Genomic DNA, 72089 nt, shown 5'->3' with positions numbered 1-72089 from the left:
TATATCTGGATCTTGTTTGATGTGAGACAGTTATTCATTTAAATCAGAGAATAATGGTTGTTCTATTTATATGAGTAATATCTTTTATGGTCATGCACCCTTGATGAGTGGTCTATTTTTGTTGAATCTCGATCGTAGTGATACACATATTCATAATATTGAAGCCAAAAGTTAATAATGATAGTGCAACTTATTTGTGGCACTGCCGTTTAGGTCATATTGGTGTAAAGCGCATGAAGAAATCCATGCTGATGGGCTTTTGGAATCACTTGATTATGAATCACTTGATGCTTGCGAACCATGCCTCATGGGCAAGATGACTAAGACTCCGTTCTCCGGAACAATGGAGCGAGCCACTGACTTACTGGAAATAATACATACTGATGTATGCGGTCCGATGAGTGTTGAGGCTCGCGGCGGGTATCGTTATTTTCTGACCTTCACAGATGAATTAAGCAGATATGAGTATATCTACTTAATGAATATAAGTCTGAAACATTTGAAAAGTTCAAAGAATTTCAGAGTGAAGTGGAAAATCATCGTAACAAGAAAATAAAGTTTCTACGATCTGATCGTGGAGGTGAATATTTGAGTTACGAGTTTGGTCTTCATTTGAAACAATGTGGAATAGTTTCGTAACTCACGCCACCTGGAACACCACAGCGTAATGGTGTGTCCGAACGTCGTAACCGTACTTTATTAGATATGGTGCGATCTATGATGTCTCTTACCGATTTACCACTATCATTTTGGGGTTATGCTTTAGAGACGGCTGCATTCATGTTAAATAGGGCACCATCTAAATCCGTTGAGACGACACCATATGAACTGTGATTTAGCAACAAACCTAAGTTGTCGTTTCTTAAAGTTTGGAGCTGCGATGCTTATGTGAAAAAGCTTCAACCTGATAAGCTCGAACCCAAATCAGAGAAATGTGTCTTCATAGGATACCCAAAAGAAATTGTTGGGTACACCTTCTATCACAGATCCGAAGGCAAGATATTCATTGCTAAGAATGGATCCTTTCTAGAGAAGGAGTTACTCTCGAAAGAAGTGTGTGGGAGGAAAGTAGAACTTGATGAGGTAATTGTACCTTCTCCCGAATTGGAAAGTAGTTCATCACAGAAATCAGTTCCAGTGATGCCTACACCAATTAGTGAGGAAGTTAATGATAATGATCATGAAACTTCAGATCAAGTTACTACCGAACCTCGTAGGTCAACCATAGTACGTTCCGCACCAGAGTGGTACGGTAATCCTGTTCTGGAAGTCATGGTACTAGACCATGATGAACCTACGAACTATGAGGAAGAGATGATGAGCCCAGATTCCGCGAAATGGCTTGAGGCCATGAAATATGAGATGGGATCCATGTATGAGAACAAAGTGTGGACTTTGGTTGACTTGCCCGATGATCGGAAAGCCATAGAGAATAAATGGATCTTCAAGAAGAAGACTGACGCTGACGGTAATGCTAGTGTCTACAAAGCTCGACTTGTTGCGAAAGGTTTTCGACAAGTTCAAGGAGTTGACTACGATGAGACCTTCTCACCCGTAGCGATGCTTAAGTCTGTCTGAATCATGTTAGCAATTGCCGCACTTTATGATTATGAAATTTGGCAAATGGATGTCAAAACTGCATTCCTTAATGGATTTCTTAAAGAAGAGTTGTATATGATGCAACCAGAAGGTTTTGTCGATCCTAAAGGTGCTAACAAAGTGTGCATGCTCTAGCGATCCATTTATGGACTGGTGCAAGCATCTCGGAGTTCTAATATACGCTTTGATAGTGTGATCAAAGCATATGGTTTTATACAGACTTTTGGAGAAGCCTGTATTTAGAAGAAAGTGAGTGGGAGCTCTGTAGCATTTCTAATATTATATGTGGATGACATATTGTTGATTGGAAATAATACATAATTTCTGGATAGCATAAAACGATACTTGAATAAGAATTTTTGATGAAAGACCTCGGTGAAGCTGCTTATATATTGGGCATCAAGAGCTATAGAGATAGATAAGGACGCTTAATTGGACTTTCACAAAGCACATACCTTGATAAAGTTTTGAAGAAGTTCAAAATGGCCCAGTCAAAGAATGGGTTCTTGCCTATGTTACAAGGTGTGAAGTTGAGTCAGACTCAATGCCCGACCACTGCAGAAGATAGAGAAAAAATGAAAGTCATTCCCTATGCCTCAGCCATAGGTTCTATCATGTATGCAATATTGTGTACCAGACCTGATGTGTGCCTCGCTATAAGTTTAGCAGGGAGGTACCAAAGTAATCCAGGAGTGGATCACTGGCCAACGGTTGAGAACATCCTGAAATACCTGAAAAGGACTAAGGATATGTTTCTCATTTATGGAGGTGACAAAGAGCTTGTCATAAATGGTTACGTTGATGCAAGCTTTGACACTGATCCGGATGACTCTAAGTCACAAACCGGATACGTATTTATATTGAATGGTGGAGTTGTCAGTTGGTGCAGTTCCAAGTAGGGCGTCGTGGCGGGATCTACGTGTGAAGTGGAGTACATAGCTGCTTCGGAAGCAGCAAATGAAGGAGTCTGGATGAAGGAGTTCATATCCGATCTAGGTGTAATACCTAGTGCATCGGGTCCAATGAAAATCTTTTGTGAAAATACTGGAGCTATTGCCTTAGCGAAGGAATCCAGATTTCACAAGAGAACCAAACACATCAAGAGACGCTTCAACTCCATTCGCGACCAAGTCAAGGAGGGAGACATAGAGATTTGCAAGATACATAGGGATCTGAATGTTGCAGACCCGTTGACTAAGCCTCTTCCATGAGCAAAACGTGATCAGCACCAAGACTCCATGGGTGTTAGAATTGTTACTATGTAATCTAGATTATTGACTCTAGTGCAACTGGGAGACTGAAGGAAATATGCCCTAGAGGCAATAATAAAGTTGTTATTTATATTTCCTCATATCATGATAAATGTTTATTATTCATGTTAGAATTGTATTAACCAGAAACTTAGTACATGTGTGCATACATAGACAAAACAGAGTGTCCCTAGTATGCCTCTACTTGACTAGCTCGTTAATCAAAGATGGTTAAGTTTCCTAACCATAGACATGTGTTGTCATTTGATGAAAGGATCACATCATTAGAGAATGATGTGATGGACAAGACCCATCTGTTAGCTTAGCATAATGATCATTAAGTTTTATTGCTATTGCTTTCTTCATGACTTATACATATTCCTCTGACTATTAGATTATGCAACTCCCGAATACCGGAGGAACACTTTGTGTGCTATCAAACGTCACAATGTAGCTGGGTGATTATAAAGATGCTCTACTGGTGTCTCCGAAGGTGTTTGTTGGGTTGGCAGAGATCGAGATTAGGATTTTTCACTCTGAGTATCGGAGAGGTATCTCTGGGCCCTCTCAGTAATGCACATCACTATAGCCTTGCAAGCAATGTGACTAATGAGTTAGTTACGGGATGATGCATTACGAAACGAGTAAAGAGACTTGCCAGAAATGAGATTGAACTAGGTATGAAGATACCGACGATCGAATCTCGGGCAAGTAACATACGATGACAAATGGAATGACGTTTGTTGTCATTGTGGATTGAACGATAAAGATCTTCGTAGAATATGTAGGAACCAATATGAGCATCCAAGTTCCGCTATTGGTTATTGACCGGAGATGTGTCTCGGTCATGTCTACATAGTTCTTGAACCCGTAGGGTCTGCACGCTTAACGTTCGATGAAGATTTGTATTATGAGTTATGTGTTTTGGTGACCGAAGTTTGTTCGGAATCCCGGATGAGATCACGGACATGATGAGGAGTCTCAAAATGGTCAAGATTTAAAGATTGATATATTGGACGATGATATTCAGACATCGTTATGGTTTCGGAATGGTTCGGGTATATTTCGGAGTACCGAGGGGTTATCGAAACCCCCCGGGGAAGTATTGAGCCTACATGGGCCTTAGGAGAGAGAGAGGGGAGCCCGCAAGGGGTGGCACGCGCCCCCTCCAAGGGAGTCCGAATTGGACAAGGATGAGGGGGCGCGGCCCCCTTTCCCTCTCCCTCTCCCTCTCCTTCCTTTTCCCCCTCCGATGAGAAAGGAAAAAGGGGGCGAATCCTACTAGGAGTGGAGTCCCAGTAGGACTCCCCCCATGGCGCGCCCCCTTGGTGGCCGGCCTCCTCCTCCCCTCCTTTATATACGGGGGGTAGGGGGCACCCTAAAGCACAACAATTATTCTCTTAGCCGTGTGCGTTGCCCCCCTCCACAGTTTACTCCTCCGGTCATAGCGTCGTAGTGCTTAGGCGAAGCCCTGCGCGGATCCCGTCACCACGCCATCGTGCTGATGAAACTCTCCCTCGACCCTCTGCTGGATCAAGAGTTCAAGGGACGTCATCGAGATGAACGTGTGCTGAACTCGGAGGTGCCGTACGTTTTGGTACTAGATCGGTTGGATCGTGAAGACGTTCGACTACATCAACCGCGTTAACCTAACGCTTCCGCTTTCAGTCTACGAGGGTACATGGACACACTCTTCCCCTCTCGTTGCTATGCATCTCCTAGATAGATCTTGCGTGATCGTAGGAATTTTTTTGAAATTGCATGTTACATTCCCCAACGGGTACTATACCTGGTGTGGTATCTCGCACCCAATTATCCCTAATACTGGAAATTTTCTTGCCATCTCCTACTCTCCATAGTAATCCTTTTTGCAGAAGTTCCCTCCCATGCAAGATGCTTCACCAAGTGTAGGATGCCACTCTTGGACATTTTGAGTTCCAAAAGTCGCCATGAGGGAAGTATCTCCCTTCCATTACACGGTGATATAGAGAGCAGGGCTCCGATAGCAATCGCCAACACGGTTTTGCAAGCATAGCTTGGTTAAATAAGTGCATATATCGGATCTCCAGTGTAATTTATTTCTACCATCTTCCATGCCCCACCAAAAATTAGATATTAGCCTTATTAGTTTGTCACAAGTACTAGCAAAGATCTTAAAACAGTTCATCACATACGTCGGTATTGCTTGTGCAACTGATTTCAGTAATACTTCCTTACCAGCCCTTGACACGGGCCTGTTGCTTGAGCCATTTAGCCTCTTCCATAACCTGCCTGTGAGAAAATTGAAGTTATTCGATGGATAACATCCCACACAGGTTGGCATGCCTAGGTAAGTATTTTGAACTGTTTCATCTTGCACACCTATAGTTTAGCCTTCACCCTTTCTTTAATATGAGTTGCGCATCGAGGGCCAAATTAGATGGAAGACTTATGTTAATTGATTTTCTGTCATGTACCCTCATAATACGTCTTAAGAACAGATTAGAGGGCACTTGTACTTTTGTTGTCTCCTTTCACAAAGAAAATGATGTCATCTGCAAATAAAATATGTGAGATATGTGGCCCCTTTCTACCATTACGAATTCCCTTGAGATCACAAGATGATTCCTCTGTTGCATTAAACATGATAAGCCTTCAGCACACAACAAAAATAAATATGGGCTAATTGGATCGCCTTGGTGAATGCCTCTAGTAGGAAAGAAAGCTTCAGTTAATTCACCATTAACTTTAACAACATATTTTATAGAGGTAACGCATCTCATTACTATGTCAACTCAAGAGGAATCAAACCCCAAGTTCAAAAGAACACCTTTTTAGTATTCCATTCTACCCTGTCATAGGATTTTGCCATGTCAATCTTAGGGACAAAAAGGGGAATTTATATTTTTGTTTCTTAATGGAGTGAAGACACTCCTAAGCAATGAGCACATCAACATGTAATGAGTCTACCTAGTACAAATGCACTTTGCTGCTCAGATATAATCTCTGAAAGAAGAGGTTTTAGGCAATTTGCAAGCACCTTTGAAGCAATTTGTAGACTACATTGCATAAACTAATTGGTCTGAAATTGGTTCAGGAGTCAGGATTGTTCACCTTTGGTATTAGTACTATTATGGAGTCGCAGAAGCCATCTGGAGTGTTTGACCCCATTAAGAAGCTTCTCGCAGCTGAACATAAATCTTGCTCCAAGAGGTCCCAGTGCCTTTGATAAAAGATAGCCGGGAATCCATATGGCCCTGGTGCCTTTGTCGGCCCCATCTGGAATAGAGCATATTCAATTTCTTCGTTGGTGTGTTCCCGGGCCAAAACTTCATTCATTTCATCATCAACTTTCCTTGGAATTGCATTCAGTACTTCATTTAGTAATGAACATTGTTTAGAAGAAAACATGTTCACATAAATTCATGGACTAGGCTTAACATGCCTTTTTGATCTTCACACTTTGTGTCGTCAACCCTTCATAAACCTTTAATCATGTTTGTTCTTCATATTGCTGACGCCCTAGCATGGAAAAAAGAAGTGTTGCGGTCTCCAACTTGACCGTTGACAGGCTATTATCTCTTCCCTTTCAAATAGCTCGCACAATCGCTTTCCAACTTCCTTTTCCTTAGTGAGATATACCGCCTCATTATTTTCTTTCCCATAGCAGCTAAGCTCCTCTCTAGCTTCTTGATTTCTTTCCTGACTGGCCCAAAGGAGTTCCTACTCCATCTTTGAAGTGTATTGGACATCCTTTTTAGGGTTGATCATGTATTACTAAGGGAAGGAGGGCCTTCTCGAGAATAGTCAGGGGCTCTCATGCATGTTGCCTCGAATTTGAAGGTTTGTTGAGCTGGATGGCGAGCAGACCTCGCTATCATGACTAGGATTACCAAGTGATCAGAAGATGTTGTGATGATGTGCTCCACTATACAACTGTCAAAGATTTGTAGGAATTCTCCATTGGCCACAGCTCCATCCAATCTGACCTTGATGTTTCAGACCCTGTCTTGTCTATTAGTCCAAGTATACTTGGGCCCAATGTCGGTGTCAAAACCGGCGGATCTCGGGTAGGGGGTCCCGAACTGTGCGTCTGAGGATCGAAGGTAACAGGAGACAGGGACACAATGTTTACCCAGGTTCGGGCCCTCTCGATGGAGGTAATACCCTACTTCCTGCTTGATTATCTTGGATGAATATGGGGTTTACAAGAGTTGATCTACCTCGAGATCGTAATGGCTAAACCCTTGATGTCTAGCCTGTATGATTATGATTGCCTCTACGGACGAAACCCTCCGGTTTATATAGACACCGGAGGGACCTAGGGTTGTACAGAGTCGGTTTACAGAGGAAGGAATCTTCACATCTGAACGCCAAGCTTGCCTTCCACGTAAAGAACAGTCCCATCCAGACACGGGAAGAAGTCTTCTGTCTTTGCATCTTCATGGCCCATTAGTCCAGCCCACGTCACATAGCCCGGACGCCCGAGGACCCCTTAATCCAGGACTCCCTCAGTAGCCCTGAACCAGGCTTCAATGACGATGTGTCCGGCGCGCAGATTGTCTTCGGCATTGCAAGGCGGGTTCCTCCTCCGAATACTTCAAAGTAGTCCTCGAACACAGAAAACGTGTCTGGCTCTGCAAAACAGACACCATACACAACGACAATAGGGTATAATATTTAACAAGTCCCATCTACTGACAACTTTTGTGGTGAGATGTTACGTCCCTTGCCTGGTTATTATTTCAACCCGTCTTTCAGCCTCTCGCTCCACGTTATGAGACGCGGTCTTTATTGGCACATCTTATCAAAGCAGAGATCGTGCCCCCTTATCACGGGATTCTTATAAATATGGGCGTGGGTAATCCAACCATGTCGTTTGCACGATCCCTTGGGAATAGGCAAGCTTTAAGGCCCGTGAGGAGGCGTTCGATATTCATCGCCTTTATAAAGGGGTACAGACCCGTCTTTCTCCCCCACGCCTACCTCTTCCTCAGCCTTTCCAACCTCAAGCTCCAGCGCCCAGGTCTCGATTTCTTTCATTGCTACCAAGACTTCTAGTTATGTCCGGATCCAGCTCCCAAGGTAGGTGGACGGCCTCCTCGGTCACCGAGGAAGATATCGTGAAGCTCCGGGAGGCGAGGTACCTGACTGCGGAAATCCCCTCACAGGCTCCCTGCCAAGGGGCAGGTTATCCCCACACCAAAATTCGGTGAGAAGGTTGTATTCATCTCTCACTTCCTCCGCGGGCTAGGGTTCGCTCTCCACCCCTTCGTTCATGGCCTTGTGTTCTATTATGGGCTAGATTTTCACGATCTAGCTCCGGACTCCTTTCTTCACATCTCGGTGTTTATCGTCATGTGTGAGGCTTTTCTCCGCATCCCTCCACACTTCAGACTATGGCTCAAGACCTTCAATGTGAAGCCGAAGATAGTCGACGGGGAGTAGGCAGAGTGCGGTGGTGCTATGGTGAGCAAGCTCGCCAATACTATCTGTCCAAAAGGCGCCTTCATGGAAACCTCCAACTTATGGCAGCGGGAGTGGTTCTATATCACCGAACCCCGCGGTGCCAAATGGGCGGCCACACCTGCGTTCCAATCTGGCCCTCCATTGCGACTCGCATCATGGATTAATAAAGGGCTAGACTGGGGATCAACTGATGAAGTGCAGACGCTGCAAAGTCGTATCCAGAGCATCCTCGATAAGGACACCGGCCTCATTAACGTGATCCAGGTGATGCTAGTCCGCCGGATCCTCCCGTGCCAGCGACGGCCTCTCCGCATGTGGGAGTTCAATCTGGAAGGACCGCGGACCCTTCAGCAATTCTTCGGCACAACGCACAGAGGGATGTGGAAACTATTCTTCAAGAATCGAAAGCAGTGGCCGGACACATCCGAGGACATCGGCCTCGACTGCAACCATCCGGATACCTTGGTAAGTACCCAACTTCTGAATGCAACTCGGTTGATTATCCCATAGCGATGTACTGAGAAACCTATCTTCGACCAGGGCTGGATAAAGAAGGCGGAACGAATTAGGTGTTCGGCTCCACTTCCCGAAGACTCAGTTGATCCTGTGTTAATGAGGATGCTGGCCCCGGCGCCGTATCAAATGCCAGCGAAGGAGGACAAGAAGAAGAGCAGAAGGGCTGAAGGTGGCCTCCGCTCTAAAGGTATAGTGGACGCTATGTCCGGGGAGACTGAAGCTCCCTCTTCTAAAGATGAAGACGAAGGGGAAGGAGAAGGTGATATCCCTTCTCCCCACGGGAAGAAAAGGACTGCCTCCGAAGACTTGGAGGTGGAGGCACCCAAGAGAGGGAAGATGTCTCTGTCAGATGGTTCGGGTTCGGAAGCCGGTGTTGATGCAGAGCTCCTCTCTAGGGACAAGACCATTGCCGAATCGTAAGTGAACAAGGATGCTCTAGACATGTCCCATTCTTTTCGGTTTTCCAGGGTAACATTTAAACTATATTTTTGCAGTCCGGCCCACTATCTACCTCAACGGTCCTCCTCCTCTGGGGACTTGCCTCCGGAGATGATGGAAAGCGAGACGCCTCCACAAGCTTCCTCGCCCCTAAGGGCGAACGACTTCGAGGTGTCGTCCCGGAGGATCTCCTCTGACCATCCAGCGGCGCGGGGGACAATGAAGACAGCGCCTGAAGGTGATACTTCGACCGTCAAGGGTCCCGGGGAGGCAGCCCCCACGGGGACCAACAATGAGGGCCCGAACTATCCGGTTTACAAGCGAAGACTACGCAACCTTCTTCTTGTAGACGTTGTTGGGCCTCCAAGTGCAGAGGTTTGTAGGACAGTAGCAAATTTCCCTCAAGTGGATGACCTAAGGTTTATCAATCCGTGGGAGGCGTAGGATGAAGATGGTCTCTCTCAAACAACCCTGCAACCAAATAACAAAGAGTCTCTTGTCTCCCCAACACACCCAATACAATGGTAAATTGTATAGGTGCACTAGTTCGGCGAAGAGATGGTGATACAAGTGCAATATGGATAGTAGATATAGGTTTTTGTAATCTGAAAATATAAAAACAGCAAGGTAACTAATGATAAAAGTGAGCGTAAACGGTATTGCAATGCTAGGAAACAAGGCCTAGGGTTCATACTTTCACTAGTGCAAGTTCTCTCAACAATAATAACATAATCGGATCAAATAACTATCCCTCAACATGCAACAAAGAGTCACTCCAAAGTCACTAATAGCGGAGAACAAACGAAGAGATTATGGTAGGGTACGAAACCACCTCAAAGTTATTCTTTCCGATCAATCCATTGGGCTATTCCTATAAGTGTCACAAACAGCCCTAGAGTTCGTAGTAAAATAACACCTTAAGACACACATCAACCAAAACCCTAATGTCACCTAGATACTCCAATGTTACCTCAAGTATCCGTGGGTATGATTATACGATATGCATCACACAATCTCAAATTCATCTATTCAACCAACACATAGAACCTCAAAGAGTGCCCCAAAGTTTCTACCAGAGAGTCAAGACGAAAACGTGTGCCAACCCCTATGCATAGGTTCATGGGCGGAACCCGTAAGTTGATCACCAAAACATACATCAAGTGAATCAATAGAATAACCCATTGTCACCACAGTTATCCCATGCAAGACATACATCAAGTGTTCTCAAATCATTAAAGACTCAATCCGATAAGATAACTTCAAAGGGAAAACTCAATCCATTACAAGAGAGTAGAGGGGGAGAAACATCATAAGATCCAACTATAATAGCAAAGCTCGCGATACATCAAGATCGTACCACCTCAAGAACACGAGAGAGAGAGATCAAACACATAGCTACTGGTACATACCCTCAGCCCCGAGGGTGAACTACTCCATCCTCGTCATGGAGAGTGTCGGGATGATGAAGATGGCCACCGGTGAGGGTTCCCCCCTCCGGCAGGGTGCCGGAACAGGGTCCCGATTGGTTTTTGGTGGCTACATAGGCTTGCGGCGGTGGAACTCCTGATCTATTCTGTTCCCCGAAGGTTTTAGGGTATATTGGTATATATAGGAGGAAGAAATATGTCAGGGGAGCCACGAGGGGCCCACGAGGGTGGAGGGCGCGCCTAGGGGGGTGGGCGCCCCCCTTCCTCGTGCCTTCCTCGTTGATCCTCTGACGTGCACTCCAAGTCTCCCAGATTGCTTTCCTTCCAAAAATAACTTTCCCGAAGGTTTCATTCCGTTTGAACTCCGTTTGATATTCCTTTTCTGCGAAACACTGAAACAAGGGGAAAAACAGAAACTGGCACTGGGCTCTGGGTCAATAGGTTAGTCCCAAAAGTAATATAAAAGTGCATAGTAAAGCCCATAAAACATCCAAGATGGATAATATAATAGCATGAATACTTCATAAATTATAGATACGTTGGAGACGTATCAATGGGCACATTGCAAAGTGCGTCCATCTCAGAGGAACATCGTACCTTAATGGGTACGGTAGTTGAGAGGATTCTGTCCGCGAGAAGCGGATTGAATGAAGCCTTCACGAGCCTGCTGAGAGGCTTCGAGGTATGCAATGTAACATCTTCAACCGCTCTTTACATGCAAAATGCACCTGTGTATAGATAGTAGCCCCTGAGACTCTGGTCGGTTTCCACAGGGAGGCGATCAGAGGATCAAAATTACATGCTCAGGAAGTAACATAATCAATTTGAAAACAGGCTGTTATGTCAATGGCGACCGCCCAAGCTGTGGAAGTTGCAGATCTAAGGCATAAACTAGAGTTAGCTGATGAGGACATTACTCTTATTAACGGGCGGCTCAACGAGGCACAAGGTTTGTTTTGGGACAGCCCGCTTATGCATGTATAATAGTATGAGCACGAAGCTGCAAATTATACACTATGACATGCATAACTGTAGATGATGCTACCGCGGTTGAGACCCTTCGGGCCGAGCTTGCCCGGGCCAAGGAGCAGGCCAGAGTGAGCAATGCGGCTGCCAAGAAGGGGGCTGCTGATTTAAAGGCCGAACAGGCCACTCGGCGTCAGTGCGAGGAGAGAATATCTACCATAGAGCGAGAGCTAAAGGATGCCACTGGCAAATGCAAATCACTCGTGGAGGATAACAAATCCAAGGCAACCGAACTCGACAAGGCCTTACAAGAGGCGAGAGAAGCACGGTCCGAGTCTAGAGCGGCTCAGGAGGAGATCCGGCAAGCTGGGGAGATAGCGGCTGGTAAGCCCTTTCTTTTACAGACTAAGTTCGATGACCCGAAGTATGCTCTGCTTAATCAATTGTGGAGTTCTCCAGACGCGTTCTTGGACCTGCCGAAGAGTGTCTCCGACGCGGCGCAGTTCTTCCAAGCGCGGGAAGGACATGCCGCGGAGAAGCTTTTGAGGTCACAATTCAATGTGTCACGGCGTCCGGCGTTGCTGAACGAACAGATGGCCCAGTGGGCCGAGCTCCACAAGATGTCCAGAGCTCCCATGAAGGACGTCGTGGTCCGGCTATGGCTGGCTGAACCCATTTCGAACAGCTACTTTGGTTTGGTGCAGCGACTTGTCGATGCAGTGCCGCGTATCGACGCCGTCAAGCGGTCGGCGTGCATAGAAGGTGCTCGGATGGCCTTCGCCACGTCAAGATGTACTGGGCAAAGGTGAAGGCCACCGATGTTGCCGCTAAGGGCCCGCCCGGAGGCAAGGACCATTGCACGCCGGAGCATTATTTGGAGGACGTCCTAGAGGACGTCCTAGAGGGTCAGTGCTCGAAGGATATTATGTTCGAATAAATGCACCGGAATTGTGAGAACAATATTATGATACATTAAGGTTGTGTTATATTCATACCTTTACCTGAAAGTTATTTCCTCCTGTGCGGCCATTTTTTATAATCTGAAAGTTTGCCAGTCGTCGGCTTCAGCCCCCTCGCATATAATACGGGGGTATTCGGAATAGCACTTGATTACTCTTGACCTAACGTCTTGGTCCGTAACGGAGGTGTCAGTGCGGCGAACTAGGCAATCAGACTATATGGCTTTAACACTTTCACTTAGTCATAGGAGTTTGACGGTGGGTCTACGATGTAGCCCCTCGTATGTACGCGGTTATCCGAATACGGTTGCATTACATAGGTGACCAAAAAATGGTCCTTCGTGTAGTACGGAAGAAATCACAAAAGATTCTAATAAGTCGCCGAGTGGTTGACCAGCTCTCGCTGCATCATGATAGTCAGTTTTCGGCTTTCTCTACTGAGGTGTTTAACCAGGTGAACCGGAAACACAATCGCAGAAGTTCTCCCTTTACTACCCTAGCCGATAAGACGGAACGTAAGGTAGTAAGCACAGGAGCCGGGCAACCCAACTATTGACCAAAGACATGATTCGGAGCTGATGCATATAATGCCAAACTCGTGACGCCGAAGTATGCTGTACTTTTTGGCAACCCATATGTTGCCGTATCGAGCCCCTGATGATTTGTGCCGAGGTGTGTGCGTGAGACAACTTAAGAAGCAAAATATAGTTCTATGAGGAGAAGCAAATGCTGAAGACGGATTATGTTCACGGGGATCTGATTGATACGTCGAAGCGCAATCTTACAGATTATAACACCACTACCCAGGCCATTTTACATGCCAGGGGTCGAAGGCTGAGGAAAAAGGCTCTATACAGGTTTTAAATAGAGTGTTTGGTCTACAGAAAATCTTTTGGACCTCCTATCGCACGTCTGCGCTGCCTTTGCCTCAGCGAAAAGGATTCCTTAAAAGGAGTAATCTTTGGTTATTTGTATGAAACTGAGCTAAGAAAGAGTCCTTGTAGGTCCGTAGGATGAACCGGTTTTGATTCACCTGCGGTGAAAGATAAGATATAGTTAGAAAAGAGAAGAAGGCTGTAGGAGGGCGAACCATATTGTAGGCCTGTCCATACTGTGCCTCCGCCGATGACCAAGGTATTTTAAGTGCATAATTATGCATGCGTGATACGAACTTCGCGGGTATATGTGGCGAACAACGGAGGCGGAACTGCTAATCCAGCCCTAAAATTGACCAGTCCTGTGTAATAGAGGCCGGTGGCTTAATGGCCGATGAGATATGAGGCTTGACGGGGCCGCTTTGTACTTTGGCTGCGATGGCCGTGGTATGCTCCTCGGTACGGAGGGAGCGTTCCATGTTTCCGTTGATCGTGATGACGCCGCGTGGACCGGGCATCTTAAGCTTTAGATAGGCGTAGTGTGGGACCGCATTGAAACGAGCAAAAGTGGTTCGCCCGAGCAGTGCGTGGTAGCCACTGCGGAACGGGACAATATTGAAGGTCAAGTCTTCGCTTCGAAAGTTGTCCGGCGAACCGAAAACGACTTCCAATGTGATTGAGCCCGTGCAGTGAGCTTCGACACCGGGTATTACTCCCTTGAGGGTAGTTGTGGTGGGCTTGATCCTTGAGGGGTCAATGCCCATCTTGCAGACAGTGTCTTGATAAAGTAAATTAAGGCTATTGTCGCCGTCCATAAGGACTCGCATGAGATGGAATCCATCGATAATTGGATCGAGGACCAGAGTTGCCGAACCTCCATGCCAGATATTGGTTGGGTGGTCCTTGCGATCAAAAGTGATCGAGCAGGCCGCCCATGGGTTAAATTTTGGGGCGATCGGCTTTATGGCGTAGACGTCTCGTAGTGCGTGCTTGCGCTCCCTTGTAGGGATATGCGTCACATATAGCATGTTTACTGTTTTGACTTCGGGGGGAAATTGCTTCTGTCCCCCGGTGTTCGGTTGGCGAGTCTCTTCGTCTTCACTGTCACTGGGCGTCCCCTTCCCTTTGTGTTCGGCATTGAGATTGCCGGCTTGTTTGAAAACCCAGCAATTTCTGTTGGTATGGTTGGCAGGTTTGTCAGGGCTGCCATGAATCTGACAGGGCCGATCCAGTATCTTGTCTAGACTGGATGGACCATCTCTGTTTGCCTTGAATGGCTCACTACAAGAAATATGTCAACTTGCGACCATCACTATTGGTCACTGAAAGGTCATTGTTTTTCATTTGTGACCTTTTTGTGACCAAAAACAGATGGTCAAAAGCTGATGGTCGTAAACTAGAATTCACGACCTTCTCTGTGAGAAGGTCGTGGAAGGTAACGACCAAAACAAAGGTCGTTGAACCCATGACCTTTTGTTTTGGTCACTGGCTGTCTGCCCAGGCCACGTCGGATCCGACGTGGCAACCAATTGAAAATGTCGTTGATAAGAATCAGCCCGGTCCATTTCGGTGTTTTACATGGGCCGAGCCCAACAATTCAGCCTTTCAATGTGTTTTTCCTACTTATTTTGATCAGCTACATGGGCCAAGCCCAATAGCCTTTTATCTTTCGGGCCACAGCCTTTTACAGTTTGCATTTTTTGGGCCTCGGTCTTTTCCCAGCACACTTTCAGTTTTCTTTTGTTTCTTTTCCATTTTAAAGTAGGTCTCACTAGTCAAATGGGAACCAATTACCAGGATTGTTATTTGGGTACCAAACGTCAGTTCTATACTTGTGCAATTAGATAATTTGATTCAAAAGGAGCCAATAAGGCATAATATTTCATACAACAGCCAAACATAGTACAATTATGGTATTCAGCTATAAAATACAACTAAATATACACATAACTAGATTCACACATAACTATCTCCAATGAGCTAAAACGCATTGCCGGGTGTGTTTTTTCTTCGGGATTCTTCTTCTTAGAGCTCCTGTACACCCAACTTTTGAAGAATGAAAACCAGCATCTGCAAATAATAAATTATGAAAAGTTAGAACATAATCAAGTGAATCTGTGAATATAAAATTCTCATAACGATGAAAATTTGCTGCAGAACTTTAGATTTAACAGGAAACCATGCATATAACATTCTCATAACAGCGAAAACTGATATATATTTTGCAAATGATCAAGTACCAGCACAGTGCAAGTTAACACAACAGATGGACAGTACAACAGGTCAGGGAGCAGCAAGACACAAGCCGTATGCATTATAGGCAGTCAAACAGTTCAGGGAACAGCACACATGCATGCAATTGAAGTATGTACTAGTAGTAGTACAACACAATGCCAGGTTGGAGCAAATCATGCTTAATTAAACAATGGCAGCGGCATGGCATAATCAAATAATAATGTGTGCAAACAACTGGATACGAGTCGCACTTGATCACAGCAAAGAATGTGCTAGTAGTGTGCACTCACTAAAGAATGAATGAATCGACATTGATTTGCTGCACTGCACCATCCAAGGGGAGCTGACTTCTTCAAGGCATCAATCGTATCTGGTATATGTGAAAAAGGGTGTTACAGGATCAAAATCGCCATACCAAAAACAAATACTGCAAGCATTGCTAGAAGGAGCTTTGCAACTAACCCTGAAAATGCCCCCAGCAAGCTTTGCTAGGAGGCCCATCCCTCTGCTATAGCACCAATACAGCAGCTTGCTGCTCCTTCCGGGCTTGAGCCAGATTTTGCTGCACAACTACAGAATATGATTCAGGTGACACAACAGATTCACAGTTAAAACTTAGTAGAAACAAGTGCAGCACTTAGTAGAAACAAGCATCAATTGTAACAGGTAAGGCCCTTGGAACACACGTTAGGGCAGTAATCCATGGGATGGATTATTAGAACTATCAGTTACTGCTTACTAGAGAGATCTGCTGGCTATGGAAATAACTAGTTTCATGGTTATGATTCTATACATTTGATTGCCAGCACAGCTAAAGGTATAGCTTTTGAGTTATTTCACCGAGACACTGACTATCAACAGCCTAAATCAAGCCAATTGATAACTGATATACATAGGCCACTGCCCTGAATCTTCAGCAAGAAAATAGAGAATGTTTTGAATTCACATGTTTATACATCACATAAATATTGTGGGCTCTGATAATACTACGGAATCTGCCAAGTTTAGTAATAACCGGTTGGTGTTGCCTCGAATAGGATTCAGCTAAAAGAAACACCCGAAGAATGAGCTTCAGACAGGGAGGAAGGATTAGACAGATGATACCTAGACAAAATACTTGAGCACGATGCCGGGGACGGTGTCCCCGCGACGAGCGGCGCGCGAGAGAGCGAATCGGGCGAGGGAGGCAGCACACCAGAAGGCCCTGGTGGCCGGGTCGCCGAGGACGCGGCGCACGCCCCAGGGCGCACGAAAGGCGGCCTCCAGCACGGCGCGGTCAGAGGCGACGGCGCGGCAGAGGCGGCAGACGCAGGCCGCCCGCGCGACGTTCGCGAGTGGGAGCCGGTGCAGGGCCGTCACAGATCCCAGGTCCTCAACACTCCAGCAACACCAATCCAGGGTCTTCTTCTCCTACTCGTTCTTTTTCTCCTGGGCTTACTCCTTCTTCTCCTGGGCGTGCTCCTTCTTCTCCTACAACAGCAGCAACAGCAGGTTAATGACAACAGCAGCAGCTCAATAACAACAGCATCAACTCCCGGGAATGCTTTAGTTTAGTCCATTTCTTTTATCAACAACTTATCCTAAGGATGACGTGCTATCAAACTTTGGAAAATATTTCTTCTATCAACAACTTATCCTAAGGACGACGTGCTATTGAACTTTGGAAAATACAGTATGAATATGACAACATCAACAACAAGTCCTACACTAAACTAAGCAATCATGATTTCTAACAATAGCAATCATCATCAGCAAGTCCTAATTTAACAGCAGCAAAGAGAAGAAGAGAAGATAGGAAAATAGAAGAAAAGAGATGAGAAGTTTATGTTAATGAAAGAGAATTACTCATCTTTTCAAATGAATCAAATGAATAGCTCCACACTGCATGTTTAATTAAAGTAACTAAAAATGTTTTAGTTAATTTAAATTAATAGAAACAGGGCTATGCTACTAATCAGTTAACAGAAAAAGGTTTTATTTAAAGTAACTGAAAAAGATTTCAGTTAATTGAAGATAGATTAAATTTACTCTAAGTATTTAGAAGCTTAGTTACAGAATTAGGAGTAGAAGTTGTTACAGGCTAGTAGCAGTAGCTTCAAATTTACAACTTCATTTCAGATAAATTTACAACTTCATTTCAGAATTAGGAGTACAACTTCATTTCAAATTTACAACTTCATTTCACTGAATCCAGTGTTACAGGCTAGCAGTAGTAGCAAGGGAACTGCAAGATTAACAATGCTATAGAAAATCAACAAGCTACAGAATATCACAACTGAGGGGATTAACAAAGCTACAAATCCCAGGAAATATCTACTAGCACAGTTAACCAGAACAATTACAAACAACAGAGGAAATCATGAATGTGTAAATGCATGAATGGTTCTTTAGATCAACTTTAAAGCTAGCAGCAAGCATGTTTAGACAACTTAACACATTAGTAATATTGCCAGCAATATTGTTGGAAGCATAAGAGAATCTGAAGCTTCAGCTTCAACATTAGTAATATTGCCAGCAATATTCACAGCTTCAGCATCCTGTTCTGCATGTGGATGATGTTGGTACACACTCCATTCATGAAGTCCTGAGAGTGTGATATCACAAGTATATTGTCAAATTTCTTGAGTGTTTCTTCCAGCCACACACATGCCTCAAGATCTGCAAATGTTGCCACAGAATGCCAGCAATATTGTTATTAGTTCACAGACAAAAGCATATTTATTTATTTGGCTTCAGAAGACATTTTTTACTGGTTACTATATTATCTCAGTCATTGTCAGCTCAAACATGTCTTAGTTTTTTCAGAGAAAATAGGCAGGAATTAAGACCCAAATGTGCATGTATAACCAAAACCTATAACAACCTGAAGCTATCAGAATAAATCATAGAGGCTGGTCGAACTAATTGGCGCACTCAAACGATACAAGAGAGCGGCCCGGTGAACAACTAAGCAAGCATACACCGCAAGTAAAACTACATCACTAATATTATGTAATTAACTGGAAGCTCTTGTTCATCATACCAGTACAAATAGAATGCCTATCTCGTTCAACACTGGTGTAACAGCAGTAGTAAATTCAGTCAAGCATTTGAGTAAGTAAAAGATGTAGATCAACAGGGAATCAAACTAGTTCAGAGAAGGGATTTTTACATCTGTGCCCCTGGTTCCTTAGCTCTACTCATCCATCCCCACGCTCTTAACTTTTGCTCAGTTTTCCCCACTCCCTTGCCCGAAACCCTCAGAAGAGGTCACAACAGACGTTGCCGTCGGGTTAGTGCTTTGACCGTTAACTCTGAAAAGTGGGGCCGCGTTGGGGGTGTAGCTGTTCGACCGTTGGGCCGTGGTTTCGTTGGGCCGTCCCTTGCATTAAACGCCTGCGCACGCCGCCATGACAGAAGCCTGCTATGCATGCACCCAACAAGCCTGTCTGCATGCGTCGATGCGCCGACCGAGCCTGCATGCGCTGATGCATGCCGCCACGATGCACTGACCGAGCCGCTTTCGTGCACGCCAGCCTCCACGGATGCAGCGACGGTCGCTGCCGCTGGCTCCTCTCTTCTCGCACACTTGTCTCCTCGATTTAGAGCATCATTTTTTATGATCAGTTGCAGCCTTTTCGATCCACTCGCACCTGCACCCGTTTTGCTACGACAAATAAATTGAACAAATATGTTGTGGCTGCATGCACTAGCTAGGTGGCTACATATTTCTGGCTTGTGTAAGAAAAGAAGGGTTCGTTGTGGCTGCATGCACTAGGTGGTTACTAACAAAGCGAGCTCTCTAAGAAAACAATCAACATACATGTAGATAGGGCCAACAAGCCCATAGCACGATCACATAGTTGAAACTAGGAAGAACTTCATAATAGAATAGATAGAAAAATTAATAATTGAACTTGATAAAAGGGCCAACAAGCCCACAACATCTCTCACATAGTTCAATGAGATTACAACATAACATAACATGGACTCAAAAAAATAGATAGAGGGTTTAGAACCCTAGACGCCACCTTCTCCACCTCGCTCTTCCTCCGGGCGCCCTTCACTGCTCCTCCGGGGCGTTGTCGATGGGGTACGGAAGAGTGTGCATGCGGGACGCGGTGGGGAAGATGTTGGTGTACTCCGTGAACATGTTGTGGGTGGTGAAAGCGATGAACTCGCAACCACACCAAAACACCCGGCCGAGGAGGTAGAAGGCGTCAGATGTGTTGGTGAAGTGGGCAAGGAGAGCAACCACCACCCCATTTTGGACGACCTCCTCGACACGGAACATCCTTGGAGATCCCCGCGGGAGGTGGTGGTAACCGGACGCGAGGAAGAACTCGGTGAAGTTCCTTGCGGTCCTCGACCTTGATATTGCCCACACACGTAGTGTGTGCTCAACGTACACGCCAGGAGGGTAGAGCCTCTTCGGCACGGTGGGTGGGAAGTGGTAGGTTGGTCCGGTGTACTGCATGGCTGAGGATGTGCTAGAAGAAGGAGAAGTGGTCGAAGAGCAAGAAGGGCAGACGGCAGAGAGGATGGGAGATGGCAGAGGCAGAGGGTGGCTTAAATAGCCGTAGTGCTACGTGTTATTTGGCCGTGGCAATAACGAGGTCAAATATGAAGTAACCCATTTTCAAACCCCCCGCAGCATCGGGAGTGTACGCGCGTGGGAAACGGTGGTTTGAAAAAGAAGAAGAAAAAGAAGCTAATTGCACGCGTGGGAATCTGTGGTCATATATATTATATGAACAAAAAGAGACAATTTTTGAGTAGTTTGTGGCCATTTTGCATGATAAAAATAAATTTGGCCCTTAAAATTTTGGTCATTTGCTACGCAATGTCAATTGTTTTCAAACGATGCAAAAATACAGAGCCAACACGTTCACAAAAAACAGAGCAAACGATGCAAAAAAAATTGACGCAATTCTACGGCCCAACCAGAGCTTGGTTTCCTTTTGGGCCCAATAACAACATTTTTTCGAGGAGTCAGTGGTGGGCGAGCAGCCGAGCACAACCAATAGGATCACCTCTCGCGGATCGCCCCACGACCGGATCGGCGCCCGCACCTGGGGCGCCTCCTTCCATCGCATAGGAAAGCGCGCCCGGCGCCCTTCTCGGGCAGGGCTCGGGGGCTCTCTTCTGGAGGGCCTCAGACCTCGCCAACATCACGAGGGAGGCACTCGGGCACCATCTGAAGGCGTGCTTTGTGGCATGTCACCCTCAGGAGGACACAAGACGAGGAGCGCCCAGCGCTCAGGAGTTCATTACCAGGACCACCCAGGAGCTGCAAGATGCGAGAGCCATGCGCGACGATCGCCGTTCACCTGGCGCAGCCTCCCATCCAGGCGAGGATGCTGGGCTACGCGTATGGATCGACGTCCCAGGGCTCAACAGGGTCGCGTCTCAGGAGCCCTTCTGGCCTTCGCGCGTGGGACGCTGCGAGGGCCCACTGCACAACTACGTTCGCATGCCTTTTGGCCTGTCGAGTGTGGCGTCTGCCTATCAGCGCAACTTGCGGCGCGCCATGCCGACTCAGGAGGCCAGGCACCACACCGTCCTGGCGGAGATGGAGATGGTCCTCAAGGAACCGCTTGGGCCCCCAGAGCCTCCCGAGGCCCAGGGCCCCGGTGGCTCGTGAGGAGCGACCCCTTCGCCGCGTACCTTCAGCTGCCCCAACATCCCTTCATCAACAGAACCAGGTGACATTTTGCAAGTTTATTTAGCTGGGAGCGCCCCCCCGGGCTTCATCATTCCCAGGCCGCGTGGGTCCGTCCCTGTGGCATGTATCCCTTTTTGTCTTTAGCTTACCTCGCTAGGGGCGCCCCTCGGGCTGCATCATCCCCAAGCCGCTCGGGCCTGACCCAGTGGCATGTATCTTCCCTGCATTTACCTAAGCCAGTTTGCTTTCCATGCTTAATCTACCTATGACCATGATCTGCTTGATTCTCACCCGTCACGGGGGCTACTCACGCTGGCACGACGCTTGTGCTCGGGTTCGTCCCTGCAACGTCGACAAACCTGAGCGGTCGAGCTCTGGCTCGCGGCATGCCCCGCGCACGTCACCTCAGCAGGCCCTCAGTGCCTTCATCTCCTCCCGGAGCGACCAGCGGTAGACTGGCAACCGTAATGGCAAACTGTGTCTCTCCTTGTGCTGGCTTGCAGGAATCTCCTGAAGGTGACAGCAGGCGGGACTGCGAGCTCCCTTTTCTCCCATGCAATCCGCTTGCTGATGACCCACAAGTATAGGGGATCTATCATAGTCCCTTCGATAAGTAAGAGTGTCGAACCCAACGAGGAGCAGAAGGAAATGATAAGCGGTTTTCAGCAAGGTATTCTCTACAAGCACTGAAATTATAGGTAACAGATAGTTTTGTGATAAGGTAATTTGTAACGAGCAACAAGTAACAAAAGTAAATAAAGTGCAGCAAGATGGCCCAATCCTTTTTGTAGTAAAGGACAAACCTGGACAATTTCTTATATGAAGGAAAATGCTCCCGAGGACACATGGGAATTATCGTCAAGCTAGTTTTCATCATGTTCATATGATTCGCGTTCGGTACTTTGATAATTTGATATGTGGGTGGACCGGTGCTTGGATGTTGTCCTTACTTGAACAAGCATCCCACTTATGATTAATTCCTACTGCAAGCATCCGCAACTACAAAAGAAGTATTAAGGTAAACCTAACCATAGCATGAAACATATGGATCCAAATCAGCCCCTTACGAAGCAACACATAAACTAGGGTTTAAGCTTCTGTCACTCTAGCAACCCATCATCTACTTACTACTTCCCAATGCCTTCCTCTAGGCCCAAACAATGGTGAAGTGTCATGTAGTCGACGTTCACATAACACCACTAGAGGAGAGACAACATACATCTCATCAAAATATCGAACGAATACCAAATTCACATGACTACTAATAGCAAGACTTCTCCCATGTCCTCAGGAACAAAAGTAACTACTCACAAAGCATATTCATGTTCATAATCAGAGGGGTATTAATATGCATAATGGATCTGAACATATGATCTTCCACCAAATAAACCAACTAGCATCAACTACAAGGAGTAATCAACACTACTAGCAACCTACAAGTACCAATCTCAGACTTAGAGACAAGAATTGGATACAAGAGATGAACTAGGGTTTGAGAGGAAATGGTGCTGGTGAAGATGTTGATGGAGATTGGCCCCCTCCCGATGAGAGGAGCATTGGTGATGGCAATGGCGATGATTTCCCCCTCCCGGAGGGAAGTGTCCCCGGCAAAACAGCTCCGCCAGAGCCCTAGATTGGTTCCGCCAAGGTTCCGCCTCGTGGCGGCGGAGTCTCGTCCCGAAAGCTTGCTTATGATTTTTTTCTCGGACGAAAGACTTCATATAGCAGAAGATGGGCACCGGAGGGCCTCCAGAGGGCCCACGAGGCAGGGGGCGCGCCCAGCGGGGTAGGGTGCGCCCCCCACCCTCGTGGCCAGGGTGTGGGCCCCCTCTGGTATTTTCTTCGCTCAGTATTTTTTATTATTTCCAAAAATAACTTCTGTGGAGTTTCAGGACTTTTGGAGTTGTGCAGAATAGGTCTCTAATATTTGCTCCTTTTCCAGCCCAGAATTCCAGCTGTCGGCATTCTCCCTCGTTATCTAAACCTTGTAAAATAAGAGGAGAATAGGCATAAGTATTGTGACACAATTGTGTAATAACAGCCCATAATGCAATAAATATAGATATAAAAGCATGATGCAAAATGGACGTATCAACTCCCCCAAGCTTAGACCTCGCTTGTCCTCAAGCGAAAGCCGACAACGATAAATATGTCCACATGTTTAGAGATGGAGGTGTCGATAAAATAAAATACGGACATGAGGGCATCATGATCATTCTTATAACAGCAACATATATGGATATTGTCATATGATTTCTTATGCTCAAGTAATAATCTATTCACAATGCAAAGTATGAATCAGAAACTTCATTGAGAACTAACAAACTATAATCTCAGTCATTGAGGCAATTGCAATTTATCATAACATCAGAAAGAGTCAACATAAGAGCTTTTCAGCAAGTCCACATACTCAACTATCTTTTAGTCTTTCACAATTGCTAACACTCACGCAATACTTATGGGTATGGAGTTTTAATCGAACACAGAGAAAGATAGGGGCTTAAAGTTTCGCCTCCCAACCTTTTACCTCAAGGATAATGTCAACAATAATAGTTCATGCTAACTTACATCCAATTGGATATATATATCAGGATCTTTCCAACATAAGGTGCTTGCCAAAGGATAAAATGTAAAAAGGAAAGGTGAAGATCACCATGACTCTTGCATAAGGGTCAGAGATAAAAGTAAAAGATATGCCCTTCGCAGAGGAAAGCAGAGGTTGTCATGCGCTTTCAGGGTTGGATGCACAAAATCTTAATGCAAAAGAACGTCACTTTATATTGCCACTTGTGATATGGACCTTTATTATGCAGTCCGTCGCTTTTATTTCTTCCACATCACAAGATCGTATAAAGCTTATTTTCTCCCACACTAATAAGTCATACATATTTAGGGAGCAATTTTTATTGCTTGCACCGATGACAACTTACTTGAAGGATCTTACTCAATCCATAGGTAGATATGGTGGACTCTCATGGCAAAACTGGTTTTAAGGGTATTTGGAAGCACAAGTAGTATCTCTACTTGGTGCAAAGAATTTGGCTAGCATGAGGGAGAAAAGCAAGCTCAACATGTTGGATGATCCATGACAATATACTTTATTTCAGATGTAATAAAACATAACCCATTACGTTGTCTTCCTTGTCCAACATCAACTCTTTAGCATGTCATACTTTAATGAGTGCTCATAATCATAAAAGATGTCCAAGATAGTATATTTATATGTGAAACCTCTCTTTCTTTATTACTTCCTATTAATTGCAATGATGACCAAAACTATGTTTGTCAACTCTCAACAATTTTTAATCATCACACTCTTTATATGTGAAGTCATTACTCTCCATAAGATCAATATGATCTCTTCGTTACTTCTTTTTATTCTTTCTTTTTATTTTATTCACTCAAGATCATAGCAACATAATCAAGCCCTTGACTCAACACTAATCTTTATTATATAGCACACGGACTCGATTACATAGAGGGATCATAAAGCAAAACTCAAAACTAAATCATACTAAAACTTTATTCTACTAGATCAAGATATTACTAAAAGGATCGAACTAAGAAAAACGATAAAGATAGGAGTGTGATGGTGATACGATACCGGGGCACCTCCCCCAAGCTTGGCAGTTGCCAAGGGGAGTGCCCATACCCATATGATTATGTCTCCTTTGCTGGTGAAGGAGCTGGAGGTGATGATGGATAGTCGCACATCAAGCGTAAGAGGTCCTCCAACTTGCGGATAATGCCCTTGAGTGCGATGATATGCTCCTTCAACAAAATATTTTCACGTGTGAGATACTTGTTTTGTATACGAGCTAACTCAATCATCTTGAAAGCTTCGATCTCAGTTGGGGTAAGAAGATTTTGATCAAGTTGAAGGATGTCTTCTGCTACTGGAGCTTGGTCCTCCGTGGCCTTCTTGATCCCTTCATCCTTGTTGATCTCCATGGGTTCTTCCCTCTTCAGCTCTATCTTCATTAGCTAAGCATCATTGTCACCATTGTTGGAGGAGGAGGACGACATGATGCCTGGCCTTGACAACCCTGACAGAAAACAGCTCGAAACAAGAACAGAGGATATTTGCGTGATATAGGAGTCAAAACCTTCGGGAGATTATATAATGAATTTTTACCGACCGAAAGAAGTATCGTGCAAGAAAATGGAGTCCGGAGAGCGCACGAGGTGCCCACGAGGTAGGGGGCGCGCCCTCCACCCTCGTGAAGGCCTCGTGTCCTTCCCGAACTGCTTCTTATTTTCCTATTTTTCTAAATATTCCAAAATGGAGAAAATTTGCCATTAGAACTGTTTTGGAGTCGGTTTACTTACCGTACCACATACCTATTCCTTTTCGGAGTCTGAAATGTTCTGGAAAGTGTCCCTTATGTATTCCTCCGGTGTTACGGTTTCAATAACATTAGTTTTAACATTTATAGGATTACCTGAGATATAATGTTTGATTCTTTGACCGTTCACCACCTTCGGATTTGTGCCTTCGAAGTTGTTGATTTTTATGGCACCGGAACGATAGACCTCCTCGATAACGTAAGGACCTTCCCATTTAGAGAGAAGTTTTCCTGCAAAAAATCTTAAACGAGAGTTGAACAGCAAGACATAGTCACCTACATTAAACTCACGCTTTTGTATCCTTTTGTCATGCCATCTTTTAACTTTTTCTTTAAACAACTTGGCATTTTCGTAGGCTTGGGTTCTCCATTCATCAAGTGAGCTAATGTCAAATAACCTCTTCTCACCGGCAAGTTTGAAATCATAATTGAGCTCTTTAATAGCCCAATATGCCTTATGTTCTAATTCGAGGGGTAAATGACATGCTTTTCCATAAACCATTTTATACGGAGACATTCCCATGTTTATATGCAGTTCTATAGGCCCATAATGCATCATCAAGTTTCTTGGACCAATTCTTTCTGGATCTATTAACAATCTTTTGCAAAATTAATTTGAGCTCTCTGTTGCTCAATTCTACTTGACCACTAGACTATGGGTGACAAGGGGACGCAATTCTATGATTAACGTCATACTTAGCAAGCATTTTACGGAAAGCACCATGAATAAAATGTGAACCACCATCAGTCATTAAATATCTAGGGACTCCAAACCTCGGAAAAATAACTTCTTTAAGCATCTTAATAGAAGTGTTATGATCAGCACTACTAGTTGGAATAGCTTCTACCCACTTAGTAACGTAATCAACAGCAACTAAAATATGTGTATATCCATTAGAGGCAGGAAACGGTCCCATATAATCAAAGCCCCAAACGTCAAATGGTTCAATAACAAGTGAATAATTCATAGGCATTTCTTGACGTCTACTAATGTTACCAATTCTTTGACATTCATCACAAGATAAGACAAACTTACGAGCATCCTTGAAGAGAGTAGGCCAATAAAAACCGGATTGCAATACCTTATGTGCAGTTCTATCTCCAGCGTGGTGTCCTCCGTAAGCCTCGGAGTGACACTTGCGTAGGATCTGTTCCTGTTCATGCTCAGGTACACAATGCCTAATAACACCATCTACTCCGTCTTTATAAAGATGTGGGCCATCCCAGAAGTAATGTCTTAAATCATAGAATTTTTTTTTCTTTTGCTGGTATGTGAAACTAGGTGGTATAAATTTAGCAACAATGTAATTAGCATAATCAGCATACCATGGAGCAGTACGAGAAGCATTTATGACATTTAATTGTTCATCAGGAAAGCTATCATCAATAGGTAGTGGGTCATCAAGAACATTCTCTAACCTAGACAAGTTGTCTGCAACGGGGTTCTCAGCTCCCTTTCTATCAATAATATGCAAATCAAATTCTTGTAGCAAGAGAACCCATCTAATAAGTCTAGGTTTAGCATCCTTCTTTTCCATAAGATATTTAATAGCAGCATGATCAGTGTGAATAGTTACTTTAGAAGCAACAATATAAGGTCTGAACTTATCACAGGAAAATACAACTGCTAAGAATTCTTTTTCAGTAGTGGCATAATTTCTCTGGGCATTGTCTAGAGTTTTACTAGCATATTGAATAACATTTAATTTCTTATCAACTCTTTGCCCTAGAACATCACCAATAGCATAATCACTAGCATCACACATGATTTCAAAGGGTAAATTCCAAGCAGGTGGCTGAACAATAGGTGCAGAGATTAATGCTTTCTTAAGTATTTCAGATGCTTCTACACAATCATCATCAAAAACGAAAGGTATATCTTTTTGTAAGAGATTAGTCAGAGGCCGAGAATTTTTTGAGAAGTCCTTAATGAACCTCCTATAAAAACCGGCATGACCAAGGAAACTTCTTATACCTTTGATGTCCTTGGGACACGGCATCTTTTCAATAGCATCAACTTTAGCTTTATCAACTTCAATACCTCTTTCAGAAATTTTATGCCCCAAGACAATGCCTTCATTAACCATAAAGTGGCACTTCTCCCAATTCAAGACAACATTAGTTTCTTCACATCTTTGCAAAACTCGATCAAGGTTGCTCAAGCAATCATCAAAAGAGGATCCATAAACGGAGAAATCGTCCATGAAAACCTCACAAATCTTTTCACAAAAATCAGAGAATATAGCCATCATGCATCTTTGAAAGGTAGCGGGTGCATTACATAAACCAAAAGGCATACGTCTATAAGCAAAAGTACCGAAAGGGCAAGTAAAAGTGGTCTTTGCTTGATCATCAGCTGACACGGGTATTTGAGAGAAACCACAGTAACCATCTAGAAAGCAAAAATGTGTATGTTTGGATAATATTTCTAGCATTTGATCAATAAAAGGTAAGGGGTAATGATCTTTTTTAGTAGCCTTATTTAATTTGCGGAAATCAATTACCATCCTATAACCTGTAATAATTCTTTGCGGAATCAATTCATCTTTATCATTAGGAACGACAGTAATACCTCCCTTCTTAGGGACACAATGGACATGACTTACCCACTGACTATTAGCAACGGGATAGATTATACCTGCCTCAAGGAGCTTTAGTATTTCCTTTCTTACCACTTATTTCATCTTAGGATTCAGCCATCGTTGATGATCAATAACTGGTTTGGCATCTTTCTCCAAATTTATTTTGTGTTGGCATAGAGTGGGACGAATGCCCTTAAGATCATCAAGAGTATATCCAATAGCAGCACGGTGCTTCTTCAGTGTTTTCAATATTTTTTCTTCCTCCGTCTCTGAAAGGTTAGCACTAATAATAACAGGATATATCTTCTTTTCATCAAGATAAGCATATTTAAGAGTATCAGGTAATGGTTTAAGCTCAAACACAGGATCACCCTTGGGTGGAGGAGGATCCCCTAGGATTTCAACAGGCAAGTTGTGTTTCAGAATAGGTCCTTGTTTAAAGAATACTTCATCTATTTCCCTTCTTTCATTCATAAACATATCATTTTCATGGTCTAGCAAATATTGTTCTAAAGGATCACTAGGAGGTACGGCAATAGAAGCAAGACCAATTATTTCATCTTTACTAGGCAATTCCTCGTCACGAGGTTGTCTACGAAATTTAGAGAAATTAAACTCATGAGACATATCATCCAAGCCAATAGTAACAACATCCTTCTTGCAATCTATCTTGGCATTAACAGTGTTCAAGAAGGTCTACCAAATATAATGGGACAAAAGCTATCTTGTGGGGAACCAAGAACAAGAAAATCAGCAGGATATTTAGCTTTCCCACACAAGACTTCAACATCTATAACAATTCCAATTGGTGAAATAGTATCTCTATTGGCAAGTTTGATGGTGACATCAATATATTCTAACTCAGAAGGTGCAATATCATGCATAATTTCTTTGTATAAGGAAATAGGTATTGCACTAGCACTAGCACCCATATCACATAAGCTATGATAACAATGATCTCCTATTTTAAAAGAAATAACAGGCATGCCTACCACAGGTTTATGTTTGTCTTTAGCACCAGGTTTAGCAATTCTAGCAGTCTCATCACATAAATAAATAACATGCCCATCGATATTATCAGCCAAGAGATCTTTAACAATAGCAATATTAGGTTCAAATTTAACTTTCTCAGGAGGTTTGTGTGTCCTAATATTACTTTTGTTGACTACAGTTGAAGCTTTAGCATGATCCTTAATTCTTACAGGGAAAGGTGGTTTCTCAACATAAGCAGTAGGAACAATAGGATCATTATAAGTGATAGTCTTTTCTTCAACTTTAATAGGTGCAACTACTTTTACTTCAATGGGAGGATTATATTTAAACCACTTCTCCTTAGGGAGATCAACATGAGCAGCAAAAGATTCACAAAAAGAAGCTAATATCTCAGAGTCAAGTCCATATTTAGTGCTAAATTTACGGAAAACATCAGTATCCATAAAAGATTTAACACAATCAAACTTAGGTGTTATACCTGACTCCTTACCTTCGTCGAGGTCCCAATCTTCAGAGTTGCATTTAATTCTTCCCAATAAATCCCATTTGAATTCAATAGTCTTCATCATAAAGGAACCAGTACAAGAAGTATCGAGCATGGAGCGATTGTTGTCAGAAAGCCGAGCATAAAAATTTAGAATAATCATTTCTCTTGAGAGCTCATGATTGGGGCATGAATATAACATTGAATTAAGCCTCCCCCAAGCTTGAGCGATGCTTTCTCCTTCGCGAGGCCAAAAATTATATATATAATTACGATCACGATGAACAAGATGCATAGGATAAAACTTCTGATGGAATTCCAATTTCAACCGTTTGTAGTCCCATAATCCCATATCATCACATAGCCTATACCATGTCAATGCATCTCCCTTCAAAGATAAAGGGAAGATCTTCTTCTTGATAACATCATCGGGCATACCTGCAAGCTTAAATAATCCACAAACTTCATCCACATAGATTAAGTGTAAATCGGGATGCAATGTTCCATCTCCTACAAAAGGATTAGCTAGCAGTTTCTCTATCATACCCGAAGGAATTTCAAAGTAAACATTTTCAATAGGTTCAGTAGGTTGAGGAGCAACTATTTGCTCTACTGGTCGGGGTGAAGATACCCCGAACAAGCCCCTCAAAGGATTACTTTCCATAGTAACAAGTGACAGTAAATTTCAGCACACTATATAATTTTTTCCTTACCAAATTCCACCTACCAAAGGCGCTTCACTCCCCGGCAACGGCGCCAGAAAAGAGTCTTGATGACCCACAAGTATAGGGGATCTATCGTAGTCCTTTACATAAGTAAGAGTGTCGAACCCAACGAGGAGCAGAAGGAAATGATAAGCGGTTTTCAGCAAGGTATTCTCTACAAGCACTGAAATTATAGGTAACAGATAGTTTTGTGATAAGGTAATTTGTAACGAGCAACAAGTAACAAAAGTAAATAAAGTGCAGCAAGATGGCCCAATCCTTTTTGTAGTAAAGGACAAACCTGGACAATTTCTTATATGAAGGAAAACGCTCCCGAGGACACATGGGAATTATCGTCAAGCTAGTTTTCATCACGTTCATATGATTCGCGTTCGGTACTTTGATAATTTGATATGTGGGTGGACCGGTGCTTGGGTGCTGTCCTTACTTGAACAAGCATCCCACTTATGATTAACTCCTACTGCAAGCATCCGCAACTAGAAAAGAAGTATTAAGGTAAACCTAACCATAGCATGAAACATATGGATCCAAATCAGCCCCTTACGAAGCAACGCATAAACTAGGGTTTAAGCTTCTGTCACTCTAGCAACCCATCATCTACTTATTACTTCCCAATGCCTTCCTCTAGGCCCAAACAATGGTGAAGTTTCATGTAGTCGACGTTCACATAACACCACTAGAGGAGAGAAAACATACATCTCATCAAAATATCGAACGAATACCAAATTCACATGACTACTAATAGCAAGACTTCTCCCATGTCCTCAGGAACAAAAGTAACTACTCACAAAGCATATTCATGTTCATAATCAAAGGGGTATTAATATGCATAATGGATCTGAACATATGATCTTCCACCAAATAAACCAACTAGCCTCAACTACAAGGAGTAATCAACACTACTAGCAACCTACAAGTACCAATCTCAGACTTAGAGACAAGAATTGGATACAAGAGATGAACTAGGGTTTGAGAGGAGATGGTGCTGGTGAAGATGTTGATGGAGATTGGCCCCCTCCTGATGAGAGGAGCGTTGGTGATGACAATGGCGATGATTTCCCCCTCCCGGAGGGAAGTGTCCCCGGCAGAACAGCTCCGCCAGAGCCCTAGATTGGTTCCGCCAAGGTTTCGCCTCGTGGCGGCGGAGTCTCATCCCGAAAGCTTGCTTATGATTTTTTTTCTCGGACAAAGGACTTCATATAGCAGAAGATGGGCACCGGAGGGCCACTAGGGGCCCATGAGGTAGGGGGCGCGCCCAGGGGGTTAGGGTGCGCCCCCCACCCTCATGGCCAGGGTGTGGGCCCCCTCTGGTATTTTCTTCGCTCGGTATTTTTTATTATTTCCAAAAATAACTTCCGTCGAGTTTCAGGACTTTTGGAGTTGTGCAGAATAGGTCTCTAATATTTGCTCCTTTTCCAGCCCAGAATTCCAGCTGCCGGCATTCTCCCTCGTTATGTAAACCTTGTAAAATAAGAGAGAATAGGCATAAGTATTGTGACACAATTGTGTAATAACAGCCCATAATGCAATAAATATCGATATAAAAGCATGATGCAAAATGGACGTATCACTTGCGCGTTAATGGGGGGCTCCTGATCATCGCGACTTAGGAGCTCTTACCGGCTCTCCAGCCCTCACCTCCTGGCCTTGACCATGGCATGCGACCTGGCATACCAGCGGCGGCTGAGCTCGCTTGAGGGCCGGGACCTGAGGACGCAGAGCACGAAGGAGAGCGTGGAGAAGGGGTGAGGCTCGCATGGGCCTGGCTTAGCTATGCTTCAGACGCCTATGCACGAATCTGGCGCATCATGAGGAATCGACTCCGGACCGTCAAGATAAGTCCCTAGCCCGGGTTGACTAAACCGTTAAGGACTAAGAACCATACTAACTGCAGCCCTGCTGCAGCAACTTCACCCCCTTTCTTACCTCTCGACGGCTACTTGAGCGCTAAAGGGGACCTCCTGAGCATCGCGCCTCAGGAACTCTTACCGGACCTCGGGCCACTCACCTCCTGGCCTTGACCACGGCACGCGACCTGGCATACCAACGACGGCTGCAGCTTGCCTGGGGACCAGGACCTGTCAGCATAGAGCGCCAAGTCATCGCGAGGTCGGAAAGGGAGACCAAGCTGAAGTAGGACTGGCGCTCGCGCAAGTTCATAATGAGGACAATATTGACAAGAGGCGTTACAAAACCTTTACACACCCCCACGGGGCATTTCTTGATTCCTCGCAGGAAACAAAAGGCAAGAACTTAGGGAATCCTAACTACACGTGCCCCTGTGGATGACGCCATCATCAATAGTGGGCCACCAGAGGCCGGCACCAACCTCTTCCAGATCAGCGGCGGCGGCCTGACGCTTGATACGTCCATTTTGCAGCATGCTTTTATATTGATATTTATTGCATTATGGGCTGTTATTACACATTATGTCACAATACTTATGCCTATTCTCTCTTATTTTACAAGGTTTTCATAAAAAGGGAGAATGCCGGCAGCTGGAATTCTGGGCTTGAAAAGGAGCAAATATTAGAGACCTATTCTGCACAACTCTAAAAGTCCTGAAACTCCACGGAAGTTATTTTTGGAAATAATAAAAAATACTGAGCGAAGAAAATACCAGAGGGGGCCCACACCCTGGCCACGAGGGTGGAGGCGCGCCCCCTGCCTCGTGGGCCCCCTGGTGGCCCTCCGGTGCCCATCTTCTGCTATATGAAGTCTTTCGTCCGAGAAAAAATCATAAGCAAGCTTTCGGGAAGAAACTCCGCCGCCACGAGGCGGAACCTTGGCGGAACCAATCTAGGGCTCCGGCAGAGCTGTTCTACCGGGGAAACTTCCCTCCGGGAGGGATAAATCATCGCCATCGTCATCACCAACGTCCTCTCTTCGGGAGGGGGCCAATCTCCATCAACATCTTCACCAGCACCATCTCCTCTGAAACCCGAGTTCATCTCTTGTATCCAATCTTTGTCCCAAAGCCTCAGATTGGTACCTGTGGGTTGCTAGTAGTGTTGATTACTGCTTGTAGTTGATGCTAGTTGGTTTATTTGGTGGGATATCATATGTTCAGATCCATTATGCATATTAATACCCCTCTGATTATGAACATGAATATGATTTGTGAGTAGTTACGTTTGTTCCTGGGGACATGGGAGAAGTCTTGCTATTAGTAGTCATGTGAATTTGGTATTCGTTCGATATTTTGATGAGATGTATGTTGTCTCTCCTCTAGTGGTGTTATGTGAACGTCGACTACATGACACTTCACCATTATTTGGGCCTAGAGGAAGGCATTGGGAAGTAATAAGTAGATGATGGGTTGCTAGGGTGACAGAAGCTTAAACCCTAGTTTATGCGTTGCTTCGTAAGGGGCTGATTTGGATCCATATGTTTCATGCTATGGTTAAGTTTACCTTAATACTTCTTTTGTAGTTGCGGATTGCAATAGGAGTTAATCATAAGTGGGATGCTTGTCCAAGTAAGGACAGCACCCAAGCACCGGTCCACCCACATATCAAATTATCAAAGTACCGAACGCGAATCATATGAACGTGATGAAAACTAGCTTGACGATAATTCCCATGTGTCCTCGGGAGCGCTTTTCTCTATATAAGAGTTTGTCCAGGCTTGTCCTTTGCTACAAAAAGGATTGGGCCATCTTGCTGCACTTTATTTACGCTTGTTACTTGCTACCCGTTATAAATTACCTTATCACAAAACTATATGTTACCGATAATTTCAGTGCTTGCAGAGAATACCTTGCTGAAAACCGCTTATCATTTCCTTGTGCTCCTCGTTGGGTTCGACACTCTTACTTATCGAAAGGACTACGATAGATCCACTATACTTGTGGGTCATCAAGACTCTTTTCTGGCGCCGCTGCCGGGGAGTGAAGCGCCTTTGGTAGGTGGAATTTGGTAAGGAAAAATTTATATAGTGTGCTGAAATTTACTATCACTTGTTACTATGGAAAGTAATCCTCTGAGGGGCTTGTTCGGGGTATCTTCACCCCGACCAGTAGAGCAAAGAGTTCTCCTCAACCTACTGAACCTACTGAAAATGTTTACTTTGAAATTCCTTCTGGTATGATAGAGAAACTTCTAGCTAATCCTTTTGCAGGAGATGGGACATTGCATCCCGATTTACACTTAATCTATGTGGATGAAGTTTGTGGATTATTTAAGCTTGCAGGTATGCCCGATGATGTTATCAAGAAGAAGGTCTTCCCTTTATCTTTGAAGGGAGATGCATTGACATGGTATAGGCTATGTGATGATATGGGATCATGGGACTACAAGCGATTGAAATTGGAATTTCATCAGAAGTTTTATCCTATGCATCTTGTTCATCGTGATCGTAATTATATATGTAATTTTTGGCCTCGCGAAGGAGAAAGCATCGGTCAAGCTTGGGGGAGGCTTAAGTCAATGTTATATTCATGCCCCAATCATGAGCTCTCAAGAGAAATGATTATTCAAAAATTTTATGCTCGGCTTTCTGACAACAATCGCTCCATGCTAGATACTTCTCGTACTGGTTCTTTTATGATGAAGACTATTGAATTCAAATGGTATTTATTGGAAAGAATTAAACGCAACTCTGAAGATTGGGATCTCGACGAAGGTAAGGAGTCAGGTATAACACCTAAGTTTGATTGTGTTAAATCTTTTATGGATACCGATGTTTTCCGTAAATTTAGCACTAAATATGGACTTGACTCTGAGATAGTAGCTTCTTTTTGTGAATCTTTTGCTGCTCGTGTTGATCTCCCTAAGGAGAAGTGGTTTAAATATCATCCTCCCATAGAAGTAAAAGTAGTTGAACCTACTAAAGTTCAAGAAAAGACTATCACTTATAATGATCCTATTGTTCCTACTGCTTATGTTAAGAAACCACCTTTCCCTGTTAGAATAAAGGATCATGCTAAAGCTTCAACTGTGGTTCATAAAAGTAATATTAGAACTTATACACCTCCTGAGCAAGTTAAAGTTGAACCTAATATTGCTATTGTTAAAGATCCTTGGCTGATAATATCGATGGGCATGTCATTTATTTCTGTGAGGAGACTGCTAGAATTGCTAAACCTGGTGCTAAAGTTAAACACAGACCTGTGGTAGGCATGCCTGTTATTTCTGTTAAAATAGGAGATCATTGTTATCATGGATTGTGTGATATGGGTGCTAGTGCTAGTGCAATACCTATTTCTTTATACAAAGAAATTATGCATGATATTACACCCGCTGAGTTAGAAGATATCGATATTACCATTAAGCTTGCCAGTAGAGATACTATATCACCAATTGGGATTGTTAGAGATGTTGAAGTCTTGTGTGGAAAAACTAAATATCCTGCTGATTTTCTTGTTCTTGGTTCCCCACAAGATAGTTTTTGTCCCATTATATTTGGTAGACCCTTCTTGAATACTGTCAACGCTAAGATAGACTGCGAAAAGGATGTTGTTACTATTGGTTTGGATGATATGTCTCATGAGTTTAATTTTTCTAAATTTCGTAGACAACCCCGTGATGAGGAATTGCCTAGTAAGGATGAAATTATTGGTCTTGCTTCTATTGCCGTGCCTCCTAATGATCCTTTAGAAAAATATTTGCTAGACCATGAAAATGATATGTTTTTGAATGAAAGAAGGGAAATAGATGAAGTATTCTTTAAACAGGGACCTATTCTGAAACACAACCTGCCTGTTAAAATCCTAGGGGATCCTCCTCCACCCAAGGGTGATCCCGTGTTTGAGCTTAAACCATTACCTGATACTCTTAAGTATGCTTATCTTGATGAAAAGAAGATATATCTTGTTATTATTAGTGTTAACCTTTCAGAGAAGGAGGAAGAAAAAATATTGAAAACTCTGACGAAGCACCGTGCTGCTATGGGATATACTCTTGATGATCTTAAGGGCATTAGTCCCACTCTATGTCAACACAAAATAAATTTGGAGAAAGACGCCAAACCAGTTATTGATCACCAACAACGGCTGAATCGTAAGATGAAAGAAGTGGTAAGAAAGGAAATATTAAAGCTCCTTGTGTCCCTGTCAGTGGGTAAGTCCTGTCCATTGTGTCCCTGTCAGTGGGTAAGTCCTGTCCATTGTGTCCCTAAGAAGGGAGGTATTACTGTCGTTCCTAATGATAAAGATGAATTGATTCCGCAAAGAATTATTACAGGTTATAGGATGGTAATTGATTTCCGCAAATTAAATAAAGCTACTAAAAAAGATCATTACCCCTTGCCATTCATTGATCAAATGCTAGAAAGATTATCCAAACACACACATTTTTGCTTTCTAGATGGTTATTCTGGTTTCTCTCAAATACCCGTATCAGCTGATGATCAAGCAAAGACCACTTTTACTTTCCCTTTCGGTACTTTTGCTTATAGACGTATGCCTTTTGGTTTATGCAATGCACCTGCTACCTTTCAAAGATGCATGATGGCTATATTCTCTGACTTTTGTGAAAAGATTTGTGAGGTTTTCATGGACGATTTCTCCGTTTATGGATCCTCTTTTGATGATTGCTTGAGCAGCCTTGATCGAGTTTTGCAGAGATGTGAAGAAACAAACCTTGTCTTGAATTGGGAGAAATGCCACTTTATGGTTAATGAAGGTATTGTCTTGGGGCATAAAATTTCTGAAAGAGGTATTGAAGTTGGTAAAGCTAAAGTTGATGCTATTGAAAAGATGTTGTGTCCTAAGGACATCAAAGGTATAAGAAGTTTCCTTGGTCATGCCGGTTTTTATAGGAGGTTCATTAAGGACTTCTCAAAAATTTCTCGGCCTCTGACTAATCTATTACAAAAAGATATACCATTTTTCTTTGATGATGATTGTGTAGAAGCATTTGAAATACTTAAGAAAGCATTGATTTCTGCACCTATTGTTTAGCCTCCTGATTGGAATTTACCCTTTGAAATTATGTGTGATGCTAGTGATTATGCTGTAGGTGCTGTTCTAGGGCAAATAGTTGATAAGAAATGAAGTGTTATTCAATATGCTAGTAAAACTCTAGACAATGCCCAGAGAAATTATGCTACCACTGAAAAAGAATTCTTAGCAGTTGTTTTTGCTTGTGATAAGTTCAGACCTTATATTGTTGATTCTAAAGTAACTATTCACACTGATCATGCTGCTATTAAATATCTTATGGAAAAGAAAGATGCTAAGCCTAGACTTATTAGATGGGTTCTCTTGCTACAAGAATTTGATTTGCATATTATTGATAGAAAGGGAGCTGAGAACCCCGTTGCAGACAACTTGTCTAGGTTAGAGAATGTTCTTGATGACCCACTACCTATTGATGATAGCTTTCCTGATGAACAATTAAATGTCATAAATGCTTCTCGTACTGCTCCATGGTATGCTGATTATGCTAATTACATTGTTGCTAAATTTATACCACCTAGTTTCACATACCAGCAAAAGAAAAAGTTTTTCTATGATTTAAGACATTACTTCTGGGATGGCCCACATCTTTATAAAGGAGTAGATGGTGTTATTAGGCATTGTGTACCTGAGCATGAACAGGAACAGATCCTACGCAAGTGTCACTCCGAGGCTTACGGAGGACACCACGCTGGAGATAGAACTGCACATAAGGTATTGCAATCCGGTTTTTATTGGCCTACTCTCTTCAAGGATGCTCGTAAGTTTGTCTTATCTTGTGATGAATGTCAAAGAAAATGTAATATTAGTAGACGTCAAGAAATGCCAATGAATTATTCACTCGTTATTGAACCATTTGATGTTTGGGTCTTTGATTACATGGGACCTTTTCCTTCCTCTAATGGGTATACACATATTTTAGTTGCTGTTGATTACGTTACTAAGTGGGTAGAAGCTATTCCAACTAGTAGTGCTGATCATAACACTTCTATTAAGATGCTTAAAGAAGTTATTTTTTCCAAGGTTTGGAGTCCCTAGATATTTAATGACTGATGGTGGTTCACGTTTTATTCATGGTGCCTTTCGTAAAATGCTTGCCAAGTATGATGTTAATCATAGAATTGCATCTCCCTATCACCCACTGTCTAGTGGTCAAGTAGAATTGAGCAATAGAGAGCTCAAATTAATTTTGCAAAAGACTATTAATAGATCTAGAAAGAATTGGTCCAAGAAACTTGATGATGCATTATGGGCCTATAGAACTGCATATAAAAATCCTATAGGTATGTCTTCGTATAAAATGGTTTATGGAAAAGCATGTCACTTACCTCTCGAACTAGAACATAAGGCATATTGGGATATTAAAGAGCTCAATTATGATTTCAAACTTGCCGGTGAGAAGAGGTTATTTGACATAAGCTCACTTGATGAATGGAGAACCCAAGCCTATGAGAATGCCAAGTTGTTTAAAGAAAAAGTTAAAAGATGGCATGACAAAAGGATACAAAACCGTGAGTTTAATGTAGGTGATTATGTATTGCTATACAACTCCCATTTAAGATTTTTTGCAGGAAAATTTCTCTCTAAATGGGAAGGTCCTTACGTCATCGAGGAGGTCTATCGTTCCGGTGCCATAAAAATCAACAACTTTGAAGGCACAAATCCGAAGGTGGTGAAGGGTCAAAGAATCAAACATTATATCTCAGGTAATCCTATAAATGTTGAAACTACTATTATTGAAACCGTAACCCCGGAGGAATACATAAGGGACACTTTCCAGAACGTTTCAGACTCCGAAAAGGAATAGGTATGTGGTACGGTAAGTAAACCGACTCCAAAACAGTTCTAATGGCAATTTTTCTCCGTTTTGGAATATTTAGAAAAATAGGAAAATAAGAAGCAGTCCGGGAAGGACACGAGGCTTCCACGAGGCTGGAGGGCGCGCCCTACCCCCCTGGGCGTGCCCCCTACCTCGTGGGCACCTCGGGTGCTCTCCGGACTCCGTTTTCTTGCACGATACTTCTTTTGGTCGGTAAAAATTCATTATATAATCTCCCGAAGGTTTTGACCACCGTGTCACACAAATATCCTCTGTCTTTGTTTCGTGCTGTCTCTGCCGCAGATTAGAGCAAGATGTCATCTCAGGATTCCGACGGAGAGAGCTATGTCTCACACCTCACTGCTGACCCAAAGACCTATGGGGATCTATCTCCTTGTGGCCGAACTACGGATGAGGAGGAGGATGCTCATTTGATGAGGATCAATGATTCAAGTTCGGAGGAGGAGGATGTCCCTCTACCTCAACCTGGGGATATGCACGTGAAGTTCAAGAAATCTAGTCTCCCTAAGAGGGCTAAACTATCTAACAAACGATCTATTCCTTCTCGTTTTCGGCAGAAAAGCAAAGGAGATTTATGTGACAAGATCTTGAAGCTGGAGTTGGAGGTTGATGATTTAAAGGAGGAAATTGCTCTTCTCAATTACAACATGAAGAAGCTAAAAGCACAATTTACATCATCAACAACTCCATTATCATCACCTCCGAAGAAAGAGATATAATCACATGGGTATGGGCACTCCCCTTGGCAACTGCCAAGCTTGGGGGAGGTGCCCCGGTATCGTATCACCATCACACCTCTATCTCTACCGTTTTTCTTAGTTCGATCCTTTTAGTAATATCTTGATCTAGTAGAATAAAGTTTTTGGTATGATCTAGTTTTGAGTTTTGCTTTATGATCCCTCTATGTAATCGAGTTCGTGAGATATATATAATAAATATTACTGTTGAGTCAAGGGCTTGATTTTCTTGCTATGATCTTGAGGGAATAAAAGAAAAGAGAAAGAATAAAAAGAAATAAAGAGATCATATTGATCTTATGGAGAGTAATGACTTCACATATAAAGAGTATGATGATTAAAAGTTGTTGAGAGTTGACAAACATAGCTTGATTCATCGTTGCAATTAATAGGAAGTAATAAAGAAAGAGAGGTTTCACATATAAATATACTATCTTGGACATATTTTATGATTGTGAGCACTCATTAAAATATGACATGCTAAAGAGTTGATGTTGGACAAGGAAGACAACGTAATGGGTTATGTTTTCTTATATCTGAAATAAAGTATATTATCATGGATCATCCAACATGTTGAGCTTGCCTTTCTCCCTCATGCTAGCCAAATTCTTTGCACCAAGTAGAGATACTACTTGTGCTTCCAAATACCCTTAAACCCTGTTTTGCCATAAGAGTCCACCATATCTACCTATGGATTGAGTAAGATCCTTCAAGTAAGTTGTCATTGGTGCAAGCAATAAAAATTGCTCTCTAAATATGTATGATTTATTAGTGTGGAGAAAATAAGCTTTATACGATCTTGTGATGTGGAAGAAATAAAAGCGACGGACTGCATAATAAAGGTCCATATCACAAGTGGCAATATAAAGTGACGTTCTTTTGCATTAAGATTTCGTGCATCCAACCATGAAAGCGCATGACAACCTCTGCTTCCCTCTGCGAAGGGCCTATCTTTTACTTTTATCTCTTACCCTTATGCAAGAGTCATGGTGATCTTCACCTTTCCTTTTTACATTTTATCCTTTGGCAAGCACATTGTGTTGGAAAGATCCTGATATATATATCCAATTGGATGTAAGTTAGCATGAACTATTATTGTTGACATTACCCTTGAGGTAAAAGGTTGGGAGGCGGAACTATAAGCCCCTATCTTTCTCTGTGTCCGATTAAAACTCTGTAACCACAAGTATTGCGTGAGTGTTAGAAATTGTGAAAGACTAAATGATAGTTGAGTATGTGGACTTGCTGAAAAGCTCTTATATCGACTCTTTTCTGATGTTATGATAAATTGCAATTGCCTCAGTGACTGAGATAATAGTATGTTAGTTCTCAATGAAGTTTCTGATTCATAATTGACATTGTGGATAGATTGTTACTTTAGCATAAGAAATCATATGACAATATCCATATATGTTGCTGTTATAAGAATGATCATGATGCCCTCATGTCCGTATTTTATTTTAGCGACACCTCTACCTCTAAACATGTGGACATATTTATCGTTATCGGCTTCCGCTTGAGGACAAGCGAGGTCTAAGCTTGGGGGAGTTGATACGTCCATTTTGCAGCATGCTTTTATATTGATATTTATTGCATTATGGGCTGTTATTACACATTATGTCACAATACTTATGCCTAGTCTCTCTTATTTTACAAGGTTTTCATAAAGAGGGAGAATGCTGACAGCTTGAAAAGGAGCAAATATTAGAGACCTATTCTGCACAACTCAAAAAGTCCTGAAACTCCACGAAAGTAATTTTTGGAAATAATAAAAAATACTGAGCGAAGAAAATACCAGAGGGGGCCCACACCCTGGCCACAAGGGTGGGGGGTGCGCCCTACCCCCTGGGCACGCCCCCTGCCTCGTGGGCCCCCTGGTGGCCCTCCGGTGCCCATCTTCTGCTCTATGAAGTCTTTCGTCCGAGAAAAAAATCATAAGCAAGCTTTCGGGAAGAAACTCCGCCACCACGAGGCGGAACCTTGGCGGAACCAATCTAGGGCTCCGGCAGAGCTGTTCTGCCGGGGAAACTTCCCTCCGGGAGGGGGAAATCATCGCCATCCTCATCACCAACGCTCCTCTCTTCGGGAGGGGGCCAATCTCCATCAACATCTTCACCAGCACCATGTCCTCTCAAACCCTAATTCATCTCTTGTATCCAGTCTTTGTGCCAAAGCCTCAGATTGGTACCTGTGGGTTGCTAGTAGTGTTGATTACTCCTTGTAGTTGATGCTAGTTGGTTTATTTGGTGGAAGATCATATGTTCAGATCCATTATGCATATTAATACCCCTCTGATTATGAACATGAATATGATTTGTGAGTAGTTACGTTTGTTCGTGAGGACATGGGAGAAGTCTTGCTATTAGTAGTCATGTGAATTTGGTATTCGTTCGATATTTTGATGAGATGTATGTTGTCTCTCCTCTAGTGGTGTTATGTGAACGTCGACTACATGACACTTGACCATTATTTGGGCCTAGAGGAAGGCGTTGGGAAGTAATAAGTAGATGATGGGTTGCTAGAGTGACAGAAGCTTAAACCCTAGTTTATGCGTTGCTTCGTAAGGGGCTGATTTGGATCCATATGTTTCATGCTATGGTTAGGTTTACCTTAATACTTCTTTTGTAGTTGTGGATGCTTGCAATAGGAGTTAATCATAAGTGGGATGCTTGTCCAAGTAAGGACAGCACCCAAGCACCGGTCCACCCACATATCAAATTATCAAAGTACCGAATGCGAATCATATGAACGTGATGAAAACTAGCTTGACGATAATTCCCATGTGTCCTCGGGAGCGCTTTTCTCTATATAAGAGTTTGTCCAGGCTTGTCCTTTGCTACAAAAAGGATTGGGCCATCTTGCTGCACTTTATTTACACTTGTTACTTGCTACCCGTTATAAATTACCTTATCACAAAACTATCTATTACCGATAATTTCAGTGCTTGCAGAGAATACCTTGCTGAAAACCGCTTATCATTTCCTTCTGCTCGTCGTTGGGTTCGACACTCTGACTTATCAAAAGGACTACGATAGATCCCCTATACTTGTGGGTCATCAACGCTGCAGCCCTGCTCCGGGCTCGGCTGGAGCTTGGGGGCACGTAGCTGTCGTCGCTCATCTCCGGGGTCTCGTAGAGCTCGGGAGAATCGCTGGACTCCCAAGTGTCGCCGCTGCTTCCAGAGGAGCCGCTGGCGGCGCGGGCAGCAGACCCTGCGCCAACTGTGGCGCCAGCATGATGACCCCACCTGGGGCAACACTCCAGACGGCGGCCTTCTGCATCGAAGACCTTGAAGAACAGCGTGGAGGCACCGTCATACACGAAATGGATCGCGAGGGCGCCCTCTGCACGACACACTCGGGTGACCTCACCCCAGGCTCGGCTCATGAAGATCTTCCCCGAGGAGACGGCCTCAACCTCCGCTCCAGTCGCCAGCATGCTGCAGCCACAGCTCGAGGGGGGCCCTCGGCGGCATCTCGGCTAAGAAGAAGGAAGGGAAACGGATCCAAGTGCTCGGGGGCATCGCCGCCCACAGCACGAGCTCGCGCGAGGAGTCCATGGTGTGGACTCCAGGGGCGGCGACGCGCGCCACCGCCACGCGTCGACCATGGCCACGGCGCGCGCACCGACGCTCACCGTCTCCCCGTCCTGAGCCCCCGGCTTGGGCGTTCAGGGGTAACGGATACCCGGGAGGAGGCCGCTCGCACCAAGGCCTCGTCACCACCTGTATCGTCGCCTCGTCGCGGCGGTGGGCCAGCCTCTTCTTCGGCGGGAGCGGTACCAGCCCGTCGAGGGGAGTCTTTCCTTTCTCCGTTGCGGAAAACCTTCGGATGGGCGCCATTGGTGGCGGTGATGGAGCAAAGGGGGAGAAGCAAGCGGAATGGGAAGAGATGGGCGACGGGGGCTCCGCCCCCCTCCCCATTTATAGCAGGGGAAGGCCAACCAGCGCCTCCCACGATCACAGGTAATGATGGTTTTTCCTTGCATGTCGCAGGGACTTGTCAAGTCGGGCAGTTGCCGAGGCAGCATGGGGAAGCGGAGACGCCCACGTCCAATCAACCGCCACACGTCGACCAAGGCCGCAGGCTATTGGGGCCCGCGGCGATCCGCACTTGACCTTTGGCTTCGCCTCGAAGCCAAGCCCGAGCGCGCCTTGGGCCCGGGGGCTACTGTTAGCATTCTGGGAACGGGGGTCCCCAGACTTACCTGCCCGCGGCCCACGGCGTGGCTCTGCGAGCGGGCCCGTACGGCCCATCTTCACCAACAAGCACTCAAGACCCTCGCGAGGCAGACGACACAAGACCTCCTCAGGAGCGCCCTCACCAGGCTGGCTCGCGAGGGGCGGAGAGTTCAAGGCAAGGGAAACCTCGCGAGGTTCCAATGACGTGAGTCGTGACGATCAAGATCAGGCGGGCGCCAGCGCGCGCAGTGTCCTTGTTTCCTCTTTGGTGCTAAGGAAGCGCATGCGCGGAGTACCGAGGCGTCAAGCAAAGGTTTCCATATCAGTGCAACGAGACCAAGACCAGCAGTACGGCAAGACGGAGGTCACCATGGAGCCCAAGGTGGCGTCACCACCAGAGCTTTTTGCACGCGAAGACTGCTTTTGCCTGGATAAGCTGTACTAGTTGTCCCCTTTCAAATTGGCCGTTGTTGGCTCCCTTCCCGCTCAATATTTGGGGAGAGGACCAGGGCCTCTATAAATAGGATTAGCCACCACAATAGGAGGCAACTGGTCTGGAACTCATTCAGTTCATCCTCACACCCACCAAGCACAAGAACACCTCGCCTCAGGAGGCTGTTCTTCCCCTTGTATTGTTCATCCTTAGCCCAAGAGGCAATCCACCACCACCACACTGGAGTAGGGTATTACACCACAAAGGTGGCCCGAACCAGTATAAATCTTGTGTCCTTTGTGTTGCGAGTTCGTTGAGTTAGCCCTTGAGATCTTAGCGAAGCTAGGACGTGGATCCGCAGGGGGAGACCTTCATGCGCACCCCAGTGTTCGAACCTTGAGGGTTTTGCCGGAACCCGAGATCCGACAGGCGGATAGGGAGACGACCGACTGCGGCCTCCGGGGACAACGAGGCCGCCGCCGTCGCCGCGGACGCAGCCACCCGCGAGGGCGGCCGGCAGGTGACGCGGTGGGCGCCGCTGCGGGACAGGGAGGAGGTGGCGGCGGCGAGGAGCCGAGGGAGGAGGAGTGCGGGAGGAGGACTACGGGTGCGGGTTAGGGTTTGGGTAGTTGGGCTGCGGTTGGATGAGGGGGTGAGGGTTGCCGTTGGATCCGGAAGCATCCGACGGCGGTTAATGCATGATCCGCGTGATATGCCCATGGACCAATCAGAACGCAGCAAACCATTTGATGACTTATGACCATATAAATTGGTCGTGATTGATTTAAGATAAAATTTTCATTCCATTTTTCAGTGCTCAAAATGAGCTTTTTGTGAAAGTCCTATAAAATATTTGTTCAAATGATATCATATTTTGCACAAGTTTACATCTTGGATTTGCAAACAATATTGACAAAGGGAGTTTTTATTTCCTTTGCACGAAAAATCAATTTTCCATTTTTTGAGTGCCCAAAATAAGTTTTTTTGTCAAGGACCTACCATATATTTATTGTGAAATTGTACCAAAACATTTTTCTAAAATACTAGGACAAATTTAATGCACGGTTTACCAAATGGTTGGTGTCAAAAGTTTCGATCCACCTCTCGTGAAAAAGACAAATTTCCGCCAATTCAGTAGGAAGCGGGTCAAATTTGAACTGCAGCTACCTCATAGTTTGCTCTTTATTTTTTCCAAAAATCGTTTCTAGGTAAAAAAGTATCTATTTAATCACAGAAACACCAAAAAAATTCCAAGATTCAACCACTAGCTAGGAACGGTCATTCCCGCCGTTTTGACCGCATTTTGAAACGGGCATAAAAAATTCAAAAAAACAAAAAAATGGAAAACCTTCGCATTGTGCCATTATATGTGACCAAGTTACTAGGAAAAATAATAAACTTGTAATACAGCAATTGTTTTAAAAAAGTGTTCTCAGAAAAGAGCTATCATGTGTGAAGATGCATGACTTTCAAGCCAAATGATCAATCTTATGGCCACATTCATGGCATAGTTTGTTCAAATGATATCATATTTTGCACAAGGGTACATATTGGAATGGCAAATAATGTTGCCTAAGGAAGTTTCCATTCTCTTTGGACGAAAAAATCATTTTCCATTTTTCGAGTGCCCAAAATGAGTTTTTTTTGTGAAGGACCTACCAAATAATTGTTACAAAATTGGACCAAATCAATTTTATAAAATAATAGGCCATATTTAAGGCACAATTGACCAAATGGTTGGGTGTCACAAGCTTTGATCCACCTCTCATGAAAAAGACAAATTTCTGCCGATTCAGCTGGAAGCGGGTCAAATTTGAACTGTAGTTGCCTCATAGTTTGCTCTTTATTTTTTCCAAAAATAATTTTAGGTACAAAAGTATCTATTTAATCATAGAAACACCAAAAAAATTCCAAGATTCAACCACTAGCTAGGAACGGTCATTCCCGCCGTTTTGACCGCATTTTGAAACGGGCATAAAAAATTCAAAAAAAATGGAAAACCTTCGCATTGTGTAATTATATGTGACCAAGTTACCAGGAAAAATAATAAACTTGTAATACGGCAATTCTTTTTAAAAAGTGTTCTCAGAAATGAACCATCATCTCTGAAGATTCATGACTTTCAAGCCAAATGATCAATCTTATGGCCACATTCATGGCATAGTTTGTTCAAATAATCTCATATTGTGCACAAGGGTGCATATTGGAATGGCAAACAATGTTGCCTAAGGGAGTTTTCATTTTCTTTGGACGAAAAATCAATTTTCCATTTTTCGAGTGCCCAAAATGAGTTTTTTTGTGAAGGACCTACCATATATTTGGTGCAGAATTGGACCAAATCAATTTTATAAAATACTAGGCCATATTTAATGCACAATTGACCAAATGGTTGGGTGTCAAAAGTTTTGATACACCTCTGGTGAAAAAGACCAATTTCCACCCTTTCAGCAGGAAGTGGGTCAAATTTGAACTGCGGCTACCTCATAGCTTGCTATGTATTTAAAAAAATCATTTCTAGGTACAAAAGTATCTATTTAATCAGAGAAACACCAAAAAAATTCCAAGATTCAACCACTAGCTAGGAACGGTCATTCCCGCCGTTTTAACCGCATTTTGAAACGGGCATAAAAATTCAAAAAAAAGTCAAAAAATTGGAAAACCTTCGCATTGTGTCATTATATGTGACCAAGTTACCTGGAAAAATAATAAACTTGTAATACAACAATTCTTTTTAAAAAGTGTTCTCGGAAATGAGCCATCATCTATGAAGATTCATGGCTTTCAAGCCAAATGATCAATCTTATGGCCACATTCATGGCATAGTTTGTTCAAATGATCTCATATTGTGCACAAGGGTGCATATTAGAATGGTAAACAATGTTTGCTAAGGGATTTTTCATTTTCTTTGGACGAAAAATCAATTTTCCATTTTTCGAGTGCCCAAAATGAGTTTTTTTGTGAAGGACCTACCATATATTTGTTGCAAAATGGGACCAGGTCATTTTTATAATATATTAGGCCATATTTAATGTACAATTGACAAAATGGTTGGTCATCGAAAGTATCTATACACCTCTGGTGAAAAAGACAAATTTCCGCCGATTCAGTAGGAAGCGAGTCAAATTTGAACTGCAGCTGCCTCATAGTTTGCTCTTTATTTTTTCAAAAAATTATTTATAGGTACATAAGTATCTATTTAATCAGAAATACATGGTTTAGTAGCGATACGTTGAGGTTTGGATGGTGGCCGAGGGCCGCAACTCCAGAGCGCGTAAACTCGCATGCCCGCCACATGGTCACCGCATGACCGTGGTGTTGCCACGCGTTCCGGGCGGTCTAGGCATGTCTAGTGGGTTGGGCACTCCCCTGATAGGTGTCAGGAAGAAGATGGCAATAGAAGAATCTCATGAGGAGACTGAACTAAGCTCAAACATGAATTAGCACCCAAGTGTTTGATTAGTGGTACGGGAAATGCACATGGCCAATGGGCCTGAGTTTTGGACGAGGATGATCATCTACTAAGGACACTATCTTGGAAAATTTGCAGCTCAAATGGAGGAGCCTAGGTGTCACTTGCTTTGCAACGTACCACACTGGACATAAATATGAATGTTGAAGCCACACTCACATGTATCGTTAGATGGGGCTAAAATTTTGTGGAGAGCTATTGTTTGGGAATATAGAAGATGTGGAAAAAATTCAGCTCATTAGGATATGCCTAGCTAGTACTTCCTTCACAACAATTCGAGTTGAACAAAAACTTTGGAAATTTGCCGACGAAGATTTACCAGGCAAATGGAGTTGAATATTTTCATGAGGCAATGATTTGGATAGTAAAGAATGCCCAATTTTTTGGGGAATTTTGGGAATGACAGAAATATAGGTTGCTTCACAACCTAGGGCGAAAATTGACACATGGACATGACACATAGGCAAACCTGATGAGGTGGCGCCTAGTCATAGCAATCCACCACAATTTACAAGGTTATGACCATCTATATTGGTCGTGATCAGCTAGAAATAAGGCAGCGGACCAGTGTTGTCTGCTTCATGGCCTTTTCGTGTAAGGAAATTACGACCTTTCTGACCAAAATGGTCGTTTAGGGTTTGGAGCCCCCCGAACAGCTTTTGACCAATTGGTCTCAAATGGTCGTAGATTTATGACCAAATCTTCCAGGGTCACTGACAAAAGGTCACAAGTTGACATATTTCTTATAGTGGCTTCTTCCGTTGACCGGATTTGGGACCACTGAATCCGGCATTGACCGTCGTGTCTTGGGTTCCTGCATTATTGTTTCGGCGCTTGTTTTTATTGCGTCGTGGCTTGCCATTGCCGTCCCTGGCTTCGGAGGTGCCAGGATCGCTGGTGCTATTGCTTCTGCGAGCAAGCCAGCTATCTTCTCCCGTGCAAAAGCGGGTCATCAGTGCGGTAAGAGCTGCCATGGACTTAGGTTTTTCTTGGCCGAGGTGACGGGCAAGCCACTCATCTCGGACGCTATGTTTAAAGGCCGCGAGGGCTTCGGCGTCCGGACAGCCGAGAATTTGGTTCTTTTTAATTAGGAACCCAGTACAGAGTTTCCTGGCTGATCTCCGGGCTGCTGGATGATGTGACTGAGGTCATCGGCGTCCGGAGGCCGGACATATGTACCTTGGAAGTTGTCGCGAAAGGCGTCTTCCCAGTTGCCAATGGAGTTCTCTGGGAGGCTGTTTAGCCAGTGCCGGGCTGGTCCCTTTAATTTTAGTGGGAGGTATTTGATGGCATGGAGATCATCACCGCGGGCCATGTGGATATGGAGAAGAAAATCCTCAATACATACTGCGCGGTCGGTTGTTCCATCATATGATTCGATACTCATAGGTTTAAACCCTTCTGGGAATTCGGGCTCCATTACTTCCTCGGTGAAGCATAGGGGGTGTGCGGCGCCTCTATAACGGGCGACGTCGCGATGGAGTTCGGCGGACGTTCCTATGCGGTATTCACCCCGAGTGAGGTGGTGTTGATCACGCCGGGCCTGATAGCCGTCCTCTCGTGTTGGGGCACGTCGCCTTGACCCGTAGATTGATCTAGCTAGGCCTGCCCTAGTGTCCAGGTCCTGCCGTAGGTCGTAGGTGTAATCCTGGGCTACTGTCTCCTTGCCTTTACGGCGGGGGGATGTGGGCTGGTGTTCAGCTTGAGTAGTCGTTCTGTCTCGGCCACGCGGTGGCCGGTCTGGTTTATCGGTTGCGTTACGCGCTGATGTTAGGGGCTCTCGTGCCTCAACGTCGAATTGGGGTAACAACTTGCGCTTCGGGTAGCTTTTGGTTGGTCGTGCGAGGCCGTATTCCTCGGCTGCCAGGACATTAGTCCATCTGTCGTTGAGCGTATCCTGTTCGGCTTGAAGTCGTTGCTGCTTCCTTTTCAGGCTCCTCGCGGTTGCGATGAGCTGTTGCTTAAAGCGTTCTTGCTCGAGGGGTTCCTCTGGCACGATGAAGTCTTCGTCACCGAGGCTTGTTTCGTCTTTGGAGGGTGACATATAGGTGTTGTCCTCCGAGTCCTCGTTCCTGACTGGCTCGTCAGGGTTACCCTGCCCCTCCTCTCTATCATCCTGTTCGGATGTTGGTTCGACGGGGGCGTCTGGGTCTTCGACATTCTCCGGAGTGTTATCGTCTCCATTGTCGGTATTGCTTTCTTTGTTGCGGCGTGATTTTGAACGGCGCCGCTGATGCCGCCACTTTGGTGGTTTATCAGTGTTATTCTCCTTGATTGGATCCTTACTGCCTTCATCGCCATCCTCTTTTGGCGTATCCACCATGTATACGTCGTATGTGGAGGTGGCCGCCCAGCGTCCGGTATGCGGCGGGTTTTGGCTTTGTTCGTCTCCGGCATCAATGTCCATACCATAGATGTCTTCGGAGTTACGGTCAAGCATGTCGGTTAGGACCTCGACAGTGGCTATGAAGTGGGTGGTGGGTGGGACGTAAAATTCCCCGCTCTCAGCCCCTAGTCCGGGCTGGGCGTAGTTCGGACGTTCCCCCTCTGTAATGACAAGGGATCGCATTAAGTCCAGAGCCTCGCTTAAAGGCGAGATTTGTCCAGGGAGAAGAGAGTCCGTGGAGTACGGCGGGAAGGAAACTCCTTAGCCGAGCTCACGCGCTGCTGACTCCGAGGGTCCGGAGCCAGTGTTCGGAGAAGAGTCCGGCTTCATGATGATTGCCGGTGACACTACTTCCTCCGACTCTCCCGTACTAGGATCAATAGCCGGAGAGAGTCCGGCGGGCTCGGACATCCCGTCTTCGGACCTGGTGACGCGCTCCGGATCTAAGGCCAGAGCGGAGGTTGGGGTCGCGAACCCTTGGAAGATCAAATCTCCTCAGATATCGGCGACACAATCCAGATTTCCAAAACTAATCTGGTGACCTGGGGCGTAGCTGTCGATCTGCTCTAGATGGCCAAGCGAGTTGGCCCGCAGTGCAAAGCCGCCGAACACAAAGATCTGGCCATCGAGCCTTCTGTTGACGGCACAGTGGAACTCTCAATGAAAGCACCAATGTCGGTGTCAAAACCGGCAGATCTCGGGTAGGGGGTCCCGAACTGTGCGTCTGAGGATCGAAGGTAACAGGAGACAGGGACACGATGTTTACACAGGTTCGGGCCCTCTCGATGGAGGTAATACCCTACTTCCTGCTTGATTATCTTGGATGAATATGGGGTTTACAAGAGTTGATCTACCTCGAGATCGTAATGGCTAAATCCTAGATGTCTAGCTTGTATGATTATGATTGCCTCTACGGATGAAACCCTCCGGTTTATATAGACACCGGAGGGACCTAGGGTTGTACAGAGGAAGGAATATTCACATCCGAACGCCAAGCTTGCCTTCCACGTAAAGGAGAGTCCCATCCAGACACGGGAAGAAGTCTTCTGTCTTTGCATCTTCATGGCCCATTAGTCCGGCCCACGTCACATAGCCTGCACGCGCGAGGACCCCTTAATCCAGGACTTCCTCACCCAACAAAACCCATGTCCACTACACCATATTCATCAAGGCAATCTCTAAAAAAATTCCATTTGATTTTCTTCTCTATCCCTCGCTCCCAGGTGTTCGTCATTATGTAGAGCCTCATTGAAATCACCTGCACAAATCCATGGGCCTTCCCACATGGTCCTAAAGAACCTCATTATGTCCCAAAATTGATGTCTTAGCTCCTTTTTTGGTTCACCTACAAGTGTAGCACGCCACTCGATACCTTCCTCCTGTGAAACAATAATGTCAATCAATTGCGAGGAGAAGGCTCTTAAATCCACCTTCAAGGAGGTTGACCAAAAGAGAGCCAAACCACCGCTCAACCCATTACTGTTGACTAGATAAGCGCCCAAGAAACCAAGACACTACATGAGTTTCCGAGCTCTGCTATCCCTCATCTTCGTCTCAGATAAGAAGAGGGGGGCGGTGTCTACTAACGAGCTATTTGATCTCGCCAACTATCGCGTCCATCCCTAGGCCACGACAGTTCTAACAGAGCAAATTCGCTCCACTGCAACCTCTGCTTGATCTGCCGATCTCGAGATGATAAATGTGAGTTCCTTCTTCTGCTTCTTGTAAGAATCAATGTTCCCTTCTACATACATTTGACCCAAAGTTGTACCTGGTTCGCTTCTATTCAGACTGTTTCCACCCAAGACAATGGCCTTACTGTTGTTGTCCACCTTCAGTTCTGCGTTTGTGGATGGTCCTTCGGGGCTGTATACCTTTATTTGCTTCCTTTTTTGCCCAACAACATGACTATTTGTAGCCCCTGAAGAAAAAAGTTCCTTACTCACCATGCCTTGTCCACCTTATTTTTTAATTTCTGATTCTGAACCTTCAGATTCATGGGAGAGGTGACTACATATTCCTCTTGCAATTTATTAGTTTTTGGTTCGACAATCTTCGCTTTAGCAGGGAGATGGGATTCCCTCTTTTTGTCATCGTAATGTGAACATCTGCCACTTGATTGTGAACTTTGCACTAATTTGGAACCTGGAAAACTTCTCTTCTTATCATCCTTGACACACAGCCTATCGTCATTCCAAGGTAGCTTACCCTCTGCATCCCTCTCACCTCGTGTTGGGCATTCCATAGAAGTGTCCCAACAAGCCACTGAGAAGCGGTAATGTGGGAGCCTCTCATACACTACCTCATAAGTGTCATACTCTTGGTGATTTTTCGAATAAGTTGTAACCCACCTTAACAAAGGTTTGGAGATATCCACGATTACTCTAACTCGTAGACAACCCCCCCCCCCCCCCCCAGCTCTACCCTACTATCGACATCAATAGTCTCCACTGTTCCTAGCTTTGCTCCAAGTTTTTCTCCCCAAAGTTTGTTCATCAGTTCAAATCTTGGGTTTTTAATGCGCCCTAAACAGTTAATTTGTCAAAGCGAACATCTGATGGTCTCTGTCTAGCATCAAAATTGTTAATGAGCACTACATGCTTGCCAACAGTCCATGGAGATCCCGCTTCACCTCGATCTTTATTCGTCTTAGTTGCAAACTCAACAATAAACATATTGTCTCCAATAGCTCCACGATTCATGCCTTTAGGGTTTACCCAAGCTAGCCTCAATGTCGCCATAATCGTCTGCATATTAAGAGTGGTTGTGGATAGTACCTTTCTTATGATTGAGCACTCCAGGGACACCAAATCTTCCTCATTTTCGTCCTCCAAAATGACTGTTGTAGCTTCTTCAGATGTGAGATTCAGCTTCTCCGTTAATCTGGCAATCTTCTCTTTCGCTTCAGATGGGACACTGCCAGCCCCACTAGCCATATTGTTCTCCTGGTCCGCCGCACCCATTCCAGGAATAGAGTGGACATGACCTCCATGGCAGAACCTACACCGCCGCCAACACCCCCAACTCACCTTGTTACCAGCGACCAGGAGTGGGCAGCGAACCGAGACTTGCCCCAATGTCCTCCTGAGCCACTTCTGAAGGAAGAGGATTGGGAGTACTTGAGAGAGTAGGGATTGGTGGAATCGGATCTGGATTCGGTGGAAACTGTGGACGACGCGGGGTCGAAATCTCGCTCACGAGATCATAGCCTCACCCTAGAACGCCCATCGCCACTAGAGGGAACGAGAAGGTTCTAAGGAGTGACACTTCGGGCTAAGACGTTGTTCCTTATCTCTCTGTAGCGTCCCAGTGCGTTGGGTTGCAATCTTGATTCTGCCTCTCGGTGGTTTGTACCAGATGACTGTGCAAGATCAGACAATACCCTTGATAGGGTTGCTAACATGGCCAAAAGTCTTAGATCGAAGGTCACACAAGGGGTTTACCGGTTCGGGCCTCGCCTTTGAGGAGTAATACCCTATGTCCTGCTTGTTGTTAATCATGGTGGGCATACCTCTTGCGAGAGATTACAGTGAAGAGTATGAGATGCTACCGAGAACCCTCACCTTATATGCTCGATGTGGGCTAGGGTTTTACAATGCAGATATCCGATCTAGCCCACCGCCAGGATGGCTTGTAGGGATTTGTCGAGGTGTATCCAATGATCTGGGCTCCCGGTTGCCACCCATGGAAGAGTGGGCCCTTCGGGCCCTTCAGCACGCCTGATGTCAGGCCCCCTATGGACCACCCCCGACATATTACACCATCGGCTTGTCAGAGGTCGGGCTCCAAGATCTCAAGCGGGCTCCAAGATCTCAAGCGGGCTCCCTGCCTTTTGCCCATCTTCAAGTCGCACCTTGGGGAGCTCGACCCCGTGAAGATTCTGTTCCGACTTGCTTCTTGCAAGGAGCTCGCGAAGAAAAGAGCCCTGTAGGTCAGATCTTATCATCGGACCTCTCATGAGCCGAAGCGCGGTCTTGTCAATCTGGCCATGATTAGGGCACCATAACCCCACGCCCACGTCTCGCGAAACGACAACTTTATACCAAGGTGATTATAAAAGAGGGGAAAGGGTAATTTCGTCCCCCGCTTCCTTCATCTTCTTACTCACGCCACTTGCCGAATTTGAGAGAAGTCTTTAAATTTGAGAGAATTATTTACATCACGTGACCAATAAATATACCTTACGATGGAAGCACATTTCATAACCAAATTTGAGAAAGGTCTATACATCATGTGAGCAAATGTATATCCGTGGATTATATACTTAAAAAGCCCATGTACGGTCTGTGCAAATTAAACTCACAAATTTCTTTTAACTAAAAATTGTAGTGTTAAAAAAATGTTCACAAGATCTATGCAATATCAAAGCAGAGCATGTTGTTTGGGGAGCAAAGTACATCATTTAGGAAAAACAATATGCACATGATTGTTTCTAGCGAAGCCCGCTACAAACAAGTTTAAATCAACATTTTTACAGTTCACTGTCGCTAGCAAAGCCCGCTACAAACAAATTATATCGCTTTATCTCATGAATACAAATTTTCAGGTGAATCAGCTGCACATTATCCGAAATCTCAGACAGCAAAACTGTCAGGAACTATTCATTGTTACCACGTTACAGGAAAAAGAAAACAAGCTGTACTCATCTTGACACCACATCACTTACCAAATTTAGATAGATACAGCCATAACCCTAAGAGGTAAAAGAAACAATACATCAGCAGGCACTCTTGCAACACTTTAGGGTTTTTTTGTCTGATAGAACACAAATGGTCAGAAGCCAGAGAGACCGCAGAAGCTTCTTTGCATCCAAGATAGCAGAATTGCTTCAGCTTCAACAGGTTACTTTTCTGACGGACAACGCGACTCTGGCGACAACTTAGGCCTCAACTTGCTTACATTACAACCTCTCCGACTTTTGATGCTACCAGGATCTACCATGTCAACAGGAGCTATAATTTTCGAGCACATCATCAAGCTAGGCTAGCACTCAAAATCCAGAATTCTCCTTTCAGGTTTATGTGTTTATGTGCAGGCAACATATCTTGCCTTAATGCAGATGTAGCGAAGCTCACTGAAGTACTCCAGTGCACACTTGTATATGTACGTTGTTGTTGATCAATAGTATTTCCAGTGTTCAAAAAAAAAAAAAAAACTCCATTGTTGCTGTGCACAGGGTTAGGAAGGGCATATACATAAAATAAACTGGAGTACAAGTTAATGCTACCTCTGCAACTAAACATAAGACGTTTTTGCAGTTCAAATTGAACTAAAAAGAAGTCTCATATTTAGTTACCGAGGTGATTTTATCCTTCATATGCAGACATTAGTGTACGATGGGTTAGGACAGGCAAATCCAGTTGGAGACAATCTGGCAGATGCACAGGTGGTGCAACCAAAAATACAATAAAAGCTAGTAATAAAAGAGCACTTCTCCACCTTACTATTCATGATCATATGTTAACACTGCTAACAAACCATAATCCACACAGAATAATGATTAATACACTCTGATTCCCAAACGTGAACCTGCAAAACATGCAATAAAAATTGCATCGGGGGCAGGCTCAGGTGATATCTTGAATTATTGAGTAGGAATCAAGATATTTACTGTCAAAATCAAATGCACATACATCATGAATGGAGGCAGTTCTCGATAGTCCAAGATTATCAAATACTGGACCTGACCTTAGCGATGCTTTAAAAGGCTTCCAAGCCAAACTTTGATCAAAACCTTTAAACACTTCATTTAAAAACTCTGGCTACAGCACAATTGATCCTTGAACCTAACGACAACAAAAATAGAGAAATGCCTATCGAAGCTGGATAGCATTTCTATTTGAAATGTTCGCGTGAAAGGAGGCAGTTTCGATAGTACATATTTAAGTGTCTAGCTGAGCAGATTATCAGATACTGAACCAGACCTTCCCATGCTTTACAAGGCTTCCAAGCCAAACTTATTTGATCAAAATTTCAGCACTTTCATTCAAAAACTCAGGCTACAGCAGAATTGACCCTTGACTTAAACGACAGCAAAAGAGAGAAATGGTTAACGATGTTAGATAGCATTTCTATTCAAAATGTATGTGCTAATTTGTTCTGAAAAGGTCAATAAGGTTCATAGTAGAATGCTCTGCTGCAGGCATTTCGTCTGCAACAACTGACCAAGAGGATGCGCTGGAAACCGGCATGCCTTTGAGAATGATCTTGCATTCACGGAATACAGGCATGCCTTTGACAATGATCTTGCATTCACGGAATAAGAAAAGATATTTCAATGAACTGTCCAGTAAAATATTTACCACACTGTAACTGATAACTAAAGATGAAGTGCCACTAAAGAAGTTTAAGACCATCAACTTTTAGATGGCCCACTATGAACACGACTTAACAGTCTTCTATCTAAACTAACACAATACAATCAACTTATACAAATACTCTGTTCCAAAATAACTGACATGGTTCAAATTTGAACTAAATCCACGACACTTATTTTGTAACAGAGGGAGTAGAAAACAAGGATAGAAAATAATAGATTGGTACATGATTTCTTCTAGGAATTCATGAAGGATATGCAAGTCAGAACCCATAAACAGTTCGGTCCAGCACTCACAATAGAGCTTCTTTGTTTCTGTCTCGATGCAAACACAAGCATCGCATCAACATCTCACTTGCCTGAATCTCACTCATATTCCCTTTTCCCTTTCGGTACCTGCACAAGTCAGCAGGCCGCCCAAGTCGCTGGCAGCAAAGACAGAAATAGCTAACGAGCTGCACCCAATGAGGCGCAGCGGTGGCAAGAGCCACTACATAAGTTACCATCTTTGTAGAAATTTCGACAGATCTGAACTCTATAAATACCACTCGATGAAAGAACAAAATAAATGGATCTGTGTTCTGATTTTGCTTAATACTGATAAGCATTTCATTCAGAAGTGGGGCAAGGAATTTCAATGCAAAAGGTCATATCTATAAAAACAGGGCTCTCTTCTCCACCATTGGTACCATTTACTTGAGAGAGAGCTGTCTCGATGCGAACATAAACATCATATCAACATCCCACTTGGCTGAATCTCACTCCTATTTCTTTCTCCGTCTGTACCGGCACAAGCCAGCATGCCGCCCAAGTCGCAAGCAGCAAAGACAGAAATAGCTAACAAGCAGCCCGATTAGGCGCAACAGTGGCAAGAGCCAGCACTTCATTTGCACTTAAAACTTGTTTCACTCCGCCCTTATCTAGGTTAGTTCTGACCACTACATAAGTTACCGATTTGTAGCAATTTGAAGAGATGTCTAAACTGTGTATACATAATCCAAATACCACAACAACAGAATACCCCTCGCCAAAAGAACAAAATGTACGGGTCTGTGTTCTGGTTTTTTTAGTACTGATAAGCATTGCATTCAGAAGTGGGGCAAGGAATTCAGTACAAAAGAGCCATATCTATAAAAAAACAGGGCTCTCTTCTCCACCGGTGGTACTATCTACTCCCTCCATTCCTTTATATAAGGTGTATCTGTTTTTTCCAAAAGTCAAACGAGTGCATGTTTGACTGAGTTTTTAGAAAAATATATGAATATTCGCAATACAAAATTTATATCATTTGATTCATCATGAAAAGTAGTTTCATATTTTATCTATTAGGTATTGCATGTGTTGTTATTTTATTCTATAATCTTGGTCAAACATTCAGATGGTTGACTTGCATGGAAAACAATACACCTTATATTCTGGAACGGAGGGAGTACTTGAGAGAGAGCAATTAATAGGTCGCTGCAAATAACTAACTACTGGAATTATCCAACAAATGTTCAACAAAGAATCATCATGTCCACTGGTGGGTGGGGGCACATGGTTGACAGGGATTAAATAAAAATGAACTGATAACTACAAGGCATCCGTAGGTAAATTATCACAACATTAAGGAAACTAAACATGATTTATTTAAATGAAAACTAGTCTTGTTTCTACCAGCACCTGTCAGTTTTCCTGTAGTAAGCAAAGCATACGGAATCCACAATTTTTTATCAAATTATAAAGTGCAGCATTTCATGACAATGGCGTGCATCTTCGGAAATATAGAACCAGAGAACAGGCAACTCTTCAAGGGATCATGTAGCAATATTAAGTTAAAGATGAGATCGCCTGAACTCTGAACATATTTAAAAATAATATATTTGTCAACCAAGGAAATGGTAATCAGTTACCAAAGAAAACTACTAGCAAGAAAACATAACAAGATAGGATAGTATAGTGACCAACTAAGATTGACAAGAGTAACAGAGCTTGGATACCTTCCACAAAGAAAGTCAATTAAGCAAGGTAAGCTGACAGCACTCGAGCTTCCTGTCTTGAAAGCCACAGCTTAAGCTGCAGACGGGTCACAGAACACTTAAGTGAGTTCAATCAACTCTCCAAGCAGCTTACACAATACAAGTAATTCATAGTTCAAAGTTAAAATTGAGTAAGAGAACTGGATTAACTGATTTCACAGGAAGATATGCTATGTACAAACAAGCATTCAATCATGGACACCAATCAGACTAGCTTTTCTATCATCAGATGTCCTGCACATAGCAAATGACTTGAAACTGAAACAATGAAAACTGACTACCTCATTAAACGGATGATACTGAAGTGCATGCAAGTATATTATCATATAAGGAACTCCCGTATATGCTACTCTTAAAACCAATCCCTTGCATGTCATTGTTTTCAGCCTTATTGCTTGCATGCCATCAAGGAATTTGTGAGGGATAACCCTTTTATATACAAGGGTGGTCCTAACAGATTGCTGGGTATTTAAGGGAGAGGGTTAGAAACTATGGCTTATAAATAATAATACTTAAAAGAATGGCATATGAGTAAGAGTGCATAAACTTTTCATGAAGGGCAAACCAGTACCTAAGAACCAAAAACATTTTACAAATTTCACTAAATAGTGCTCCATCCAGTTCACAAAAGGATAGCATTTTAGTCAAACTTCTAAAAAATTGGCCACTGATGTTTTTTCACAAATTTAGGTCGGTTGTTGAAAATCATTTACATTTTGTAGAACGTGTCGATTCCCAGAACGTAATCAACACAAAATGAAAGCCTAGGTGAAAAACATAGTATCATTCAACAATGCAAGAAAGGCTTTTTATCCATCAGGCAAGATAGGCGAAACAAGAACAAAATCCTGAAAATAATAAAAGCAGAACAAAATAGCGTCTAGATTTGGGAGAACAAAGGTCATGGGAAGTCAATTTCCAACCTTTGCTCTCAAATTCCTGTTTTCAGGACAGCAAACAATAACAGAAATGAAGGTCTCCATTTCGCAATATAAAATTAGTTGTGTTTTTAAGACGACATTAGTTGTGCTCTTACGACGAAAGTTGCATTGACTGCACAAAAGAAGTTCATAAGTATTAATTTCTCCTTTTTAGTTTGCATTCATTATGTAAGTTAGAATTTCACATAGTACATTAACAGAAAACATGAACATATCAAGCAGAATAAGCCATAAAATATGTATGTACTCCCTTCGTAAACTAATATAAGAGCGTTTAGAATACTAAAATAGTGATCTAAACGCTCTTATATTAGTTTACAGAGGGAGTACAATTTTAGATATTTCCAAACAACGCCAAAGCTCACCTGAGCTTACAAGACCATTCACACAGAACATCCACAAACACAGAGATAAAAAATGGTAAATATGTCGCATTTATATAGCACGATAACACATCAGTGGGAAACTAATTCCTCAGCATATTACCTTACAATTTGCATTACTATGCATCAGTTTCCTCGCGAAAAAGCAAAAGGTACTCCCCTTCTTCGCTTCATTCATCTCTTGCAGAGAAAATGCAAAGATCAAAATAAAATGTGCTTAACAAGGAAAAATGAAGTGAGAAGATCTCATTGATTGTTGTTTACAAGGAATACACTTTATAGTACTTTACATACAGAAGATCGGTATGTGAAACTGGTGTACCCAATAGCTGTGAATAGGCCAGACCATACGATGTAGCTGTATGAGATATTTGCACACCTTACAATGCACAGTGGATTAGATTGTGACCAAAAGTAAAGTAAGAGTTCATTGTGACCAGAAGTTGGGGAAGAGCTAACCCTGTAAATGAAATAGTGCCTAGCACGGAATATAAGGAGAAATCTTATCCCCTTCTGATTATGCATCCATGCCTGCTAAAGAAGGCCACCAACTGTCGCCACTCGCCAGACACCAAGAAGACGATGTACTTCATATATCCAGTGGACGTCTGACCTTGGAACACGTGCACTTCCAGAGGTTCATGTTGAAAATTGGCATCTGCAGCAAACCAAAAGATCAGGGCTCAGCCAAAAATTCCACGGTCGTGTATGCTCCCCAGTTCTTTCATTCGTTGCTCCTCCAGAGGATCAGGGCTCTTCATACGTTTCATCATGCGCCTACATGTTTGAAGAATGAAACATTAATTGAACCATACTACGCAGAAAAAAAAATCATACTATGCTGATAGGTTAAAGCTTATACGAAAAAATGCCAGTACCTGTCTTGTTCATTAAGGGAATGAAATGTTGGCATAGAATCCCTTGACTGAGGCAATGGTACTTCACAGAACCATTCATGGTTCAACGCATCCTCTGCTGATATGCGCTGTAAGAAGAAGACAAATATGTTCAGACAGGTAAAAAGTGAGGGGAGAATCAGCTAGTTCTCTATAGGGCATATATTACCGTTTCAGGGTCATACGTCAGCATTCTGTTTAGCAGGTCAAATCCAGCCTCTGACAGGGTCAGCCCACAAGTGAAAGATACAGCTGGAAACTTTTCCCTTAATCTATTGTACCTGAGGAGAGAATTGAAGGTTAGATTTTGATACAAACCTAGCATGCACAAAACACAGCTACAATAAGTGGTTAACCACTTACGGTTGTTTGGCAAATTTGGCCCTGGCGCCCGGTAATTTAGAATAACCAGGCCATATGTCCTCGTTAGGTGTACCAAGCATTCTAAATATCTGCAGTCGAAGTTACTCACATGAGATTTTATTGATCTAGTTACAAACTTACAATGAACAAATAGAAATTATAGATCAAACCAGATACCTTACTAAGTTGGTCGATGTCACGTTTCCCATCAAACAGTGGCTTTTTTGAAAGGAGTTCTGCCATAATACAACCCAACGACCACATATCAATAGCAGTGGAATATTCCTTTGCACCTAACAGTAGTTCTGGAGCCCTGCAACGATAAAGCATCAGACAGTGAGGCTGTGATTGGTAAGTGGTTAAATAATAATATAACAGCACAACATTTGAAAACATTGATGCTGGCTAATGACTTACCTGTACCACAAAGTCACAACCAATTGAGTGTAAGGCTTTAGTGGGCTGCCATATTGACGAGAGAGCCCAAAATCACATATTTTCAAGTCACCGCGGTTATTCAAGAGAATATTAGACGTCTTGAGATCCCTATCAAACAACACAGATCATTAGACAGAAAAATAAAACCTATTAAGAAACATGCATAAAGGTTGAAGAAAAATCAATAGTTGGTCATTACCTGTGAATCACCCAATTGTCATGAAGATACTTCACACCTTCTAGCAGCTGAAGCATCAAACATTTGACCTCGCTTTGACTATATGGTTGTTTCATGGTCTCCATGACAGCCTTGAGATCGTGCTCCATGTACTCCATCACCATATAGGTGCTGTCACCACTCCCAACGACTATTTCCTTGACATCCACAATCGAAGGGTGATGGAACGATAGCAGGATATTTATTTCCCTGAGAGAAGTCAGTGGGAAACCTTCCCGTTCATTCTCCATCTTTACCTTCTTCAATGCAACAATCTCACCAGTTTTCTTATCCTTTGCCCTAGATACAATACCGTATGTACCCTCATTAATTGTGTTGAGCCTCTCAAACTCGTCAACACCCCTACAACCCTGAAGCATGTTAATGCACCTATGCGGCGACCCTGCGGGCTCTGGGGTTCTAGAGCTACACCGATGACTCTCAGAATCAGTGCGCATCCCACAAAGAGCAGAAGAATCATCCCCAGCATCCTTCTCGATATCCATGTAGTCACCCTTATCTACTTCAAGATCCCTGTTTGCACTAAACTGTACTACGCCAGAGTCAGAAGACACTGAGGAGTTTGAGTCTTTATCCACCATCAACTTTCCAAGCTCTGGGCTTGTAACCTTTTTCACGGACCCTTGTTCTGGTGACACGCTTTTCTTCTTTGACGCAATTTCTTCCTTGTCATCAGCATCTGCCCATCGTGAAGTCCTAATGTTTATCATTGTTGGATAAGCATCCTCCTCCTCATCCTCCTCCATAATAACCCTATCATTGTCGTGCTCCTGTAATCTTTCAACATTTTGTACATCAACCGACGCATCCAAATCAATGCTGCTCAGGTTGCCAACATCTGGGAGGTTGGCAACCACAGTGCCTACCTCTTTCATGCTCGGGTTGCCAACATCTTGGACGCGAGGCTTTGAAGCATTCCTATCCAAAATAACCGGCGAGTATTTTCGCTTCTTACTTGGGGACGGCACCCCGCCCTCCCTGCTGACCCCAACAACACCATTCACACCAGGTTCCCTTGCCTTGAGCGGCCGCCCACGAGACTCTTCCGAGCCACTTCCGCTTGAAACCTCGCCGGGCTCCCTCTCCTCCCTCCTCCCTGACGGTCGGCTCTTCGGTGGCAGATGTGGCGACCGGTGGCGGGTGTGCCCATTTGACGTCTCCCGGTCCCTGCTCCGGCCGCCATCACGACGACGATCTGAGTCGCGGTGGCGGCTAGGGTTGCGGTGATGGTAATCCTTGCCCCTTCTAGAAGCCTCCGGATCGAACTCCCGCTCCTTCGACACCTCGTAACCACTGTATCCTCCGTGGCGCCCCGCGGCCATGATGCGCAGGCACAACAAATCCCAGCAATCGAAGGGAATCGAGGGAAAATTGGCTCACCAAACCCTAGATCCACGGCCAAAACCAAACCCTAGAAAAAAAGGGTGTTCTGGATCGAACCGGGGATCGGACTTCCGAAATTGGGGATGATATGCTGGAGCTTTGCGCTAGCTCGTGCGTGCGCGGCGTCGAAGCTTATCGGAAGTCGGCGACCAAGGACGCGGAGAGGGATCGTGCGGGTTTGTGGTGCTGGGTGGCGGCGGCGGTGGGTGGGGTTGGAGGGCGACGCGAAGAAAAGAAGAGGAAGCTGCGTCCGGCGTCGCCTATCGTGCTGTCCTGTTTGAGCGGTATCTTCAGAGTTCGCGTCGGACGCGGATGCGGCGCGTTTCAGCCGATGGCAGGTTGGGTCCGGATTGTCAGAGGACGGTGAATCAGCGGTAGGACAGATGAACCGTAGGCTAAAAAATTGAGAGAGCAGCAACTCCGCGGACCAATTTCGTCCGCCCACGTCCAACACGCCGGCTCTTTCGTCCGCGCGTGTTTGTTTGGATCAAAACTGATAAAAAAGTCGGTCCAACGCACACCCGAACGAATGCGTGTCCGTTTTTTGTTCGCCTGCCGACCAATTCCTGACTCAAATTTAGGCCTCATTGGCGTCGGCGTGAACACGAAACGAACGCGTGCGACGTCCGCCTACTCCTCCCCTGGCCCGCCAATCGGCAACACACACCATCATTTCTCCTTACTTTCCCAAAAAAAACTCCCGAGAGCTCGCGCTCCCGGTCACTCGCCATGGACGACGTGCCGACCCTTGACGTCGCGCCGACCTCGCCTCCTCCGGCCTCACCTCTGTTGCCTCCGCCAAAGACAAGCCCCGCGCGCCCTGCAAGACTGCGGCACCGCCCAAGAAGCAGTTGACGCCCGAGCAGCGGGCCATCCAGTCGGCCAAGAGGAAGGGTCGAAGGCACGCCCAGGACCGCAAGCTCGAAATCGCCGCCGTCGCCCTCTCCGCCGCCGCACAGCAGGAGGAAACCAATGCCCGAGTCACCGTGGCAACGAGGGAGGCCCTGCTCTACCTAGGGTTAAGCCCTGTCCAACACGGGCTCGTCGGCTTTTCCTCGGGTGGGACTGCCAGAGTCGCCACGCCCGTCTGCCACGCGGCTGATTCCCAGCTTCAATGTCTATCCGCAAGCCTCTCGCTTCTCCGGGGAATGCTCGCCGGAGGTGATCGTGCTGGCGCCGTCCACACCCGCGCCTGCGCTCATGGCATCGACCTCAACGCCACACCGCTGGTCAGTGGATCATCCTCCGGAGGAGCAAGGAAACGCCCGTGGGAGATACCAGTCGACATGCATCCCGACGCCCGCAACCTATTCGACAGAATGCCAGCCACCGATGACAACGAGACGACCAACCGTTTCATCATCGAGAACATCATCTTCGAAGGCGGTGCAGGAGCCGCTGCCTTCACACGTCGTGCGGGCGCGGATGCCTTCGATCTCGACGAGACCTAAAGTCAAGACGCCCGAGCGCCCTTCATGCCCGTTGTCGTGGTTTTGTCACGGCAGATGTCCTAGAGAAAGGACTTAGTCATGGAGCCATCGCTACGGGTTAGCTTAAAGGGGTTAAAGCGGACAAGGGACGCAAGAGAGTTTATACTAGTTCGGCCCCTTACGATGAAGGTAAAAGCCTACGTCTAGTTGTGATGGAATTGATGGGGTTTCGATGACCAGGGAGCGAATACGCTTTGCCTGAGTCTCGAGTTGTTGTCTGTTGTCCTCGAACCGCCGCCGGGTCGTCCCCTTATATACATGGGTTGACGCCCGTCGGTTTACAGAATCCCGAGGCCGGCTCATAATCGTGTCCGGCTCGGTCTCTGCTACTTCTACCTTACAATACAAGTTTACATATCAATGCCGGTTTATGTCTACGGGTCTTAAACCGGCTTTGGGCCCTGGGCCTTCATAAAGCGTCACCGTCTGTCTTCATGGGCTTCAGATACAGATGAACTACTTATGGGGTTAACCCGGCCTCTCCTGGCCGGTTTACGCCCAATGGTAATATCCCCAACATTAGGCCCCAGATTGATTTGAACTGGTTCATGTCAATCCTCAGTATTACGAAAATTTCTTCTTCAACATCTTCACATAATCTTGTAAACCGCCGTGACATCATCTTCTAGGATCATGGTAAACCGCTGTGACGTCACCTGCTATTTAAAACTGTGTATAACCCACCTTCATTAATGAGCTTCCGACAATCGAGGCGACAGCTCCGCCTCATATCCAAAAATTCGGCTCCTCGATTTTCGCGCCTGTCGTTTATCTCCCTTATAAATAGGGCCAGGGGGTCTTTCCATTTTCCCCCTCGTGCCTCTTCTCTTCATCGTCATCCTCGCGACGCCCGAACCTTCGACCTCGGCCGCCGCCGTCAACCTTCGACTGCTGCACCAACCTTGGCCGCTGCATCGACCTGAACGTACCAGAGCTCCTCCGCACGCCGCCGCTGCTCAACAGCCTCCGTGGGTCTCCCCTTTCTCTTACCATAGATCTGTACTTAGGGTTTCTGTCGTTCATCAGTGTTCATCGCCGCCCTTATTTTTCCTTATTTATATCCATGGATTAGATCCAAAAACCACATAGATCTCGCGTGGTAATAGTTTTAGCACCTGTTTGATATCCAACTCATCTCAACTTGGTGAACTTTTAGTACGCTGGAAATTAGGTCAGAATATATTTTGTTTTTCCAACGCACGCTAGATCTGAAATTACCATAGCAAGATGTGAAACCTGTTTTTCACTTCACTTATACATCTTTAACACCAGATTGGACGGTTTAACCTCATATACAAAATGATGACCCAGTAGATACCATTAGTCCCCTGTTGAACCGCCAATGTATTATACTGTTTCCATCGTCAGACTCCGGTTTACGGATAACCCAATCCGGTTTATCAATATGCTTGTATCCTCATATCGTTGTATAGTTGTCCACTGTAAATCTTAAACCGGCCATAATCATATTTCAGATTTCCCTTGTCATGGCCAAGCAAGTCTATGAATGCAATTGGGCTCCCTCTCGAGTAACCGAGTAACCGAGGAGCAGTTAAACAACCTTGTTAAAACGGGCACTTTAGCCAAGAAAGATGTTATCCACTGGAGGGTCCCTGGCCCGGAAAATGCTCCTACACCCAAGGATGGAGAGGTAGTCGTGTTCGCTGATCATCTCGGACGAGGTTTTAGCCCTCCCGGTTCAAAAAATTTCCGGGATGTACTGGCTAGTTTTCAACTGCGCCCTCAAGACATCGGTCCCAATTCTGTAACCGACATCTGCCACTTCCAAGTCTTTTGTGAGGTTTATCTGCAAGAGGAACCTTCAGTCGAACAGTTTAGGGATTTTTTTCACTTAAACCGTCGCACAGAGTTCTCAGATGGACCCAACACGGAATTGGGCGGAATGGCGGTTCAGAAAAGGAAGGAAGTCACCTTCCCTCATCCCAAACTCCACAGTCACCCCAAAGAGTGGAACCAGACTTGGTTTTACTGCATGGATACATCTCCATCTGATGAAAACCCCCTGCCGGGTTACCGCCCAGAACGCCTTAGCAACACACATCCTTTTCCTCAAAGGTTGACGGCAAGAGAAAGGGCCAACTACGCTCCCCAATTATCAAAGCTTAGAGCCTTCTGTTGGGCAACGTAGTAATTTCAAAAAAATTCTACGCACACGCAAGATCATGGTGATGAATAGCAACGAGAGGGGAGAGTGTTGTCCACGTACCCTCGTAGACCAAAAGCGGAAGCGTTAACACAACGCGGTTGATGTAGTCGTACTTCTTCACGATCCGACCGATCAAGTACCGAACGCACGACACCTCTGAGTTCAGCACACGTTCAGCTCGATGACGTCCCTCGAACTCTGATTCAGCCGAGTGTTGAGGGAGAGTTTCGTCAGCACGACGGCGTGGTGACGATGATGATGTTCTACCGACGCAGGGCTTCGCCTAAGCTCCGCTACGATATTATCGAGGTGTAATATGGTGGAGGGGGGCACCGCACACGACTAAAAGATCGTTGATCAATTGTGTGTCTAGAGGTGCCCCCGTATATAAAGGTGCAAGGGGGAGGCCGCCGGCCTAGGAGGTAGAGGCGCGCCAGGAGGAGTCCTACTCCTACCGGGAGTAGGACTCCCCCCCTTTCCATGTTGGACTAGGAGTGAAAGGGGGAAGAGGTGGAGGGGAGGAAGGAAGGGGGGCGCCGCCCCCCTCTCCTTGTCCTATTCGGACTGGGGGAAGGGGGGCGGGGCCCTGCCCTAGCCTCCTCTCCTCTCTTCCACCTAGGCCCAATAAGGCCCATTAAGTTACCGGGGGGTTCCGGTAACCTCCCGGTACTCCGGAAAAATCCCGATTTCACCCGGAACACTTCCGATGTCCAAACATAGGCTTCCAATATATCAATCTTTATGTCTCGACCATTTCGAGACTCCTCGTCATGTCCGTGATCACATACGGGACTCCGAACAACCTTCGGTACATCAAAACATATAAACTCATAATATAACTGTCATCGTAACGTTAAGCGTGCGGACCCTACGGGTTCGAGAACTATGTAGACATGACCGAGACACCTCTCCGGTCAATAACCAATAGCGGAACCTGGATGCTCATATTGGTTCCCACATATTCTACGAAGATCTTTATCGGTCAGACCGCATAACAACATACGTTGTTCCCTTTGTCATCGGTATGTTACTTGCCCGAGATTCGATCGTCGGTATCTCGATACCTAGTTCAATCTCGTTACCGGCAAGTCTCTTTACTCGTTCCGTAATACATCATCCCGCAACTAACTCATTAGCCACAATGCTTGCAAGGCTTAAAGTGATGTGTATTACTGAGTGGGCCCAGAGATACCTCTCCGACAATCGGAGTGACAAATCCTAATCTCGAAATACGCCAACCCAACAAGTACCTTTGGAGACACCTGTAGAGCACCTTTATAATCACCCAGTTACGTTGTGACGTTTGGTAGCACACAAAGTGTTCCTCCGGTAAACGGGAGTTGCATAATCTCATAGTCATAGGAACATGTATAAGTCATGAAGAAAGCAATAGCAACATACTAAACGATCGAGTGCTAAGCTAACGGAATGGGTCAAGTCAATCACGTCATTCTACTAATGAAGTGATCCCGTTAATCAAATGACAACTCATGTCTATGGCTAGGAAACATAACCATCTTTTATCAACGAGCTAGTCAAGTAGAGGCATACTAGTGACACTCTGTTTGTCTATGTATTCACACATGTATCATGTTTCCGGTTAATACAATTCTAGCATGAATAATAAACATTTATCATGATATAAGGAAATAAATAATAACTTTATTATTGCCTCTAGGGCATATTTCCTTCAGTCTCCCACTTGCACTAGAGTCAATAATCTAGTTCACATCGCCATGTGATTTAACACCAATAATTCATATCACCATGTGATTAACACCCATAGTTCACATCGTCATGTGACCAATACCCAAAGGGTTTGCTAGAGTCAATAATTTAGTTCACATCGCTATGTGATTAACAACCAAAGAGTACTAAGGTGTGATCATGTTTTGCTTGTGAGATAATTTTAGTCAACGGGTCTGTCATATTCAGATCCGTAAGTATTTTGCAAATTTCTATGTCTACAATGCTCTGCACAAAGCTACTCTAGCTAATTGCTCCCACTTTCAATATGTATCTAGACCGAGACTTAGAGTCATCTAGATTAGTGTCAAAACTTGCATCGACGTAACCCTTTACGACGAACCTTTTGTCACTTCCATAATCGAGAAACATATCCTTATTCCACTAAGGATAATTTTGACCGCTGTCCAGTGATCTACTCCTAGATCACTATTGTACTCCCTTGCCAAAATCAGTGTAGGGTATACAATAGATCTGGTACACAACATGGCATACTTTATAGAACCTATGGCTGAGGCATAGGGAATGACTTTCATTCTCTTTCTATCTTCTGCCGTGGTCGGCTTTTGATTCTTACTCAATTTCACACCTTGTAACACAGGCAAGAAACTCTTTCTTTGACTGTTCCATTTTGAATCACTTCAAAATCTTGTTAAGGTATGTACTCATTGAAAAAACTTATCAAACGTCTTGATCTATCTCTATAGATCTTGATGCTTAATATGTAAGCAGCTTCACCGAGGTCTTTCTTTGAAAAACTCCTTTCAAACACTCCTTTATGCTTTGCAGAATAATTCTACATTATTTCCGATCAACAATATGTCATTCACATATACTTATCAGAAATGTTGTAGTGCTCCCACTCACTTTCTTGTAAATACAGGCTTCACCGCAAGTCTGTATAAAACTATATTCTTTGATCAACTTATCAAAGCGTATATTCCAACTCCGAGATACTTGCACCAGTCCATAGATGGATCGCTGGAGCTTGCATATTTTGTTAGCATCTTTAGGATTGACAAAACCTTATGGTTGCATCATATACAACTCTTCTTTAATGAATCCATTAAGGAATGCAGTTTTGTTTATCCATTTGCCAGATTTCATAAAATGCGGCAATTGCTAACATGATTCGGACAGACTTAAGCATAGATACGAGTGAGAAACTCTCATCGTAGTCAACACCTTAAACTTGTCGAAAACCTTTTGCGACAATTCTAGCTTTGTAGATAGTAACACTACTATCAGCGTCTGTCTTCCTCTTGAAGATCCATTTAATCTCAATGGCTCGCCGATCATTGGGCAAGTCAATCAAAGTCCATACTTTGTTCTCATACATGGATCTCATCTCAGATTTCATGCCCTCAAGCCATTTCGTGGAATCTGGGCTCATCATCGCTTCCTCATAGTTCGTAGGTTCGTCATGGTCAAATAACATGACCTCCAGAACAGGATTACCGTACCACTCTGGTGTGGATCTCACTCTGGTTTACCTACGAGGTTTGGTAGTAACTTGATCTGAAATTACATGATCATCATCATTAACTTCCTCACTAATTGGTGTAGGAGTCACAGGAACAGATTTCTGCGATGAACTACTTTCCAATAAGGGAGCAGGTACAGTTACCTCATCAAGTTCTACTTTCCTCCCACTCACTTCTTTCGAGAGAAACTCCTTCTCTAGAAAGGATCCATTCTTAGCAACGAATGTCTTGCCTTCGGATCTGTGATAGAAGGTGTACCCAACTGTCTCCTTTGGGTATCCTATGAAGACACATTTCTCCGATTTGGGTTTTGAGCTTATCAGGATGAAACCTTTTCACATAAGCATCGCAACCCCAAACTTTAAGAAACGACAACTTTGGTTTCTTGCCAAACCACAGTTCATAAGATGTCGTCTCAACGGATTTAGATGGTACCCTATTTAACGTGAATGTAGTTGTCTCTAATGCATAACCCCAAAACGATAGTGGTAGATCGGTAAGAGACATCATATATCGCACCATATCTAATAAAGTACGGTTACGATGTTTGGACACACCATTACACCGTGGTGTTCCAGGTGGCGTGAGTAGTGAAACTATTTCACATTGTTTTAACTGAAGGCCAAACTCGTAACTCAAATACTCTTCTCCACGATCAGATCGTAGAAACTTTATTTTCTTGTTACGATGATTTTCCGCTTCACTCTGAAATTATATGAACTTTTCAAATGTTTCCAGACTTCTGTTTCATTAAGTAGATATACCCATATCTGCTCAAATCATCTGTGAAGGTCAGAAAATAATGATACCTGCTACGAGCCTCAATATTCATCGGACCACATACATCTGTATGTATGATTTCCAACAAATCTGTTGCTCTCTCCATAGTTCCGGAGAACGGCGTTTTAGTCATCTTGCCCATGAGGCACGGTTTGCAAGCATCAAGTGATTCATAATTAAGTGATTCCAAAATCCCATCAGTATGGAGTTTCTTCATGCGCTTTACACCAATATGACCTAAACGGCAGTGCCACAAATAAGTTGCACTATCATTATTAACTTTGCATCTTTTGGCTTCATTATTATGAATATGTGTATCACTACGATTGAGATCCAACAAACCATTTTATTGGGTGTATGACCATAGAAGGTTTTATTCATGTAAATAGAACAACAATTATTCTCTAATTTAAATGAATAACCGTATTGCAATAAACATGATCAAATCATATTCATGCTCAACGCAAACACCAAATAACACTTATTTAGTTTCAACACTAATCCCGAAAGTATAGGGAGTGTGCGATGATGATCATATCAATCTTGGAATTACTTCCAACACACATCGTCACCTCGCCTTTTACTAGTCTCTGTTTATTCTGCAACTCCCGTTTCGAGTTACTACTCTTTAGCAACTGAACCAGTATCAAATACTGAGGAGTTGCTATAAACACTAGTAAGTACACATCAATAACATGTATATCCAATATACCTTTGTTCACTTTGCCATCCTTCTTATCCACCAAATACTTGGGGTAGTTCCGCTTCCAGTGACCAGTCCCTTTGCAGTAGAAGTACTTAGTCTCAGGCTTAGGACCAGACTTAGGCTTCTTCACTTGAGCAGCAACTTGCTTGCCGTTCTTCTTGAAGTTCCCCTTCTTCCCTTTGCCCTTTTCTTGAAACTAGTGGTCTCGTCAATCATCAACACTTGATGTTTTTCTTGATTTCTACCTTCGTCGATTTCAGTATCATGAAGAGCTCGGGAATTACTTTCGTCATCCCTTGCATACTATAGT

The 72089-nt window shown here is 44.2% G+C and overlaps 1 protein-coding gene and 1 long non-coding RNA gene across 6 annotated transcripts; both read right to left on the bottom strand.

Moving 5' to 3' along the window:
* Window positions 1-15216: 15216 nt before the first annotated feature.
* On the bottom strand, window positions 15217-17432 carry LOC120965838 (uncharacterized). The gene is made up of 4 exons (XR_005758839.2): window positions 16818-17432; window positions 16176-16283; window positions 16004-16083; window positions 15217-15548 (listed from the first exon to the last, which is right to left on the bottom strand). It is a non-coding gene; the product is annotated as an uncharacterized lncRNA (long non-coding RNA).
* Window positions 17433-56681: 39249 nt separating this feature from the next.
* On the bottom strand, window positions 56682-63698 carry LOC109753916 (cyclin-dependent kinase G-1). Of its 5 annotated transcripts, XR_012187802.1 has the most exons (11): window positions 61985-63698; window positions 61765-61893; window positions 61525-61660; window positions 61348-61436; window positions 61154-61265; window positions 60967-61073; window positions 60548-60865; window positions 60383-60467; window positions 60192-60268; window positions 59046-59225; window positions 56682-58801 (listed from the first exon to the last, which is right to left on the bottom strand). XR_012187802.1 is itself a non-coding variant. In XM_020312836.4 (7 exons), the coding sequence occupies exons 1-7, from the start codon at window positions 63343-63345 to the stop codon at window positions 60772-60774; spliced, it is 2028 nt and encodes a 675-aa protein (XP_020168425.1). In that variant the 5' UTR covers window positions 63346-63698; the 3' UTR covers window positions 60320-60771. The 5 variants fall into 5 exon arrangements, 1 of the variants encoding a protein (XP_020168425.1); XR_006665398.2 differs by lacking the exon at window positions 59046-59225; XR_006665395.2 differs by lacking the exon at window positions 59046-59225 and having other exon boundaries at window positions 60383-60865.
* Between the last annotated feature and the right edge of the window lie 8391 nt (window positions 63699-72089).

This window comes from Aegilops tauschii, chromosome 6, assembly GCF_002575655.3.
Source record: "Aegilops tauschii subsp. strangulata cultivar AL8/78 chromosome 6, Aet v6.0, whole genome shotgun sequence".
Classification (NCBI taxonomy): Eukaryota; Viridiplantae; Streptophyta; class Magnoliopsida; order Poales; family Poaceae; genus Aegilops; species Aegilops tauschii.
The sequence above is the reverse complement of the archived record's forward strand: the minus strand, read 5'-3'. Positions and strand labels throughout refer to the sequence as shown.

Bases quoted from the DNA above. Each gene is read 5' to 3' on its own strand.
- LOC109753916 (XM_020312836.4), bottom strand. From the start codon at position 63,345: ATGGCCGCGGGGCGCCACGGAGGATACAGTGGTTACGAGGTGTCGAAG. The intron at 61,894-61,984 runs GTAATGACCAAC...GTTGTTTGATAG, and splicing joins GACAATTGGGTGATTCACAG to GGATCTCAAGACGTCTAATA. The intron at 61,074-61,153 runs GTAATATATGCC...TTCTTCTTACAG, and splicing joins TGACGTATGACCCTGAAACG to CGCATATCAGCAGAGGATGC.